This window comes from Phacochoerus africanus, chromosome 7 (genome assembly GCF_016906955.1).
Source record: "Phacochoerus africanus isolate WHEZ1 chromosome 7, ROS_Pafr_v1, whole genome shotgun sequence".
NCBI classification, from domain to species: Eukaryota; Metazoa; Chordata; class Mammalia; order Artiodactyla; family Suidae; genus Phacochoerus; species Phacochoerus africanus.
Window position 1 is genome coordinate 22,121,517 of NC_062550.1, and position 69,051 is coordinate 22,190,567.

General features: G+C 52.5%; 3 protein-coding genes across 5 annotated transcripts; 1 reads left to right on the forward strand and 2 right to left on the reverse strand.

The window, feature by feature from the left end:
• Window positions 1–1,133: 1,133 nt before the first annotated feature.
• PDE1B (phosphodiesterase 1B) lies at window positions 1,134–29,071 on the forward strand. Of its 3 annotated transcripts, XM_047786827.1 has the most exons (16): window positions 1,541–1,741; window positions 1,830–1,952; window positions 18,557–18,670; window positions 20,090–20,272; window positions 20,433–20,499; window positions 20,843–20,959; window positions 23,139–23,279; window positions 23,685–23,785; window positions 23,869–23,994; window positions 24,112–24,213; window positions 25,205–25,325; window positions 25,630–25,711; window positions 26,049–26,157; window positions 26,548–26,678; window positions 27,128–27,247; window positions 27,708–29,071. In XM_047786827.1, the coding sequence occupies exons 2-15, from the start codon at window positions 1,843–1,845 to the stop codon at window positions 27,229–27,231; spliced, it is 1,608 nt and encodes a 535-aa protein (XP_047642783.1). In that variant the 5' UTR covers window positions 1,541–1,741; window positions 1,830–1,842; the 3' UTR covers window positions 27,232–27,247; window positions 27,708–29,071. The 3 variants fall into 3 exon arrangements, 2 of the variants coding, with proteins under 2 accessions (XP_047642783.1, XP_047642784.1); XR_007135830.1 differs by lacking the exon at window positions 26,548–26,678 and having other exon boundaries at window positions 1,134–1,741; XM_047786828.1 differs by lacking the exons at window positions 1,541–1,741; window positions 1,830–1,952 and adding an exon at window positions 13,390–14,296.
• A 941-nt stretch (window positions 29,072–30,012) lies between these two features.
• PPP1R1A (protein phosphatase 1 regulatory inhibitor subunit 1A) lies at window positions 30,013–39,095 on the reverse strand. Its single transcript, XM_047786829.1, has 7 exons — window positions 38,893–39,095; window positions 35,116–35,176; window positions 34,100–34,137; window positions 33,428–33,491; window positions 32,403–32,558; window positions 30,702–30,802; window positions 30,013–30,158 (listed from the first exon to the last, which is right to left on the reverse strand). Exons 1-6 carry the CDS (start codon window positions 38,974–38,976, stop codon window positions 30,732–30,734), a joined length of 474 nt encoding a protein of 157 aa, XP_047642785.1. The 5' UTR covers window positions 38,977–39,095; the 3' UTR covers window positions 30,013–30,158; window positions 30,702–30,731.
• Window positions 39,096–64,158: 25,063 nt separating this feature from the next.
• LOC125131679 (glycosylation-dependent cell adhesion molecule 1-like) lies at window positions 64,159–66,471 on the reverse strand. The gene is given in 4 exon segments (XM_047788448.1): window positions 64,159–64,289; window positions 64,536–64,760; window positions 65,733–65,777; window positions 66,408–66,471. Coding segments are annotated over 4 exon segments (465 nt in total).
• Window positions 66,472–69,051: the final 2,580 nt, after the last annotated feature.

Sequence of the window (69,051 nt, forward strand, 5' to 3'; positions counted from 1 at the left end):
ATTTCCTAACTAGAACTCTTTAGTTCTAATCATATTTTGGAATTCTTTTATAGGTTTCTAGCCCATTCTTTTTCATTTGATAGGGAAAGTGATTGCACTCAAATTTTGAGAACTGGATTGTGCAGGAGTCTGAGTTGGGTCTCAGATGAAGCTCTATCCTGGCTGGGATGGTTCCCCTGGCCAGGAGGGGAAAGGGCTGTGTGTGCTAAAGTTAGATGGACAGAAATGCCAAAGTCCCGATGTTCTTAACTGATTTTTTTCTCCATCTCTTACTACCATCTCCTTCTGCCTCCATACTTCCTGGAAGCCGGGTCTGCTGATGCTTCTCTGTCTTGCCAGATCTGAAGGCCTGTCCTAAACTCATTGCCTAAAAGGCAATCCTTTTATGTCAGGAGTCTTCACTTTTTTCCTCCACTGACTGCGGAGGGGAGTGCTTCCACCTAATATTTAGAATGGAGTACATGCCTTCTTCTGATAGCCCCTCCCTCCAACCTCCAGAGTTCTTGAAATTAAAACTCACATTCAAGGTTCCTGAATTAGTGAATACATCTCCTCTGTTTACATAGAATTTCCTGCAGTGCCAAAGTAGGTGGTCATTAAGGAGGAGAAATTTAAGGAAATCTGAGGTGGGTCCTACCAGAGTCCCAGGTGGGACTCAGTTTGGTGGAAGAGGCTTTGCCCTGTTAAGAGTCTTGAGATCAAATTCTGTATCATTCGTTCCATAGATGTTTTAAGCAGCTAAGCTGTTTTGTGCTGGGCCCTGAGCCATTAGATTTCTTTCACAGAAGGCAGAATGAGGGGAAATAAACTGGAAAGGCCATAGGAGGGGTTGAGATGAGCTAGGAGTGATTTCCTGGCCTTTACAGAGTTAGATATAGTCAAATGAAGACCTGATGCTGTCTGCTCAGGTGGATTCTCTCTGCAAGGCTTGACCCTTAGTAGAAACCCCTACAGCCAGGTGGGTATTTAGAGGTACCAGGGGGAAGGCCACGGGATGGAGACGTGTCAGGAAGAACAAGCTAAGGGAACCGGGGAGAGGAGCGGGATACCACGGCCACTTAGAGCAGGCCCTGGACTTTTCCTTCAAAGGGAAGAGCACACGCGTGAGAGTCTGGTCTGGGGCTAGGTTCCTTCCGGGGATGAGTGGCTTCACTCAGCCCGAGCGCCCAGGACCCCAGGCAGAGCTCTCATCTCCACCCCCATCTCCCCACACACCTGGGATCCACCCGCGGCTAGGCACACGTGGATACGACACGCACATATACAGAACTCAAAACACACCCCCAGGAAACCCACACAACCGCCCACAGCGAAGTCCTGCCGCCCGCCGCCTGAGCCGCACTCTGTAAACACGCACTCGCATCCACCCGCGCGGGGCACGCGCAGCCTCCCGTCCCCGGCGCCTGGGTGCGTGCCTTCGCCCTTGGGCGCTGCTGTGTGCCCCCCGCTTCCAAGCGATCCTTTGAGAGGGGGAGGAGAGGCTGCGAGGAGTGAGAGACGAGCGGCAGGCAGAGGAGAAGGGAGGGGGGGAAGGAGGGGAAGCCGGCCAGGGAGGAGGAGAGAGGCGAGGAGGCGGCTCTGGCAGCGCGAGGCGGCGGCGGCGGCGGCGGCGCGGAGAGCTTGGACCGGGAGCCCAGAGCTCGGCTGGGCAGCGGGAGAGGAGGAGCCACAAGGAACTGCAGCTCAGCCAGCTTGGGCCGAGCCTAGAGACACCGGCCTGGCTGGTCCTCGCCAGCCGCAGGTGGGAAGGGGCTGGGATGGGGGGTGCGGGTCTCCCGGCTAGGGGCTGAGTCTGAGCCTAGGTGCTGTCTCCTCCCTCTGTTTCACAGACAGAGGCTGAGCATGGAGCTGTCCCCCCGCAGCCCTCCCGAGATGTTGGAGTCGGATTGCCCGTCACCCCTGGAGCTGAAGTCAGCCCCCAGCAAGAAGATGTGGATCAAGCTTCGGTCTCTGTGAGTCCCCCCGCAGGGGGTGGGGGGTGGTGGGGGGAAGGGATCTTAGGGAGCCTGGAAAGCGGGGCAGAAGGGTTGTGGTGTAGCTGAAGCCAGGCCGGTGAATTCTCTTGGGCACACATGTTGGCAGGTGCGAGGAAATAAGCTACCCTGACACGCGTGGCCAGGCCACATGTGCAAGGTATGTGCGGAGCAAGCCGGCCGGTTGGAGCGGGTTTAGGAGTTGCAGGGCTAACAGTGTGCCTGCGGACACCCCCCCTCCCCCGGTGACACATGCAGCACAGAGAGGTGGCACAATATTTGCAGTGTGGCAGGGCTGCGGACCAGCAGCATTCAGAAGGTGCCAGGCTGACTCACACGTATCCATGCGCAGGGTTGTGCAGATGTGACACACAGATCACATGTGTGTGCATGAGTGTCCAGGGGTCACAGAGGTCTGTGTAGAGTGGTTGCATACAGATGCAGATCTAGTGCATGGGGATACTTGTGCCAACCTGTGGGTCATATATATGTCGGTTGGGATTGGTGGTTTCTGCCTCCAGCAGCCTACAGGGCATGGGGGTGGGGATCGCCCCATACCTGAGCTGCTCATTTCTCTTGGGGCCTGGAAGCCCACTTTTCCTGTTAATGCTAGGTGACCCAGCTGGGATCTAGAGAAGGGGTGGGCCCCAGACCTGGGATCTGAGGAGGGGGTTGTGGAGCCCCTACCCAGGAGCTGGGGTGGTGGTGAAGAATGATTGACCGACAGGGGCAAGGTAACTGTCAAAGCCTTTTTGTTGCTGAAGGATCCCCAAGCATATTTAGGCATCTTCTCTTATTGTTGCAGGAAGAGGGCATGTGGGGAGGAATAAATGGGAAAGGGAAGGACTCAGGTGTCCCATACTCCAGTTCCAGGGATGGAAAGGAACTTTTCTTCCTGTTCCTCAGAGGAGAGGATTGGGTCAAAGACAAGCCATGCAACATGTTTATCTCCCCATCAGTTCCATCGGGTAATCTCTGCAGTCTGTTGGTTCTTAACCAGAGAGCAAGGGAAGGTGCTCCTCTCCTGCTCTGAACCCCCCCCCCCCCCGCCCCCGTGGCCCTATGAAAGAGGCTGCGGATGTTTGGTGAGAAAATACAGGAAACACAGCATTTACACCCAGTTTCTCCCCAATATCCTCAATAGTGAGCATTGAAGCTTTCCATTTCAGGGTTCTGGCAGAGGGAGAGATGGGGGTAGAATATGGATAGATGCTTATGATTGTGTCGTTTTAAAAATACTGCACCTGTGGCGATGAGACGAGATGACGCCTTTATATTGGGCCACTGGGTCTGATTTACACACTAGCGAGGCTTATGCTTAGAGAGGCTATAGGGAGAACGGAGGCATGGTGGGCAACAAGGCTTGGAATCCAAATGTGCTTCTCCGTCCCCTCCTTTGCTGCCTCTGGCCAATGTAATTTGTGGGCTCCATGAAGCGCAGCCTTGGAATGAGGTTCTGGGATGAAGAAATGGAAAACCTGGATTGATTTTTGTTGGGAGGACCACCCAGGTGATTCTTGATAGAAAACGCTGCTCTGTTAATGGTAACTAAGCTGGGAAGAAGAGTAGGTAAGGATGTGGTTGAAAGGTAAAGCAGAGACCCCAGGGTCTAAAGGGGGAGAATTCAGGCTGTCCCAGGATGCTTCCCCCCCCAGCGCTAGTGGCTCATCGCATTCCTCCCTGGCCTCCATTCCAGATAGCGGGCCTGCAAAAGAACAGGTTCTACCAGGTTCACTTTCTCCCACACTTTTCTAACCAAAAGCCTTACCTGGAAGCAAATTGCTGCTATGTCTTCCTTCAGTGTGAGACGTGCTCAATGGCGAGAGAAGAAGAACCTCAGAAGGAAATCCAGGGAAAGAAGAGAGTAGAGGCAGCTGCTCCTGGAGAGTGTGCTGGCTGAGATGTCCTTACAGGAGATCAGAGTGGACAAGGATCACTAATCTTATTGATGAGATTGTTCTGGCTTTCACTCACTTCAGCAGTCTGTTCCTTAGGAGTGCTAGCTACATGTAATAACTTACCCAGAAAAGTTCCGTCTCCTCAAAGTTAATCACCAGGAACAGGTTCCCAGTCTCATTATTTCAAAGCAGCGGAAGATCTTGATATCAAGGTAGATCCCGAGTTGATGGTTTATTGGATTTGGTCCTGTTTGAATATTGAGGAGGCTTCGTCAATCAGATGAAAGGATTTAGGGCTTTTGCCGAGTAGGAGAGAGAAACAAGTCTGGGGTCGTGTGGTTTCTGAAGAGGTGAGCAAAGGGGGGCATTTCCTCCTTTAAAAGGAAATAGATGCCCTACCCCACTCCCAATAGGCCTGGGTGGGAAGGGACTATTTAGTCTGGGAATAGGGGAGTGGACCTGATTATCTCAGGACTAGATACTGAATAGAAATGAAAACGGATGGAATATATATATATATTTATATACTGATATATAAATATATATATTTATTTATATACTGATATATATATTTATATACCGATTCCCCTTCTCAACATATCCTATCTCCCCCACCCCAACTACCCTTTTAATTTCTAATCTGGGACACCTAGATTCTCTCTAGGGAAGCTGGGCCTGGTGTTTTTTTTTCTCTGGTTGAAAAAGCCCATATTAATATAATTATGCAGGGCAATTTCTTCTTGGGAAGGGCATCAAGCAGTTCTGTCTTCCATATGAGCGCTCTGCCAAAGATAAATTCAGGATCTGGAGCATATTGGCTGGAGAGTCTCTAACTGTGGGATTTCACCTCTACCTCGCAGGAAATTTTCCTAACTAGTTAGAGTCATACACTGAGGCATGAGAGAGGCTGAGACAGACAGTTTGGGGATGGTGGGTTGACCAGGATGAGTTTCAGCATCTCTAACCTTAAGATGAAGGATTGGACTTGCCTCCTCTGAGACCAGAGTGCCTTGAGGAGTATGGGGAGGGCCAGTAGAAGTTGAAAGGGTTTTCTGTGTCTTCTGCGAAACAAGAAAAACTGTGAGCAGAGATTGCTTTACCATTCTTAGCTCATTCTGTCATTCAGCAACTATTAATTGAGTGCCTCCTATGGGTCAGGTGATATGCTGGATGCTAGGGATATAGTGGTGGACAAAATGTACATAGCTCCTGATTCTATGGTTTGTAATTAGGTTCAACTCCATCAAATGGAGTGGAGAGTATGTTAGAACAGGCACTCAGTTCTTCGTTTTGCTACACCCACCCAAGTGGTAAAATTCAATCACTTTGGTTTCTGCCTCATCTTTTCCTTTGAGGGGGTTATACACACAGCAAAAGCACATACATGAATTCTCTCTCTCTCCCCCAGGATAATACAAGTATCACTCTGTTCTTCTCTGCTCCAGTTTCTCCTGAAAGAGGGACAGAACTTCCCTCTTCCTTGGGACAGTACAGACACAATCCCTTTTTCTTCTCCCTTCTCCACATGGTGCTTACTGAGGCTCCTGTGGTCTAGGCCCAATGTCCTAAGCTGTAATTCAAGGTCATTTCAGGGGAGTTGAAGTAAGGACCCCAATGGAGATTATTTTTGCTCATCTTTGTTTCATCAGAATCTAGTGTGGTACCTGGAACATAATAGGTACTCGATAGTTGCTGTTAAATGAAGAAATGAACAAATGAATTAATGAATATATGTGTATATGTCACAGAGCCAGTTCTGTCTCTGATTCTGTGGTGCATGAGTTCCCGTGTGCAGGGGTGGGGGAGAGGGGGGGAATGGGGATGAAAGAAAGGAAGAGGTTGTTGTTGTTATTGTTTTAGAGGATGATATTCAAAAAGTGTGGGGTATGAGGACCTCAGAACGGAGTCTGGAACTGAAGGAGTTACAGAGAGGATACAGAAACAATCTGGACACGCAAACGAGACGTATCAGGATGAAATTGTGAATGCCTGATGTGTACACATATATATTTGGGTACAGGTTGATGTGTGTGACGAGGACAGTTGGTGGAGTCAGACCTCTGTGATAATGCCTTTGTTTTTATGTTTATAAATGGCATGTGCGATGATAAATATGTCAGGATAATAAATATGCACTTAACCTGAATACCCGAAGATGTCCTGTGTATGAGTGAGATGATAGATGTGTGTACATGAGTGTATGTGTAGGTAATGGGGTAATACGTTAGGTGTGATCTGGTGTGTGTATTTGTGACACACTCAGATTTCTTGACATTCCTGGGGAGAGCTAATGCACAGGCGGAAGAAGCCGAGGGACTGGGCTGGGTGCTTCACTGATGTATCCCACCTTTTGGCCTCATTTTGTATGTGCCTCATGGAATGATCTTACCAGTTTTGAAAACCTTTCCCTGCATATGGCTCTGGAGCTGCTGTGAAGATTGCAGGATAAACTGCAAGTAGCTGCCTAGACCTCTGGAGAAAAAGGAGCATCATTTCTCCCAGGCCTTGGCGGGAATGATTTTCAGTGTCTTCCTCCCTGGATCGGCCCTTCCTCCTTTATTTCCAGCCATGGCAAAGGGGATCTCTCCTCCTGGGTTTCTTTTTCCACTCTCCCATCTGATGTCTCGATTTTCCTCTATCAGCTCTGTCCTGAATGAGGCATCTCTCGATGGTGGAGGGTGGAAAATTCCTGCAGGAAGGTGAAGGGGAGGTGCAGAGATAGGGGAAATCAAATTCAAATGAAAGGAAGAACTTCACAAACCTTTGGTTAGAATACCTGGCTGGAGGGAGTCAGGGAGGCTGGGGGTAGTAGCGAAAGAGCATAGGGAATAGTGGGGGGCTTTGAGTTTATGTTCCCACCCTGCCAAATACTAGCTGCATGATCTTGAAGTCACGTTGTCTCTCTGCATCTCAGTTCTTTATTTGGTATCATCCACGCGAAAGTGGTCTTTAAATGGTCAAGATTGGAGTTCTTTCAACATGGGCGAGCTTGCTGTGTGAAGAGGCAGCAGAATGGGAATACACGGGTGACCACTGGCTTGGATGGGGAAAAAATAAAGACTGAGGAGGCAGAAATAGGAATTCTCGTTGTGGCTCAGCAGGCTAAGAACCTGACTGGTATCCATGAAGAGGCTGCAGGTTCGGTCCCTGGCCTCACTCAGTGGGTTAAGGAGGCGGCATTGCCACAAGCAGCTGTGTAGGTTGCAGATGCAGCTTGGATCTGACATTGCTGTGGCTGTGGTGTTGGCCCTCAGCTGCAGCTCTGATTTGACACCTAGCCCAAGGAACTTACATATGCCCTAAAAAAAAAAAAAAAAAAAAAAAAAAAAAAAAAAAAAAGAGGTAGGAATAATTGTGACGTAATAGGTTTGAGTCCTGGTGACTGGGACATGATTTGGATCTTGTTGAGTGGTTGTCTGGAGCGGGTGAGGCGAGTGTCTGAACTTAAAGAATAGAAGGCTGGATGGGGCTGGAGGAGGGCTGTTCCACAAAGGGTGTGGGTCCCTGAGGTCCAAAGAAAAGAGAGAAGCTCCTTGTCATGACTTTTCAAGTGGTTGAACTAGAAGTGGATGAAGCATGTGCAGTTCTAAGATGTGGTGGGTGTAGGGAGCCCAGGAACAATTGTTGGTGAGTCCTGTGAGCCTTGGAGGAATTCCCCACTGGCATTTATCCTGTCTTTGGGCCTGGAGGTGACATGACCAAGGATGACACATCCTATTTTAGAGCATCTCTGAAGTCCCTTAAAACCCAATATCACTCTGCTTGCACAGGAGCCCCAGGAGGCCGATTAAAAAGACAGAGAGGAGATCCCACATTGGAGGTTGCATTTATCACTTTGGCCAGGAGGAGGGTGAAGGGTTGGGGATGATGCTATGGGACTGGAAAGCCAGGTGAGAGACTCAGCAGGAGAGATAATTGGATGCCTCTAGACCCTAGATCTGCTCTACCTGCACCCTGTCCAGGAGCTCCTGAAGTCAGTGAAGTAAGTGCTTGTCTTTTATCTCCTCCCCCTCCCCCTTTTTGTCACTCCCATCAAACTGGGAAGGAGGAGCTGGGAATCCTTATAACAGATCTTTCCTTTTTTTTTTTTTTTTTTTTGTTGGCGCCCACAGCATTCTGAAGTTCCCAGACCAAGGACTGAACCTGTGCCATAGCAGTGATTGTGCCACTGCAGTGATGCCAGATCCTTAACCTACTGTGCCACCAGGGAACTCCTCTTTCCCTCTCTTTTGAATCTTTCAAGGAATCATGGGAGGATTTATTTCCAACTTTGGTGCTCCCCCTGCTTTCCTCTTCTTTGGTTCCTCCTGCATCCTTTCCTCTGCCCCCTCCCTCCTTTGCTCCTGTCCTTCTCTGGTTTCTCTTTCTCTGCTGGGCTCTGCTTGCTCTCCTCCTCTCTCTTCCCTTTCCCTTTGACTTGGCCCCTCACTCTAGCCTTCAGTGTTCCTACTCCTCCCTCACCTTGGCCAGGAGTCAGGAACCCCTGGGGCTTTCCTTGGCCCAGGCATTGTCGCAGGGATGGTTCAGAGCAGGTGCACTGCAGGCACTCTTTGGGGCCAGCTTAGGAGTCCAGCCTCAACTCCGGTATTCCGCAAGGGCCTGTGTTTTGCCTCCTCAGTGACCTCATCCTTCCAGTTCCTCTGGGGAGGAAGCCAAGTAATTGCCTTTGGATCTCAGAGGGGCTGATTTTCACAGGCCCGGAAGTGGAGGAGCTATTTTCCAGCTCTCTTCAGGACAGCAGCAGAGAAAGGGGGACAGAACCAGGGCATCAGGTGGGGTGCAGCAGAGACCAGTGGAAGACTGGAAGTGGTTAGATAATGAGATTCTCTCCTAAGGGAGGACGACTTCATGGTCTGAGAGAGCTGGGGGAGAGAATCCTGGGAATGGTGAGGGGGGCAAGCTGGAACTTGAAGGGGAAGAGGGGCTACTGAGAAGGGCAAAGGAAAAAAGCAAGTTGTGATCCATTCACTGCAGGGAGGTCCCTGGAGCCAGTGCTCTTGCCCCTCTGTCCCCCACGTCCCCAGCCCTGCAGCTGCTCTTCTCCCCCCAGCTCCTGCTGCATCTTCTCCCTGGCTGGGAAGAGAACAGCAGGTTAGGATACGACTTCAGCATCCCAGAGCTGGCAGAAGTCCACTGACGGAGCTGCGATGGGGTTTTGTTGCAGAAGGCGGGCTTGGAGGGGGGGAGGGCATATCCATGGGGAGGCCTGGGTCCAGGCGCTGGGAGGAAAGCTAGAAAGGGGGTGCTCAGGTGGTACTGTTGGATGCAGCCAGGCCCCCAGGTCAGTTGAGTCCGCAGCTGCAAATAATAAGTCAGAATTTGCAAATAATTATGGTGGCTGCAGCGGGATGATTACGCTGCCAGCTGGTGTTGGCACCATTTAGGTTGAGAAGGGAGCTTGGCTTCCAGGGGGCTTAGTGATTGTCTGGCAGGCAGGACCTGGGGGCTAGAGAAGCCTCTTTCTTTCCGATAGCTTGGCTTCCCTGCTCCCCTGTTTATCAGCTTTTGCACATCTAACTTGGCACCATCCCCCTAGTTTTCTCCTCTGTGCCCACCTTGTTTGGAAACTTCTCAGGGCCTGGGATGAGTGAACACACATACACACAGTGTTGCCAAGCTCCCTAAACCCCAACAATCTCCCTATAAGCAGTAGCTTTAGAGATTCCATTCTGAAAGAAATATAATAAATCTCATGGCAGCAGACTCACCCCAAAGACTTTTTGCCTCGCCTGTTCTCTTCTTGTCTTTTTTTTTTTTTTTTTTTTTAAAGGCTGCACTTGCAGCATAGGAAGTTCCTGGGCTACGGGTTGGATCAGAGCTGCAGCTGCAGGCCTACACCACAGTCATAGCAACACTGGATCTGAGCCGTATCTGCAACCTATGCTGCAGCTTGTGGCAACTCCAGTTCTTTAACCCACGGACACTATGTCAGGTTCATAACCTGCTGAGCCATGATGGGAACTCCCCTTTTTATCTTTTTTTGAAATGCCAAGAAAGTCTGCTGCTGTTTTCATTGCAATGAGATGGATTGAAGACAGATGCAGGAGAACTTCTGGAAAGTTCATGGAGGTTAGATGTAACCTTCCCATGATAAAGCCAGCTTACCCTCCTTTAAAGAAAGCATCAGGTTAGGGCTGAGCTGGGTAAAGCAGTGAGCCATTCAGAAAAGATAAACTCCAACCAGGGAATCAAGACCAGGCGCCCTCCTTCCCTAGTGCCTCCAACACAGGCACTGAATCTGGGGACCACAGCATGCTTGTTACGGTGGGAAAACTGATGCCCATGAATAGTTGGTAATGTGGAGGGCAGGGCTGGGACCAGACTCAGGTCCTGCTGATCCACAGTTTAGGGCTGCTCCCATCACACTGGCAGTCGGTCCCCTGTCAAGCTTCCAATTCACATGCCCATCCCAGGCCACCTTCAACATCTGTTAGGTCTCCTGGAAGCAGGGCATCTGCTGGGAACATCTGTTGAGATGTGGTTTGGAGGGCCAGTGGGATGGTCCACGTGGAGGTAGTTAATAAGCAGAATTAAATAGTGCAGGGAGGGAGTTCCCGTTGTGGTGCAGTGGAAACGAATCCAACTAGTATCCAAGGTTTGAACCCTGGCCTCGCTCAGTGGGTTAAGGATCTGGTGTTGCTGTGAGCTGTGGTGTAGGTCACAGACGCAGCTCAGATCCAGCGTTGCTGTGGCTATGGCTATGGTGTAGGCGGGCAGCTGCAGCTCTGTTTTGACCCCTAGCTTGGGAACCTCCATATGCCCCAGGTGTGTCCCCAAAAAACAAAAACAAAAAATAGTGCAGGGAGGGAGAAGAGGTCTGGACAAGTGAGCCAGAGCCTGAGTTCCTTGGGACTGGGGGCCTCCTCTTTGATTAGCCTTCCTGAGCTTCTTGCCCACCCCGCCCATGTTCTCCCTCTTTCAAGGGCTGAAACCTGAGGACGAGGTGACTCACTTGTGTGCTGAGCAGGGAGCTGGGATATTTGGGTTCTTATTAGTCTGGGCTGAGGCTCAAGCTGCTTAGATCACCCCCTTCCTCAGCTGAGCTGAGCTGCTGGGTTGTTGCTAGGAACACCTGTTAGAAATGGCTCTGGTCAGGAGGTGGAGGGGGAGCTGCCTTCACACACACACACACACACACACACACACTCCCTCCTCCTCCTCCTCTTTTTCAGTGTTTCTCAGACCTTTTACAGCACTTTTTACATCTCCCTTCTCTCTCTGCCCCTCTCCATCATCTCCCTCTACTCAACTGTTTCTATCCCCCCCATCCTGCCCTATTCTCCCTTGACGCTCCCTCCATCCAGCTCCTCTGTCCAGTGTCTAGAGATGTCTCACCACCGCTGCCATGTCAACCTGAGGCCTGCCGCCTCCCAGGATGGCACCCCAGCTCTGCCACCAGAGGGGCTATTTTTATCTCTGGAGCCACCCCCGCCACTGTGCCCAGCCAGCTGCCAGAAGCGGGGCTGCTTGTATAGCAATGAGAAGCCAGGGGAGTGAGGGGAGCGGCAGTGCTTGGGGAAGGTGGGAATTTGGTTGGTTCTTGTTTCGCCAGCTGTGTATCCCCAGCTTCTGCTTCCACTGCTTTGATGGTCCCTGTGGAATAAGGAGCTGGGGGGGGGGAGCCCCAGACATCTGGCGTGGTGGTGGTCAGGAGACAGGGCTTTTCCACATCAGGGGCCCTAGGTATGTGGGTGGGCACAGGGACTTGGTTCATGGAGGACTTTTAGTGAACATTTGCTGGACTAAGTAAAAATTACATAGTTTTGCACATATGCATCACTTTATAGTTCCCCAGGTGCTCTCATATGATCTCATTTGATGCTTGTGAGAATTCTGTGAAGTGTATATTTACCTGTTTGGAAGACATGGAAACTGGAGCCCAGAGTGTCATGTCCAAGGTCACACATAGTGATCAAGTCTAGGTAAAATCTCTTGATTTTAATTCATATCCTCTTTCTATTGGATTTAGCCATTTTCCTCAGTTCTTTCAATTTCTGCGATTTTGGAGCCTTTAGATCAATCAGTCAATCCCTTTCCTCACGACTTCCCCCCACCCACATTCACCACTCCCCCTTCTCTGACCAGAGGCAGAGTCTCTTATGGTTTGTTTTTTCCCTATTCCAATTCCTGTTCTTCAGTGCAAATGGGGAAGAGTGGGGATGGACCAAGGAGAGAGGCATTATAGTTGGGCTCCTTTAAAACTACACTTAAGGGCTAAAGGAAAATTCACACTGGGGTCACCACATCTAAGCCTTGCCTCCCACCCAGAGGACAGTCTCCTTAGCTCAGAAAGAAGCAGAGTGTGGCATGTGTGTATATGTGTGGGTGAGTGGAAATGTGTGAAAAAATTTAAAAACTATTTATTTATCTATTTATTGGCTGTGCCTGCAGCATGCAGAAGTTCCCAGGCCAGGGATCCAACCTGTGCCACAGCAACAACCCAAGCCACAGCAAAGACAATGCCAGATACTTAACCCACTTAGCCACCAAGGAACTCCCATATGTGTGAATATTCCCCCCCACCAAGGAAGGAATGATGGTTGATTAATATCCTTTCTAATTAGGAATAGTAACTAATGGACTGGGGTAAACGTGTGTGGGATGCATGCTGGGGTGTATGTAGGTGGGGTGATGTGGCAAGCCATTATTTGTCCAACCAGCTTTGGTTCTACTGGGCAAAAGAGCAGAAGGATGGGCAAGATATCTTTTTTAAAGCTGTTCTAGTCTAAGAAATCTCTACCTTTCAGTCGGTAGGTTGAAGTTAGTGCCTCTTTGGCTTAGTTGGTTGGGCCTGGAGTCAGGTGAGGGAGAGGAGGGGGACTGGTTTGGTGTTTTTTGGTGTTTCAGGCTGGGTGCAGCTGGCTACCACCTGCTCACACTCCCACCCACCTCAACCTCTCCAAGCGAGCAGAGAAGGCCATATTACTTGTCCCACCTCTCCTGGGTGTAGTTATAGGTCTCTGAGTCTGGGTTTAGTCCTTTCTCTCTAAAAACACTTACCACCGCAGCAGACCTGCTTCGTGGCTATCAGGACTTCACTAGAACGCAACTTCGTAGTCATTTAACTTCCATTCCTCTCATTCCCACTTCCACTTGTTTTGGTAATTTCCCAAACTTCATTTGTTTATAATCCCTCAAGGTTATGGCACAGCGACAAGGTGTTTTAATTTCTCCCTGTTTTTGGTGGGTAGGGGTGCGGGGAAATAAGACTTCCCATCATAAAATCCTGGCTCTTGGCCCTTTTCCTTTCCTTTCTCTTTCTCCTGTCGTACTCATCCCCACACTGCCCCCAGCCCCTATATGAGGGAGACTGTAGTCCTAGAGAACTCACTTCACCGGCTGCATCTGGCTTCACCCCCAGCTCTCCTCCTTAGCCCCGCCCAGCCTTTCCACTGACCAATCGCAGCCCCAATGCACTGGTGCTGGTGACGTCATCCCACAGCCAATCAGGAGGCGGGCTGGGGCTGTATGCGCACGTTCACTTACCGCTGCAGCGGCTGGATTCTTCTTAACCTGAGCAAGAGCAAAGCTTGGAGGAGGAAGAAGGGGTCTTGGTCCCTAGACCCTTTCTGGGCTATGCCATCACTTCTCCCTCTGGGCTGGATTGACCTTACTCCAGTTGATTCACAGTTATTTCCCAGGACTCGTTTTACAGATGAGAAAACTGGGGCTGGGAAAGTTAAACTTGCCCAGCCTCTCAGTTTTGATGAGCAAGTCCTCCTGACTTTCAGTCCCTGCTTGAGCGGGTCTCTGGGTAGGGATCCCCGGATCCCTAGCTTCAGCAAGCCCCTCCCCTCCAATTTCTAGTTCTCCTCCTGTCTTGCTTTCATCCTTTTAGGTGGGTTGAAGCTCATTTTGAAGAATGGCCCTGGCAAAAGACCCTGGGAGGGAATTGAATCTGCCTTAGTCCCGTTGGGGGGCTCCTGCTGGGCCCCTTCCTCTCCATTCCAGACTTCCTCTCCGGGACAGATTCAGGATGGTTCCCTGGCCCTGCACCCTTAAGCCTCCTCTAACTCATTCCTTCTCCCCAAAGAGGAGCCCCACCTCCTTAGAGCTAGGGGCTGGCCTGTGCTATTTCTGTCCTTTCTGGGATTCTTCTGAGAACAGATTCTTGTTTTCAGTCTGATTCAGATGTGAAACTTTTCCCGCGGCCTCTCACCCAGTTGTTGTGGGCTGGGTCTCTGCCTCATCACTCCTTCCTCCAGCCAGGCTCTTCCTGTTCCCCTCCCCAAAATTCTCTCTGGTCAGTCACTCAATTTTGCTGAGACCTGGAGAAGGAAGTCAGGGGCCCAAGAGGGAGCCATTCCCCTCAGGGGCCTGGGTGCCCTGGGGACAGCATTTTGATATTCTGAAGTAGGAAACTTTGATTCCCATGGCAAGCCCTGTTCCTGTGCAAAGGAGTCACCTCCAGGGCCCCATCCTCAGGTAGGCCCAGGGATGAGGAAGGGAGAGGGGCGGAGGAGGACAGGCTGCTGTGGGTCTACTAGTTGTAGTTTGGTGGAGGGGAGGGATTAAGACTTGACACTCCCATATTGTGTGTGTGTGTGAGAGAGAGAGAGAGAGAGAGAGAGAGAGAGAGAGAGAGAGAGAGACTTGGCAATGGCAAGTGACTTAGTGTTTCCCCTCCTTCTTGCCTTCCTGGCCCCATCATCCTCAGGATCTCACATTTCTCCAATATCTCCTCACCTGGTCCTGAAAACCCAAAAGGGAAGTAGAATTCTTCTCTCAGCTCCCAGCCCCGTAGCTTGAGGCTGCCCTGTGACGTTTTAGGGAATGTGGATGCTGAAAGTAGCAGCAGGGGGCTTGGAAATCATCAGATCATCTGATGGGGCCTGGGGAAACTGCAGTCTTCTGGGACTTTGGGATTGGTAGCCGGGAGCTGCCTTTTCCAGCTGGCTGCATAGAGACTGGGGCCTCCAGGGGTCAGGATCTGAGGCATTCCTGTGGTGCAGGGACAGAAGGTAAAGGAGGGAGAGGTGTGGTGGTGAACCAGAGTGAGGGGTGGCATGGAAAAACAGTTGGGAAGCTTCCAGTTTTCCTTTGGTCTGAATGAGAACTGGACACGGGTGAGCATCCTGCTCATGCAAGCAGAGGGATGGCAAAATGAGGGCTTTGGGGAAGTCTGGGGTGGGGGGTTCGTAAGTCTGAAGGACATTAGAATCCATGAGGCCCCCCGCCAGGCCAGGAAGCTTTGTGCAGGGGAGTTATGTAACTTCCCGTGGAGGAAGGCCAGTACCTGGATCCTTCCAGCTGCCTGAGTCCAGGTCCCCTCCTTGGACTCCTCATTTGTCAAATTTATTCTTTAATCTTTCTTGCCCTCCTTCCTGCCTCCCTTCTGGTATCTGGAGTGTGTAGGGTTCAGGTTTCAACAGGAGCTCCTGGACAAGATTGGGAGGTGGAGGAGGCGGGAGGCACTTGGAGGGAAGGCCGTGTTGAAAGCCAGTCTGCAACCTCACTCTTCTCCCCAGGCGCTCCATTCAAGTTTCACAAACCCTGGCTCAGAGATCTCAGTTGTGAGCGCTGGGGGATAGCACCCCGCCTGATTGATCTGTCCCCTTTCCCTTTTGTTTAATGAACATTTACTGAGCATGTACCGTGTGCCCCGAGCCCAGCAGCCTTGATAGACGAGTCACTGTCAGTGCCATCAAGATGCCCCCAGCCTCTTGTGGGCTGGCAGACATGGTCACCCCCTGAAGCACAGATGACTGAGACTGAAGGAGCTGTGAGGCAGTGGGGTCCAGCCTCACCCTTGACATTTGGTGCACAGTTAGACCCCAGGAGCGTGAGTTGTAGGCTTGCTGACCTGATTGAGATTGACAAGCTGGTTGATCTTGGACTAGCCATATAACCTCCCCCATAAGATGATTGTGAGGCTCAGGTCAGGTTTGTAATTATAAAGAAGTGATCATGGCCATTATCATCCTCTCATTTCCTGATGGGGCGGGGGTGGGGGTCTTCCTAATTACCAGCCTCCATCCAAACTAGGCTCTCTCTTTTCCACCTGGACTTGGGATGGTGAGGGCAGGTGCTTGCTGGGTTTGAGCTGTGAGCTGGGTAAGGCCTGTGTGTGATGCTGATCAGTTAATTCCCATTCAGGTCATATTTAATAGAGCCTCACTGTATATGCCAGGTCCTTAGCATACATTATTTCCTTTAATCCTCTTATTAACAGCCCTTCGCAGGTGGTTTATTATTATCCAGACTGTCTTATAGATGAAGGAACTGAAGCTTGAAAATAAAGGTTCTCAAACTTCAGCGTGTATGAGAATCATCTCTGATGTTTGTTAAACATGCAGATCCTTGGACCCAAACCTTAATGCTGTCCAGGGAGGCCCAGAATCTAAAATTTTCACAAGTATCCCAGGTGATTCGGATGCCAGCGGTCTACAGGCCACATTTTGACAGGCACGGATTAAGAATTAGTGACTTGCCCAGGGCTCAGAGGAAGTGAGAAGTTTGAATGCAGGACTCTAGCCTCCCAGAGCTGTGCTGGGAGCCTGTTTCTGCATTGGAAATAGGGGTAGCCATGCCTTCCCGCCTCCCTCCCTCTCTCTAGGCCCATTGTGAGGATAAAAGGAGATAATGTAGGAGAAAGCGCTTTTTAAAATGTAGAGCTGGCAGCATTGTTAGAGATTATGCGAATACATGCAAATGAGCACCCGTGGGCTTGGCTGCTCAGTTGGGGAGCCTGTGTTTCCCAAGGTGGCTCAAGAAAGAAGAGGAGTTCCCCCTTGTGGCTCAGCGGGTTAAAAACTCTACTGGTATCCATGAGGTTGTGGGTTCAATCCCTGCTCTCGCTCTGTGGGTTAAGGATCTGGCATTGCCATGGGCTGTGGTGTAGGTTGCAGACGAGGCTTGGATTTGGTGTGGTTGTGGCCAGCAGCTGCAGCGAACTTACATATGCTCAGGTGTGGCTGTAAAAACGGCTGATCCAGGTGGAAGATTTAGGCTAGGATGGGAATCTGGGGGGATATGGAACCAGAGACCTTTTTTCTTTCTTCCCTGGATTGTGTGTCCCCAGATTTGAGGTCTCCTGGCCACAGGGACTGACCGGGAGAGGGAAGCCCCAGCTTGTGCCTTGGCCCCAAAGGTGGAGCCAGACCTCTTTGCTCTGTGAGCTCCAGTTGGCTCTTAGTTGCCCCTTTCCAGCTCATTGGCTGGAAAGCCGTTTTTATGTCGTTCAGCCTCTATTCCTCCTCCCCAGTGATGCCTGAGCTGAGGCTGAGCTGTACTGAGCCCAGGCTCTTTCTTGTTGAACAACCTGCTCTTTCCACCTGGAGTTGGGACAGCAGGAAGGTGGGCAGAGGGATTTGAAGGTAGCCCACTAAGGAGGCTGCAGTGTCACCCTCCAACTTCTTTCCCTGCCCATTTTCCCCTTTCCTTTCTGCCCCACTTGCATTCAGACTTGTCCTTGGCCAGGACTGCTGGTCCCGGAGGTGAGAGTTGACCAGTGATGATTCCTGGGGCTGGCTGGCTATTTTGGGCACCCCTATTCCAAAGCTGCTGAGACCCCAGGTTTCTAGAGTTGCTTCTGTTCGGGAGTGCCATTGTTCTCCCTCCCCCGGCATCCCTGGGAATTGATGCTATTTCAGCCTCTGGTCCCTGACTCATTCTCTTCTCCTCCCTGACTCATAGGGCGACCTTGGGCTTCTGAAGCCCCTCTCAGTGGGGAACTATGCCGGTCACTGGTTCTCCCCACCTTGGTTTTGGATGGGTTTGGGCAGGGCTGGGGGAAGGAGCCGGAGGGGAATGTTCAATCGCTTTCTTTAAAATTACCATGGAAAGTCAGAGAGCTTTGCTTTGTGATTGCCTGGGCTGGACTCAGACAGTCAAAGAACAGACTTTTAAGAAGCCTCCCAGTTAATCACCATCCCCCAGAAAAGTGAGGGGTTGTCCCTTCAGGCAAAGCACTCAGGAAGTGAGACACCTGACCCCACCCTCACTACTGTGGCTCTGGGGGAAGCTGATGCCAGCCAGAAGGAGGAGGTGGGTTCAGTCACCCTTTGCCAGAGGTTTTCTCTGGAACAGCGCTGGGGAGGCAGGGGTTAATCCTGCCTTGTCCTGGTTGATGGATTCTGGAATCATAATCCATTAGCTCTGCCTGGGTGGAGTGAGGCCAGGCGAAAGCATTCAGATTGGTCTTTGTTCCGCGTCTTTGCCATCCCTGCCAGGGACAGTGGAGGTGTGGACCTGTACCCCCTCCCCGCCAAGATCAAGAGACATAATGAAGGAATCCTGGGTGCTCTTTTGATGGCTGTTAATCCCAAAGCCCTCTCTCAGCGGGGAAATAGACGGTTTCAGTCTTATTTAGACTATGAACCAGATCATCCCCCCAAACCTCACCCCAGGGGCTTGTACCTGCCTAATTTCTGCTGGGCCCAGGCAATCTAAACAAGAGTTTTCAGGAAACATTAGTTAAAAGGGGGGGTATTGAGAGGTCAGAGGGGGTCGGGGGCCATGGAGGCAGGAAGAACCCTGGATTTAACTTTGGGGGGTAGATAAACTTAGTACAGGCAGTGGCAAGCGCCTGTGATGAAAAACCTTAGCTGCTGTTAGTCTGTGAGAAAGATGAAGGGTTTGTAGAGTGCTGAGGCTGTTTCTGTAAAATGCATCCCATTAGAGGGTGTCCGGTTTTCATGACAAGGTGGCAGTGCCTAAGCAGGTTATCTGTACCCACCCCTACAGGCTGCGCTACATGGTGAAGCAGTTGGAGAACGGAGAGGTGAACATTGAGGAGCTGAAGAAAAACCTGGAGTACACAGCTTCCCTGCTGGAGGCCGTCTATATCGATGAGACACGGTGCGACTGGAGATACTGGGCCTCTGGGAGAGACCCACACACAGAGGAGAAAGATACCAGACAGACACAGTGATCTCGGGACAGGGAGTCAGACAGAAAGCGGGAGATACACACGAGTGACAGGGCCAGAGCAGGGATGGGAGGGGAGCAGACACGTCTATAGGTAGAAATATCCGCAGAGTTAAGGAGGCAGAGACAAACACCCATGTCAAGAGGAGGAGAAGACTGTTCCAGAGCTGGGCGGGACCTTAAAGCTCATCTGGTCCTCACCTTCTTCCGGTGCAGAGGCCTTCCAGCCCTCTGCTGCCCAGGATAGGAGCCACTGGTCACATGTGGCTCTTGGGGCTTGAAACCATGGCCAGGGTGAATTAAGATGTGGATGTATACAGGTTGGATTCTAAAGACTTAGAGAAAAGAATGTAAAATAGCTCATGAGTGTGTGTGTATATATACTGTCTTTTGTCTTTTTAGGGCCACGCCCACGGCCTATGGAGGTTCCCAGGCTAGGGGTCAAATCAGAGCTACAGCTGCTGGCCTACACCACAGCCACAGCAACTCAGGATCTGAGCCGTGTCTGCGACCTACACGGTTGCTCACGGCAATGCGGGATCCTTGACCCACTGAGCAACGCCAGGGATCGAACCCTTGACCTCATGGTTCCTAGTCAGATCCATTTGCGCTGCGCCACTATGGGAACTCCTGGTTTTTTTTTTGTTTGTTTTAATTTTTTTTTAGGACGGCGCTTATGGCATATGGAAGTTCCCAGGTTACAGGCTGAATCAGAGCTGAGTTGCTGGCCTACACCTCAGCCACAGCAATACCAGATCCAAGCCGTGTCTGCGATCTAAACCACAGCTCATGGCAATGCTGGATCTTTAACCCTCTGAGCAAGGCCAGGGACAGAACTTGCGTCCTCATGGGTACTAGTCAGATTCGTTTCTACTGAGCCCTGGTGGGAGCTCCATCAGTATATTTTATATTGATTCCACATCGAAATGAGAAAAGTTGGGTGTATTAGGTTAAAGAAAATGTATCATTAAAATGAATTTCACCTGTTTCTTTTTACCCTTTGTGGCTGCTAGAAAATTTGGTTCCTTATATGTGGCTTGCATTTTATTTCTGCTGGACAGTGCTGCTGGTCTGTAGCATCCTCGACGGATGCAGTGTCCATCCACTGTCTGCTTGAACACTTTCAGAGTTGGGAGTCTCACTACCTTACATAGTGACCAGTTTCATTATTGGAGACCTCAGATAGAGAAACAGAAGTAAAAAGACTTAGTGAAAGAAAGGAAGGGGAGGGTCAGAGAAGGGAGAGAGCCAGTGTGAGAGTCCGCAAGGGTGGGGTGTGGACGGGCCCAGGGTCTGGGCTGTGGAAGCAGCGGCCGTCTCTCCTCTGTGACTCCCCTTCTGGGGCCTCAGGCAAATCTTGGACACAGAGGACGAGCTACAGGAGCTGCGGTCCGACGCGGTGCCTTCAGAGGTGCGGGACTGGCTGGCCTCCACCTTCACCCAGCAGACCCGGGCCAAAGGCCGCCGAGCGGAGGAGAAGCCCAAGTTCCGGAGCATCGTCCACGCAGTGCAGGCCGGGATCTTCGTGGAACGGTGAGGCCGGCCCTGCACTGCCTCCCTCTGCCTCTAGCGGTGTCCCTCTTTCCCAGCCACCCGGTCTTCCAGGGCCCCACAACACCAGCAGCCCCACCTGATCAGACCCCAGCCTCTGGCCCCACCCCTGGGCTTGTCATTCTTCATTCTCCTCCCGCAGGATGTTCCGGAGAACCTACACCTCGGTGGGCCCCACCTATTCCACTGCCGTCCTCAACTGTCTCAAGGTGACCCTGGGGTTCTGAGGAAGGGGAGAAGGTTGGGGGGTGGAGTAGTCCTTGGGGTGTTCAGACTCTGTTTTTACCTTCCTTTTTAACTGTCATTCCCATGTTCCTCAAAAGAACTTTTGCCACTCAAGAGGCAAGCTCCTGACTTCTTGTCACTCCTGTACTGAGAGATACCTGGAGAGAAAGAGGCCTGGTTCACCACTTCTTTGTTTCCTGGCTTCCCAAGCCTCTGTAATCATTGGGAAGTCCTCCTTGAAGTCTAACTGTAGCCCTTGCTGCTGTTGGGATTCCCCCCCCCCCCTCCACTGGGAGTCTCCCAGCCTAATTCCTTATTTTTCTACAGAATCTGGACCTCTGGTGCTTTAATGTCTTTTCCTTGAACCGGGCAGCTGATGACCACGCCCTGAGGACCATCGTTTTTGAGTTGCTGACTCGGCACAACCTCATCAGCCGCTTTAAGGTTGGGCAGCCTCCTTCCTAGTGGGATTCTCCACTCCCGCCACGCCTGTTCTCAGAGTGGCACCAAGCGGGTCCACAGGCTCCCTCACTGTCAGGGAAGTCTCCCGTGCCCACCCCAGTCTAGCCTTCCCTTCACTTGCTGCAGTCACAGCCGCTGCCTTCATTTCTTGCTTTCTAGGGGAAGATTCTAGCCCTGCAACTGTCCAGCTCAAGATTCTGCCCTCTCCCCCTTGCTCTGTCCCCTGGCTGGCTGCAGGTTCAGCTGTCCGATGCAGCCCTCCTGCCCCTGGAGGCCTAGAGTCCAGATGCTGTCAGCTGGTCCCCTGTGGGACTAGCATCTCTCCGTTTGTGTGTGTGTGGGGGCTCTTCCTCCCCTCTCCCTCCAGCTCTAGTCTCTGTCCAAGGAATTTTATGGAGAGGATCAGCTCTTGGCAAGGCTAGGTAGGGCTGTTGGAGGGGAGGAGGGGGTTGTGGACTCCATTTGCTCTTCAGCTCGGCTGGCCAGGAAGCACAGGGGATTAAAGCTCTCTTCAGATCCTGTGCCAGGAGGGAACAGGGGCTGGAAAAAGTCAATTCCATGTGGAAAAACCACACTTGGAAGTGGAGGGCAAGGGGGGCTGAAGAATTGCAATGGGGTTATTTGGTCACGTCAGGGTGGAGGGAACGTGCGTGTTCTGAAGAGAATGAGAGACTCAGAGGAGTCCAGTTGGAGGCCCCTCCTAGAGGCTCTGGAGAGTCCCCTGGCTCCGTCTGCCTCTGCTTTACTGAAACAGATTATCGAGAGCCTTTCCTTGACCCCTGACTCCTCCTTTTACAACTCCCTAGAGTGTTTCCAGAACTTTCCTGAGATGCTCGGCTAGGATTTTCTTCTGAGGCCTGTTCTTCTGCAGTTTCATTTTCTTCTCTCCAGTCCTGCCCTCTCCAGGACAGACAACAGCAGGCTGCTCTTTTTCCTAAGACTTCCTTCCAGCTCCTCTTTCTCCAAACTGGTTCTTGGACTTACTCCAGACACCAGGTTCTCCTACAGGTGCTTCCTCACCTGGATGGCCTGGTTCTGGGGGACCCCAAGAATGACTGCATCAGGTTGGGTCTGGCCCAGCCCCAGCCTGCTTTGCTCCAAGGCTGTTGGAGAGAGGAGCCTTCTTGCTCCAGTGTCTCTCCCGGGAGACACCTTAGCTGGAGCCGCCCTTCTCAAGCCCCACATTCCCTTCCTGGGCACCCAGCCCCTCCCCTGCTCCCCCCCTTCCGTTCCCTTCCTCAGGGACACCATGGCAACGCAAAAGCAAGGGCAGTTGTCACGGAAACGGTCCTTTAAATTCCCTGAATTTGGGGCACAGCCCTCCAGGGGTGAGGGCAGGGGATGTTGGGGTCCGACTGACTAGTGGCGCCTCTTCTGGGTCTCACCGCTGTGGTTCATCTCTACAGAAGCTTCCCCTGGTCCTGAACCCTGCTCTCCTCCCAGCCCCAGAGATCCAGGGACAGGAGCAAATACCAGCCCTGCCCTCTGGGAGCCTGGAGCCTCTGAAGGAGGCAGATGTAGCCCTGGGGCTTATGCACAGCTTGAGGTGGGATTGAGTAACCCCACAGAGCTCTGGCTCTCAGGGGCTTGTGTGAGTGGGGTGGTTGGAGGGTGGGGGAAGGCTTCTCAGACGAGGGGTGATCCGTCTGGCTAGAGGGGTCTTCCCCCCTGGGCGTCTTATTCTTTCCCCTCCTCTGGGCCCCTCCCCATGGTACTGGCTTAGGGATGGGTGGGGTGGTAGGAAGGAGGGGAGATTTCTTTTCTCTTCTGAGAAATCTCCTGGGAAATCATAGTAATTATAACTACTCTTTAGAGAGCACTTACTAAGTGCCCGTACTTATCACATTAAATTCAAGGTAGGTGGTATTCTCTTCAGTCTGCACTTCATACTTCAAGTAAGTGTCTGAGGCACAGGGAGGCTGGTGACTTGCCCAAGGTCACACAGCCAGCCGGTGGTAGAGCCGGGATGTGGGCCCAGGTTCACTGGAGGGCCAGCCCTCTCCTCAATCCTCTTGCCTTCTAAAGAAAGAGGGCCTCAATCCCTGGCACCTCCACCCCATCACCACCCACAAAAACAGAGGGCCTTGCTGGCCCCTGTCCTCAGCCACCTGCCATTCCCGCGTGTCTTCCACTGATCTCAGTTTCCTCCCTCCTACTGCAGATTCCCACTGTGTTTTTGATGACTTTCCTGGACGCCTTGGAGACAGGCTATGGGAAGTACAAGAACCCTTACCACAACCAGATCCACGCAGCCGATGTTACCCAGACGGTCCACTGCTTCTTGCTCCGCACAGGGATGGTGGTAGGTGCCCAGAGATCACCCTTCTGTGACTCAGGGTCTTAACAGCTGCAGAACTGGCAAGTCTGGATTAGACTCCCGTTTCCCGTTTCCTCTCTTCGGCTCCTCCCCTTTGGCATCCCAGAGTCTTTACAGCGTCAGATTGTACTTACTCTAGAGAATTCCTGAGTGGACCCTGACTTCCTGGGCAACCCTGGGGATGGGAGGCAGTGAGCTATTGCAGGTTGGGATGGAGGAGGGTCTTTGGCCCTTCCAGGAGCTGAGCGGCCTGGCTGCATTAGCCCAAGAGCTGGCCTGGAAGAATGGAAGGGCTGGGCTGAGTGGTCTGGCCTGTGTGTGGAGGTCTTCAGGCAGAGGGTGCCAGGGCTCAGCCCCCTCTCACCCTCTGTCTCTGTCTCTCTCTCCCAGCACTGCCTGTCGGAGATCGAGGTCCTGGCCATCATCTTTGCTGCAGCCATTCATGACTATGAGCACACAGGCACTACCAACAGCTTCCACATCCAGACCAAGTGAGGGGTGGGGACGTGGCAGGGGCAGGGGGGGGCCAAGCGGAGGCACAGAGGGCTGGACACGGTGACCTTGGGCTTTGCAGGTCAGAATGTGCCATCCTGTATAACGATCGCTCAGTGCTGGAGAATCACCACATCAGCTCTGTTTTCCGGATGATGCAGGACGACGAAATGAACATATTCATCAACCTCACCAAGGATGAGTTTGTGTAAGCGGGGAGCTGGGGGTGGGCACCCCTAGAGGCCCCTCCCCTCCCCCTCTGTTCCCACTTCCGGGACCTCCTGCCTGGCAGGGCTGGTCACTCCTTGGCTTCCGTCCCTTTCAGAGAGCTGCGGGCCCTGGTCATCGAGATGGTATTGGCCACAGACATGTCCTGCCATTTCCAGCAAGTGAAGTCCATGAAGACAGCCTTGCAGCAGCTGGAGAGGTGACACCTGGTGGGGTGTGGCCAGGGATAAGCCAGACTGAGGGGTGTGTGAACTGGGGGTGCATCCACATGGGTAATGGGTGTGCCAAGTCTTTGCCCGGCTGTGGGAACGCTCCTGGCCCCAGGCATCTGAGTGCATCTCGTGTATGTGGTGTGTGTGTGCGCGCATGGCTCTGGGTTTGTGTGCAGCCCAGGCAGCCGGTCCGCTGCACAGCACCTGGGCTGGGGGCCTGAGACGGCCGTTCTCAGGACAACTTGAGGACAGGCTGAATCTGGAATGTTGCAAAAATTGTCCAGCCTTCTGGACTCGTTTCCTTACCTGTGAAATGTGAAAACGATGGGCCTCCCCCCAATGACAGCCCGCCGCCGGTGCCTCCTCTAAAGGGCTATCAGGAGAGTTGTGTGAGGTTAAAGAAAGAGCCCAGAACAAATGCTGTAATTACGTCTCTTTTTGCTTAAAAGTGGGTGGGAGGATAGAAAGGTAAGAGAGAACCGACTGTGTTTGTGTGTGTCCTGAAGGTGTGTGTTAATGTGTGGTGTCTGCGTGTGCAGTGTCAGAGCGTGTCATTGTTGGGGAATAATAATAATAATTATTATAATAATCATTATAGATAGCATCTACCGAGCCCTTATTAGGTGCCAGACACTCTTCTAAATACTTGTACATCATTTAACTCGCAGAACAACCCTGTGTGGCAGATTCTGTTTTCATTTCCACTTAGGACTGAGGAAAATGAAATCTGGAAATTTTAAGTAACTTGCTCTGCGTCACACAGCTAGTGTGTGAGAGTTGTGACGGGGATTCGAACCCAGCCCTTTGATCCTAGGAGCCTGGGCTGCTTCCTTTACGTGTGTGTATGTGTGTGTGTCTAGCCTCAGAGGGTGTTTGGAGTTAGAGCTGAGAGAGGGCGTGTGATGGGAAGTTAGGAATGGTCCAGGCTTCCTTTTCCTAAAAGATCAGTCTCCCTTCCCTTGCCACCTGCTCCGACAGGATTGACAAGTCCAAGGCCCTGTCTCTACTGCTCCATGCTGCTGACATCAGCCACCCAACCAAGCAGTGGTCAGTTCACAGCCGCTGGACCAAGGCCCTCATGGAGGAATTCTTCCGCCAGGTATGGGGCATCTTGGGCCGCCTCTCTCGGGGGCCTCCTCTCCCCGTTGTTCTCCAAGTTCCCTCGTCCTACTCCAGCTCTTCATTCAGCTGCCTGCAGCTGCTGACCTGACCCCAGACCTATGGGATAAATGGTCATCTCTGAATAGCTTAACAATAATTGCTGGCAGAGGCGTTCCATTTGCATGTCACCCATTTCCAGGTCAAAGGCACAGAGATCCCCCTTCTTCCCCAACAGCCCCTCCCCACCAGCGGCACCCCGATCTGTAGACTGAGGTGCTTCCCCACCCTTTCTTCTCCCCCAGGGTGACAAGGAGGCAGAGCTGGGCCTGCCCTTTTCTCCGCTCTGTGACCGCACCTCCACTCTCGTGGCACAGTCCCAGATTGGTGAGTGTCCCGCCCTGGAGGGAGGAGAGGATTGGAAGGGGAGACAATGCTGGCTCGGCTGGGGTGGGACAGCTCCAAGTCCCCACCCCTCAAAGCCAGGCTTCCCATTCAGGCCAGCCTGCTGTGCTAGAGCATGGGGTGTCCTGGGCAGAAGGCCAGGGAGTGTGATGGTGGGGAGTTCTCTGGGGTCACAAAGACATCATCCCAAAGGCTGTCCCCACTGGGAACTTGTCAGCCCCAGGTGACCCCAGGCAGCCGGGGGGCACAGCCGTGCCAGCCATAACCTCTGCCCAGCCCCCGGGTCAGACGCCTCCATTGTGTCACCCCTGCGCTGCAGGTTTCATTGACTTCATCGTGGAGCCCACATTCTCTGTGCTGACTGATGTGGCCGAGAAGAGTGTCCAGCCTATGGGGGATGAGGACTCCAAGTCTAAAAATCAGCCCAGGTGAGGGTGGCAGGGTTGGCCAGGGGCTACAGGGAGGAGGTACAGGCATGGCTGGGGTGAAGAAGCTGGTGACTCTAAAACCTCTGCTGTGGGTCACACTCAGGGGCAGAAGGATGGGGGCAGGGGCTGTGGCCCATACCTGTGTCCCTTCCACCATATTTTTGTCTTTGTTGCCTTTCTGCTAATCTGCTTTTGTTTTCCTTCCAGTGGGAGGGAAGGCATGGACAGAGATGGGGACTGGGGGTACCTGGTGGTGGGAAAAGAGGAGAAGGACAATCTCCTTGAGCCCCTCCCACCCCCGTCTTCCATTCCCCCCACTCCGAGGCTGTGAAGATGGTTCTGGAGCGGGTGGGGTTTCACCTCTGCACTGTGGGGGGTCCCTGCTTCTAGCTTCCAGTGGCGCCAGCCTTCTCTGGATGTGGAAGTGGGAGATCCCAACCCTGACGTAGTCAGCTTCCGCTCTACTTGGACCAAATACATTCAGGAGAACAAGCAGAAATGGAAGGAACGGGCAGCAAGTGGTGGGTCCACCGGGAGGATGCGGCCGTGGGGGCAGGGCTGCTGATGGAGCAGTGGCGGGTCCATTTTCCTTAACCCCCTGGAACTACCCTTTGACTCCTTCCCAGAGTTGGGAGGGGAATTGCTCAGGCTGCCGTTAGATCACAGGAACGACTGACTAGCTGACTGGTTTGGACTGTTCTAGAATGGGTTCTGAAAAGACAGCCATATTCCACAACCCAAGGGACCCCATGCACCTGGTGGCCTGGCTGAGACATCACATCCTTAGTGTGGGAGCTGAGGGTTGTGCATTTTCGGGGAGAGGCTTTCCCCAAGTGGGCAGGAGTCGAACATGGCTCAGCTTGAAGGAAGGGGGTTGCCTGAGAAGCCCTTACTTCTCTCCACACATTCCTTGGGCTTGGGGGAAAATACTGCTTGGTCTGGTCCCAGCTGCCTTCATGCCCCTCTGCAGGCATCACCAACCAGATGTCCATTGACGAGCTGTCGCCCTGTGAGGAAGAGGCCCCGGCCTGCCCTGCTGAAGACGAGCACAACCAGAACGGGAATCTGGACTAGCCTGGGGCTGGCCCGGGTGAGCCCGTGCGGTGGACAGGGAGGGGCTTGAGGTTCTGCAGGAAGTGGGGCGAGCTGGGTGTCGACAGGCATCTTTGAAGGGTCCTCTCTGGGGTTCAGTGCATGTGAGGGTCTCCCACTCTCCAGGCAGGAAAATGGAGGAAGTGAACACAGAACTGAGCTGGGGCGCGAGCGGGAAGTGGGGGTCCTCCTGCCCCTTCTGTCCCAGGCCCTGCAGGAAGAGAGGAGGCAGCTGCAACTCCTTGGTGAGGGGTCGGAGAGGAAGCAACCAGGGTGTAAGAATCCGGGAGGGCAGCTGGGCAGTCTTCTGCTCCAGCCCCAGCCACCTCCTTGTAGGGCACTTTTGGGCACAGCTACACGTGGGACTGAATGGGGATCTGGCGGGACAGGAGGAAGGTAAGTCAGGCTGGAGATGAAGGTGAAGGTCAGGGCACTGAGGTTTCTTCCTCTTCCCCCAGGTCCTCCTCGAGTCCAGAGTCTTCGATGTCATCAGCATCATCCATCGGGACTGGCTCCCCCATCTGCTCCAAGGGAGCATGGAGGTCGCGGAACAGACAGCCCACCCAAAGGACAAATGCCAGAGATTGTGGGGTTGGGGGAAGGGCCCCTCCCCACCCGACACCCATTGGGGCGCACTTTAGTCTCCCGGCGGCCAGACTGGGGAACTTCAGGCCCCCAATGGTCACTGTGTCCATCCCCCTGCCTCTGGACTCTCCCCATGGCCAGATGACTGGCTGGAGGGGGGCCTTCCTGGAGGCGTCCCAGGGCCTGGGGGGAGGGGCAGAGATGCCAGCCCCCTGGGCCCTCCCCCATCCCTTTTGCCTCCAAGTTTCTAAGCAATACATTTTGGGGGTTCCTCAGCCCCCCACCCCAGATCTTAGCTGGCAGGTCTGGGTCCCCCTTTTCCTCCCCTGGGAGGGGCTGGAATAGGACAGAAGGCTGGCGGGTTTCAGAGCCCTGTGCACGGGGAGGGGAGGGGGCTCCCTCAGGACATGGTACCTTTCCAGGGCCTGGGGATGGGGGGACATCCTCTTACCCGAGACCTGCACGGCCCCGGCCCCGCCCCCGCAGCCTTCCCTCTCTCCCATTCTGAAATGGTGACTGGGGGAACAGGAGCCATTGGGACCAGGGGCTGAGAGGAGGCCTTTCCTGGGATCCTCAAGGACTCGGGACTGGTCTCGGCCCTGGGGGCTTGTCACTTGCCCTGGCTGAGTCCTGAACCCATTGCCTCCTTCCCGTCCCCTGGGGCTGGGAGGCTCCCATCCGACCAATGTCTGTAAAACGCTTCGAGGTCTCCGCAGCAAAGCACCGTCAGGTTGCTTTCTCTGAGCGCAGGCGGCAGAGATCAGCTGGGCTGGGGGTCACGGGTGTGTGGGGGGGTGAGGTTTAGCCCAGACAGAGGATCCCTCCCCTCCCAGCACCCGCCCACTTCCGGGGCCAAGAGGGCCCTCCTGGAAGGAGTAGGGAGTGGGGGGTGGAAGGCAGATGGGGAGGGGCTCAGGGCTGCTGCTGTCCCGTCTTCTGAAGGGAGCCCAGCCAGGCCCCTGCTCCGTCCTCTCCTCAGGCTCCTCTCACCCCGCTTTGTCCCAGGAAAGGTTCAAGTCCAGGTGACTGCCCTCCTCCTCTCTTGTAAATACCAGCCATGCATTTGTACAGTGGGCCCTGTTTGTGTGAAGTCATATCACGGTCTTTTAGACCTGCCACCGGCCACTTGTCCCTCCTACCCCACCCTGAGTGGGGCAGAGACGCATGTGACTCACCCCTGCCCTTGGTCTCCCAGAACCCTGCTATCGCCAGAGATCAATAAAGAAGGGAGACAGGCCTGCTGTGTGTGCTGTTTGCCGGGTGAAAGTGCACGGGGCATCTTGATGTACACTGTCTCTTCAAGTCCCGTAAAAGCCCAGCCCAGGGCAGTGTCCGCCCTGTCACAGGTGGGCGAGCTGAGGCCCAGAGAGGTGGGCTCTTGCCTGAGGACGCACGGCAGGGATGGCAGAAGGGGACCTTACACTTCTCAAGTTCCCTTTTCTCTCCATTATGCTACTTCTTCAGGAAAGGGGGCGAATCTTGCCTTCCTGCCTCCCCTCTCCCCTCCACTGCCTGGAAAACTCAAAAGCAGAGGGCAGGAGCGGCCTGGATGTGGGGTCTGAGGAAGTTTCTTCACCTCTGCTCAGCCTCTGTCATTTACCCCTCAGTGTCTAGGACAAGGGGGAGAGGTGACCCCTCCAGTTCCCAGCAGGGGCTTCTTTGTGAATAGCCACCGTGTTCTCAATCCAGCTTTGCTAACAGGGGTGTTGGTCTCCTCACAGCTGGAGAAGGGAACCTGTCCTGAAGCTTGGGAACCACTGAGGCTTCCAGGGCAGGCAAGAAGGCATCCATGCAACACAACACCCCTCTTTCCAGTGGGCTGAGGGCAAGGGTGCCGTTCCCAGCTTTGTCCAGCAGACGGCGCCCACAGCACAGTCACGACTGGGCAGGTCTTAGGGCTCCAAGTCTCCTAGCTGCAGGGCAGCCATGCAGGGAGGTGGAATCTTTTCCTCAGTATGAAGAGAACTTTCTTCTTGGTACCATGGTAGTCAGTCCTCCCACCTATCTGACCCTTCAGTGAGTAAGTCTGGGGCCAGGAGAAAACTCCCTTCTCAAGGCTCCCGCCCAGCTCCCCCACTTCCTCCGCTGGGAAGAGGGAGCGGGGCAGAAGGGAAGGGGGCTACAGAGAAGGCACGACAGGAGCGGAGGGAGAAGAGATGCTCCAAGTCGGGAAAGAAGGAAGATGCCAAGGGCTTAACACCAAATTTATCGCTTTTTAAAAACAAGAGATTTTTCCCCAAAAGTGAAGAAATAAGAAACAAATCCAGTGTCCATGCATTCCCAACTGCAGTCTTGATTCCAAGACACCTGCTTCACTCTGAAACCTGTTGTGAAGGAAGTGGGCAGAAAGAGGTGAGAGAGGCCAGAGGTCCTGTTGTCCCCTCCCCGCTGGGCTACACAACCATCCCGTTTGCCAGGCATTGAACTTTTGATGTCTGACACTAATCCCTGCCCACTTGTCCAGCCTACACAGGGGAGGGGGAGACCCTAAAATCAGAGCTTGCCAGGTTATTTCATCAGTGTCTCCACTCCAGGCGGAACCCCTGCTCCCCCAGCCGGGACAGGCAAGGACCTCCCTTTGGGTTCCAAATGCCCTTTATCAGAACATCCACTGTCTACTTCCATCATCCATTCCAGGAGCCAGAAACCCTAGGACAGAGTCTAACCTCCATCCCTCCTGCTGCAGCTTCATCCCACTTCTCTTTGCCCATCAGGGGAGATGCAAATCCTCCGGCCATAGAGAACAGCATTCCATGGACTGAGGCTGGTCCTCTGGTCCCCTTTCCCTTGACTCCAGATCTCAGCCCTTGCCCGCTCAACACAGCCTGCTCTCCCGCAGGTGAAACAGCCCAGCCCTGGGGTCTTACTGAATTGGCTCCCTGGGAATCCCACGGTGGTCACTGGGTGGAGGGTTCCTCTGTGCTCGGTTTCTCACTGCCCCTCTCCTGAGGGATGGATTCTGCAGGCTCTGAGGAGGGACAATGAGTGGCGGGAGGGAGAGGTGGTGTCCATGAGGCCTTGGAGAGAGGGGGGGGGGCTTCTGCTTCCCCATCCTGGACAGGAGCTCAAGACCAAGCTGGGTGCAATGCGGCAAGACCAACAGGGTTGTCTCTGGTCACCATTACTCTCTGGGTTCACTATTTTTTTTTTTTTAATTTTATGGCTGCCCCCTTGGCATATGGAAGTTTCCCGGGCCAGGGATGGAATCTAAGCCACATCTGTAACCTAGACCACAGCTGTGGCAATACCAGATCCTTTAACCCACAGCTCTGCAGTGACCCGAGTGGCTGCTGTTGGATTCTTAACCCACTGCACCACGATGGGAATGCCTGGGTTCGCTATTTTAAAAATCTGCTATCAGAAATTAAAAAAAAAAAAAAAGCCCAGTAAGAAAAGCTTAAAAATTTGGGCACAGGTTCAATGTGTGGCTAACTCTGACCTGAAAAGGGATGAGGCTAGTGGGGCCATTCATTTCACTGCAGAAATATTAATGTGTTTGATTACAGGGGGCTCTGCTGGGGGTATTATATAACATATATATATACATATATATATATATACACATACATATATATGTTATATATATGTTATATATATACATATATATGGTGTCACCTTCATAAAACTGGAAGAATTCTTTTTTTTTTTTGGTCTTTTTGCCATTTCTTGGGCTGCTCCTGCGGCACATGGAGGTTCCCAGGCTAGGGGTTGAATTGGAGCTGTGGCCACTGGGCTACACCAGAGCCACAGCAATGCAGGGATCCGAGCTGCATCTATAACCTACACCACAGCTCACGGCAACGCCAGATCCTTAACCTATTGATCAAGGCCAGGGATCGAACCCACAACCTTATGATTCCTAGTTGGATTCGTTAACCACGAGCCATGATGGGAACTCCAAAACTGGAAAAATTCTGACTTCTGGCCCACATCTGGGATAAGGGCCTGGGGACATGCAGCTTCCATTTTTTTGGGGCTGCATTCGTGGCATATGGAAGTTCCAGGACCAGGGACTGAATCCAAGCTGCATCTACAAACGTATACCACAGCTGCAGCAGCACTGGATCCTTAACCCACTGTGCCGGACTGGAGATCGAACCCACGCTGCCACAGAGACAATGCTGGATCCTTAACTCCTGTGCCACAATGGGAGCTCACAGCTTCCATTTCTTACAAGGTTTGTGTGTGTCAGCTGCTGGACTAAGAACTGGTCTTATTTAATTTTCACAAACCAACTCAATGCCATAGGTACCATCATTTTCAATTCACAGACTGAGGTGAAACTGCTCAAGGCCTCTGGGCTGGCAAACTGGCAGAGCCAGGATTCCGGCCTGGGAGTTTTGCTCCCATCACGGCAGGCTCCCCCACATACAACACGGAGCTCTGAAGTCCAGGTTGGGAGGGGGTGGTGTCGTTCAGTAAGGAAAGGCGAAGAGAGGCAAATACATGCTGTACACGCCCAGAATCCGTACTCTCCAGACGGTTTCTGGCAACTGCTGGGCCCCTCCCCATCAAGGGTAAAGCTGGCCTCCCCCGGGGCTGGTGGGCCCTCCCCAGCCTGAACGTACTGTCTGCTTTCCCAGTGGCTCCCGGCCGTGACTCCGCTCCTGTGGTTGTGATCCCAGGTGGGCAGGACTCCTGGGTCCCTGTGCTCTCGGCGGCTCCTTCGGGCTCCTCTCCCGGCTGCTGTTGCCCCAGGTGATGTTCAACCATCATCTGGAGCTCTGGGGGCACAGAGAAAGGGAGAGCGCATTGCACAGGACTGCCAGCCCCCTCCGTGGGCCCTCAAATTCCACAGCCCCACTCAAGGGCCAGCACACACTGCCCGCGTGGTTTGATGTTCTCGTCCGAGATCCAACCAGGACGGACATTCGCTGGGCAGTAAGGAGGGACTAAAGCTAGATGATACAACGTACTTCCTTTAAAGGTAAGGGAGGGGAAGGGAAGAGCCTTTAGGAACAAAAGATCCTCTTGACCTGCCGGGATACCTGGCCTCCCTTGGGGGCGGGAGAAAACACTCAATTTAGATTCAAGAAATATATATATATATGTATACGTATATTTGGAGTTCCCATCGAGGCTCAGCAGTAATGAACCAGACTAGTATCCGTGAGGATGCAGGTTTGATCCCTGGCCTCGCTCCGTGGGTTAAGGATCCAGCGTTGCTGTGAGCTGTGGTGTAGGTCGCAGACACGGCTCGGATTCCATGTTGCTGTGGCTGTGGCATACGCCGGGAGCCCCAGCTCCGGTCTGACCCCCGGCATGGGAACTTAGTGCTGCTAAGCCATAATAGGAACTCCCAGATTCAAGGACTATTTGAGTACCTCCTCTGTGCTGTGCACTATGCTGGGTGAGTTCACATACTTTATTTAACTGCCAAAGTGAGGCAGCATTCAGGGCCCAGTAGGTTAAGTGGGTTCTCCAAGGCCACCCAGCTAGTCGGTGGCAGAGTCAGGACGTGGCCCCGGTAGGTTCAGCAACAACTCTCCTTTAATAAAGGCAGATGTGATGACTTCCCAAGGATTCCTTCCTAAGGGGTTATCACGCCTATGGCTCAGCATCAGGCACCACAGCGGGGAAGGGTCTTCCGAACCTTTCATTGTGGGTGTGGTCCTCGTCACCTTCTTCCGTTGCCGTGGAGACATGGACAAAGTGGGCTGTGAAGGGCACAGAGCACAGGTGGGCACCTGCCCTTCTCACCGTACCCTTCCCCCACCCTGCCTCACCAGGCTTTTGGACTGGAGACTGGGGGTAAGGTGTGGGCTTCAGAAAGTGGGGAAGAGGGAGTTCCTGTCGTGGCACAGCAGAAACAAATCCACCTAGGAGCCATGAGGTTGAGGGTTCGCTCTCTGGCCTTGCTCAGTGGGTTAAGGATCCGGCGTTGCCCTGAGCTGTGGTGTAGGTTGCAGACGCAGCTTGGATCTGACATTGCTGTGGCTCTGGCATAGGCTGGCAGCAACAGCTCTGATTAGACCCCTAGCCTGGGAAACTCCACATGCTGTGGGTGCAGCCCTCAAAAGACAGAAAAAGAAAGTGCAGGAGGAAAATTCCTGCTTCCCTGATCCCCCTACCAGCAAGAAGGTGAGCAAGTAGACTTGTGGGGGACCTAGGGGAGCATGCATGTACATCCACTCAAGCACATGTTTGGGGGGTGTACAGGGAAGAGGGAGACAAAGGGTCCTACAGATGGGGGGAGGTTGAGGAATAATGCCCTCATGAATCTGGGGGTTCTCTGCCCTGGGCTGAGCAAGGGGAGCCAGCTCACCTTGAGAAGTGGGTTGGGGATCCGGTCTTCATCGACCTCTGAGGGAAAGGAGAAAGTGATAAGGATGGAATAATCCAGGGGGTCCCCGCAGACCGACTTCCCAAGGGGAGGAGCCTCTGCAGTCACCTCCTTCCAGATCTGTCCCTCACATGTGCCCCCAGGAGGCTGGTCCCGATGGCCGTGCCCAGCCTCCTCTTTCCATGTCCCTCCTGTTCTGCTGGCTGGACTGCACTCCTGCTTCTAGTCCTGTCCTCGCCTCTGTGGTCAGCCTGCGTCCCCATCCTTGCCTCAGACCTGGAGGTTCCTGAAGGCAGGGTCTGTGATCTTTTCCTCACACTGAAGTATCCATTCTCCATCTCCTTCCAACCCTCAGCCCAGACCCAGAACTGCCCCATGCCTAGGAGAGCACACCGGACCAAGAAGAGCAAACTATCCCATGCAGGGCCCGGGAGGGGACACTCCTTTTCAGTAATTGGAGGGCAACTGGAGATTCCAGTCTGGCTTATTAGCACAACCAGTTCTCTTGGCACCCCTGACATTCTCTGGGACCTTGTTCTCTCCCTAGACCTTGATGGGGACACGGGTGACCAGAATGCCAGCTGCTCCCTGAGCTGTTTCTAACCTTCCCCTTGTCCTCTGGGGGCCGAGGAGATAGCTGATGGGGGCGGTCCCTCCCCCTCGCAGCTGTCACCGCCTCTGGGGGATGGGGGCAGCAGCCTCTCAGTTGCTGGAGAAACGTGGAAGGCTGTTGCCATAGCAACCAGCACGCGGTTGACCACCCCAACTCCTGGGGGGCTTGGGAACCAGGTGGTCTCGCTCCCCTTCCTCATGCTGCTCTGTCTTTCCCAAGCAAAGGAGCTCCTCCTGCTAGTCCAGCCACGGCTTTCCTGACTCCAGGCTGGAGGGGATCGCTGGCTCCTCAGATCCGCCCTTCTACCTGGCACCCACCTTTTCTCACCGGGACCCAGCTGTCCTCAGCAGCCCCCAATCCCGTCAGCGACCCATCCTGGGGTTACCTGGAGATGACTGGTCACTAGTCAGCACGAGGGTGGCAGGGGTGGGGCGGCGCCTCCGGATCTGGGGGGAGATGTCAAGTACAATGGAGGCGTCAAAGCCAAGGCGCCCAGCAACATAATCCAGGCCACCCGCTGGCACACCTCACAAATGCCACGTTACCCTGAACCCACTGTCCCAGGGTGGACAGTCTTGCGCCCACCCCTCTTCCCTGGGGGCCCAGAAGACCACCCCCACGCGCTGCTTCCCCCAACCCCCTTTCTGTCTCTGCCTCTGCCGGGTCCCGGCCCCAGCCCTCCACCTCAGCAGCTATATCTGCGCCAGTGCATCGATTGCTGGCCTGCTGTCCTTCCGTCCATCCTGGATCAATGCTCAGAAATAATCTGAGAGGGCATGAAGCGTTTCCCCTCAGTCTCCCAGCCCACTCCCCAAACGGACGTGAACCTCTTGTGGGCCAGCGCCTGCGGAGAGCACCCCTCAGTCCCCACCCAGCCTGGGAGGATGGCACGGAGAAGGTGGGTCTGAATGTGCCTTCTCTTGGCCCAAGCTCCTCACTCCCTCATCGCCTCCCTCTCCTTGGACACACCACTTTTCTGATTTGTCAGGAAGAAAAAGGATCCGGAGAAATCCTTGTCACGGTAAATATATTAAGAGGAGGAGCCTGAGGCAGGACCCTCGTCAGGGACTAAAGCTTAGCTGAAAAACCTTATCCCGGGCTCCAGAGTCTCATTCTAAGAAATTAACAGATAAGAGCTGATTGACTGCTGGGCCTCTGAGCCCCCATTTCCCCACCTCTGTTCTGTGGTCATTCTGCCAATAAAGTTGATTGTTGTTGAAGGCAGTCCAAGGACTCTTGGGACACGTAGTTTTTTCCTTCCCTCTGGAGGCTTGGAAGTGAAGGGAACCATGGGGTTGGAGTCCCTGCAGCTCCCTCCAGGGCAGAAGAGGAGAGGGAAGACTAATGGGGCTTGGAAAGAGGCTAAAATTATCCGGGGCTGAGAGGAGTAGACTGAGGACACCGAATGATCAAATTCTATCTCTGTGTGTCCATCATCTAGAATCATTACCATCGGGGGTGGGGGTGGTAAGACCCCTGCCTCTCCCTGTGCCCAGAGGGTAGGTACCAGCCATAGCATGAGGGGCAGGGTCGGTCTGAGAGAGGGACTCCTCGAAGAAACGGCTGCATGGAATGGGGGTAGGCTGGGGTAGGCACTGTTTTCTCAGGAGAATCCAGCAGTATCTGCTTTTGGTGACATTTCAAGGTCCCTGGCGATACCAGTCGTGTGTGTGTGTGTGTGTTTGTGTGTGTGTGCGCGTGCATGTGCATTCATGCGTACACTGCACAGACATTATTTGTGAGTCTGTCTCTGGTTCATCCTGGTGCAAATGTGCTGGGGGCCAGTGGGTGGGCAGGTGTGCTTCATGCATGTGGGGTGAGACCATCCTTCTAGGAGAGGGCTCATCTCTATTTCTTTCTTGCCCTTGGGGGAAGGGAGCTGGAGACAGGGAGTGGGTGGATTGTGGATTAGTAGGAGGTGGGAGCCTGAGAAGGAGATTGCAAGTATGACTGAAAAGGCCTTCGAGAGGGCAGCAGGGTTCTGTGAGCTTAGATGCATCCCTTCTTTAACCAGTTCTTTGCCTGGGACAAGATTTGTAAGCACTGAGAGTCCTTGAGAATTTTCATGTCCTACAGCAGGAGGGAGGAAAGTTAGGTTTCCTGAAGCACCTCCCAGGCACCTGAATGACTAGGAAACAAGTAGGCAGTCTCTTTTCTTTGTCTCGCCCCTATCTCAAATCCTAGCTCTCAAGGACACTTGGTACCTTTGCCTCTGATTTATTTCCAAACCAGTTACGCCAAGGACCTGGTAGTTGTGGGCAATCCTCCATTGCCTGCCACTCTGTGCTCCATAACTCAGAGTTTCCAACCCCTGCCGCCCTCGAATGTTGGGTGCTCCTGCCAAGCCTGGAGCTTTTTGCCTACCCGCTTGGGTAACACAGCAAGAGGGGCTGAGGTTAGACTGCAGGTAGAATTTCAGGCTGAGCAGACCCAGATTTCCGAAGATGAGAGAAGAGCAGGCTAAAGCCCCAGCTCTCTTTTTCTCTCTGGCTCCTTAGCCCTGCCTCATCCTCCTCCCTGCCCCCCCTCCCAGACCCCTCCCTGCACCAGCTGGCCTACCCCTCCTCCTCCCAATCCACACCTACAACTGTCTGCTCTAACACCAAACAGACGCAGGTGTCAGGCAGTGAACTCGGCTGTGCCAGTGGAAGGCAGTTCTGCTGGAACCTCACCCCTCAGCCCTCAGCCCGCTCTCTTGGGCCCTTTACCCTGGGTCTAAGGTTGTCTTAGCCAGGCCCCTCCTTCCAGGCCTAACCACCTTTCCCCTGACCCCAAGTGCTCCCTGCTCCCCTGTGCTCCTGGCGCTCCACCCTCCTCATCCTTAGGAGGCTGGCAGGCTCACCACCCTCTGTCCTACCACCACACCTTGGAGGCCTGGAGACGAGGCTCCCTCCAGGCCAGGGAGAGGGCGGAGACACGAGTCCCTCCCCGCTCCCCACACTTCGGGCAGCTGAAGTTATCCGGAGAGCCTGTGAACCCAGCCTTTCCCCTCCCATCCAGACCTCATTCTCCCAAAGAGCTGGAGCAACAGCAAGAACTCTCTCTCCAGCCCATCCCTCGAGGTCAGAGATTTTTCAGTTGGGGAGGCCCAGCTGGAGCCGGGGCAGCTGGTTGGGGGACAGAGAGCAGTGACCTTGTGGGAAATGGATATTAATGGATAGTCTTTAGGGCTGGGGATGTCTAGGCAAATGGATGGAGAACCCAAAAAAGAGATGGAGCAAAGAGCAAATGGGCAAATATTTGGCAAATGGGCGGGTAGTAACAACCGCGGGTGGTCACTGGCTCCACACACATGCTCACTCTCCCTGAGACACACACTTGCTCACACACACTCATACACTGCCGCCTCTGCCAGGCTGCTCTGAGCTAAAAATAGGCCAGGCCGGGAGGCTGGGCCAGGGCCCTGGACTCCCACCCCTTGAGCCCAGGCCAGCACAGTGCTTCTTCCTTGCCGATACTCACCTAGGACCCCGGCCCCTAGAAAGCGCCCCCGCCTCCAGCTTCCCAGGGCCGTTCTCTCCATGGCCTCCCCGCGCCCCCACTACGATCCAAAGGGCAGGAGTTGGGAAAAAGGGCCCACGTGTTCAGACTTGCAGAGACGCGAGTCAGCCTGCGGACCCGGATCACTCCTCTCCCCAAAGCCCCAGCCCTCCAAGATTTATTTCTGCAGCCCCTCCTTGTCCTCACTCTGGAGTCAGGCAGGGTCACCCCCAGTTAGGAGAGAGCTTGGGGGAGGGGGCTTTTTTATCACCCTCCATTACCTGCCCCTCTCCCTTAACCTCTCAGACACCCGTGGGCGACCCAGCTGAGCTCAGAAACTCTGGCGGGGGTTGACTGGGTGGGGGATGCAAGGCTGGCGAAGGGGGGAGGGGTCGTGTCCTCAAGCAGGCCCCCTCCCCCAGGGGTGGGGAGGCAACGAGCGAGTCTCGCGGGGACCCGCTTCGAGCGCTGGCACTGGTCCTTCTGTCCGTCTCGAAGAAGCACAGACGGGGAGAGGGGGCTCCCACGGTGGGGGAGGGGATAGAAGACCCCCAAACAGCGCGCTGGCCCTCGCAGAGGCGCACCGCTGAGGGAGGACTGAGCGGGGGTCTCGGATCGCAACGTCCAGGGGTCCCTCGTCCTCTGCGGGGCGAGTCCCCTGCCGCCCCGCCCCGCTCCGCACCTGCTCCGCCGCCTCGGGGTCAAGGTGCGGCTCCAGCAGCGGGACGGTGAACTGGATCTTCCGGGGGCTGTGGTCTTGCTCCATGGCTGGGGCGGCGGCCGCTGGGCCGGTGGCGGCGACGGCGGGAGGGCAGGCGGCGGACTCGGGGCTGGGGCGGGCGCGCTCCTTCTCCGCTCCGCTCCGGCCCGGCCCCAGCCCGGCGCGCTGGGCTCCCGGCTCCCGGCACAGCGCTCCCGGCTCCCGGCCCCGGGGACTCTGCGACCGCCGATTGGCTCGGCCCCCGCCCCTCCCGGCCCCCCTCCCCCTCCCCCCGCCCGGAGCCTTAACCCCGTCGTGGCTGCGCCGCCGGCTGCCGGGGGTCACCGCCCCGTGGGCGGGCGAGCGGGGTGTGGCCGGGTCTCCGTCTCGGTGCACACAGCGCGGGCGGTTATCCGGGGGTCCTCAGAGTTCTGGGCGGGGAGTGGAGGTGGGGAGGGACCACGAAGAACTTCTCCAAGCTGGGGCAGAATTGAGGGGCTGGGAAGGTGGAGGGGCGCTGCGAGAGATGAGGCAGCAAACGCGAGAGGAAGATTTTTTATGATCTTAAAGGGGTCGCTTCATAGAAGAAAGAAAGGGGATTTAGGCTTGCAGCCGGAGGGATTAAAGTTAGACCAGGAGAAGGACTTTCCTTTGAGCGGAAAACACTAGAGTGGAGGTGAACACTTGGAGGGGAGGAGGAGTGGGTCTGGGCACAGATCTGGGTACCCTCTGCAGCGGGAGGGGAAACGGAAGACCTCAGAGGGTCTCCAGAGCTTGTCTCTTGAAGTGTTGATGGCCGTGGGTGCAGGGCTGCTGGCCGTGGGTGGAGGGCTCAGGGAGCGGGAGCATCTGGGACACCACGGCAGAAGGAGCAATGGGGGTGGGGAGCCAGTAATGCTTGTGAAATAGGCTTCTCTTTCTGCTTGCTAAATTCTGGGGATGCAAAGCAGGTGAAAGGCCTGCCAGCCGAGAATGCTCCACCGGGCTGGAGGGGGGAACTCCTTTGGTGGGGAGGCTTGTTTACAGGTGGGGTTGGTTTCCAGTTCCATTGCTGGCAGATTAATGAAAAGAATCTGCTGTAACTGAACAGATGACAGTGAGACTATGTGAAGAACTTACTAGTTTGATATAGGGACCAAGATATCACTACTAGAGAGTGGGGGGATAGGATAGTTGCTGAGCTGGTGGGTACTCTGCCAGGGGCAGGGGGCGTCACTGGATAGAGAGAGGAGAGGTGCTGGGCACTGGGGAGGGGCAGGGCTGGATGTGTCTTTGGGGGAGGAGAAGAGCCTGGCTCAGGAAGGGACAAGGAGTTCTGAGAGAGGGGCAGGGCAGAGACCAAGGCCAGAGATCTGTTTCTTTAGCCTTAAACTGGGTAACTGGCAAGTTCCATGCAGATTTGATGCTTGGTCCTCTGGGGATCCCAGGACCATCCTTTCCTCTAAGGGGTCAGCCTAAATCCTCAGTTGCCTCCCCTCCTGGGCAGTCCCTCCCTGGCCTGGATTTTGCATTGCCCCTTTCCCTCTTACCTCCCAAAATAACCTCCCCTGCCCTTCCCCCCTAACCGTATCCCTTTACACACAACAGGCCTGGCTCAGTTTTCTCAGGGCAAGGCTGGGGTTATAGGGACCCAGTGGGCCAGCCAGTCCTCTATCTGCTTGTAACTGGCCCCTATTTTGCTGTCATTTGGACTTCAGGAATATCCCCCTACATTTGTGTGGTCCCCTTGTTCTCTCTTTGATGTAACAGGGCCAGCCTGGAAAACAGCTGCTTGGGATCCCAAGCTCCACCCCCCTCCAATTTCTCCCCCCTCCCCAGTGACAGTAGGGGTGTGTGTGAGAAGGCACTACAGCCAAGAGGATAAGGATGGGGTGGGGGACACAGGGGCTCAGTAGGACCCAGGTGCTCTTTCTGGCTTTCCCTCCACTCCCTCACCTCCTGTCTACACATACACAGAGCAGAGTCCAAGGTGTCCTTTAAGGAGGTGACTTGTCCATCTCCCACCCCATTCCACCAGGACCCAAGAACCTAGAACTTGAAGCCAGGATTCCCCCACCCCCACCCCTGAGCCTCGATTTCCACATCTGTAAAATGGGCAGAATAGTCCCTACAGGACAGAGTTGAGCCTCATAGGAGATAAGGTACCTGACACGAAGACAGCCTTCAACTAGTTGCTAGCTGCTGTTACTATCATCTCGTTATCTTCTGGCAGGACAGCAGAGTTGGGGGAGGCACCTGTCCAGGCTCTCATAAGAAGACCCTCTGCACCCACCCCTGTCACCCAGTTAGCCTAGGCATCTCCTCTTCCCTTCTCTCCCTCACACTTGGGTTTGGTCAGGGAAATTCCACCCCAAGCCTCACACCCATCTTTCAGGTTGCCTTCTCAAGCTCCAGCTTCTCAGACTCTTTGCCCTGAAAGCTTTGGGTCAGGAGAGGGCCTAGGACGCTGAGGCTTTGGAGAGATGGCTGATGGGGGCTGCGTGGGCCAAGGGTCCCAGGAGCAGCCGGTGCTGGGGTGGAGGCAGAGGAGGCGAGCAGGGAGTGGGCGGAGAGGCAGCTCCTGGTTCTGGCTTTGGGAGGAGGCACCGGGTGGGTGGGTGAAGCGTTTATGTGTAGTGGGGAGGGGAGTGTGGCTGGGGTGCCACTTTAGGTACTGGGGTCTCCACATGAGCTGGAAGGGGTCTGTCTGGGAAGGTGTGTGGGTGTCGTTTTGACCTTTTTTATGCCCAGAACTGGATGAGTGACAGTGGGTGTCTGTTATTGTGTGTGGAAGAAACCATGGGTCGCTCACATGCAGGGCCGGGAGTTGCCACACCTGCTCTTGGAGCCTGCCTGCCCCAGCCCTTCCCCGGCTTGCACGTGTCTGTGCAAGGTGTGCTTGGGTGTGTGCAGGCGTTCACGTCCCTGCCGCAGTCCCAGCCCTGCAGGAGAAGCAGCAGCTGTTTCACGTGGTGCCCTTCTGGGTTCATGAAATATTTAAGGTTATAGGGATGTGACTTGGTGATGCAATTACTTAACAGCTCCCACCTGCCCCTACTCTGGGAGCTGGACTCGCTTAATGGGCCGCTCTTTGTGGCTCTCAGCACTTTCTGCTTTTATTTGTCTATCCTCCTCACTCCCCACCCTGCTAACTTCCTGCATTAATTCACAAATCCCCACCCCCAACAAGGAAGGTGGGCAGGAATTAGGATCTTTATTTTACTTTTCAAGGGCAGGGACATGTCGATAGGTGAGACTGGGATGGGCCACCTAGGTTGGGCTTTGGGAGGTCAGAGTTAAATCCTTCCCCCTGCTGCCGAATTTCTGGACCACCTTGGGGCCATCACCCCCCCCCCCCCAACACACACACACACATACTGAGCTCAGTCTCCTCATCTGTGAAATGAGGGGGACCAGGTGACTGCATGGGTTTCTTCCTGTTCTAATATTTGTCATCCGGAGTTAGAGATGCTCCTGTCACATAGGAAGTCTCAGAACCAAGGTTAGAACCCGGGAGGCCTAGACCTCACCTCTATCTTTGCATCTCCCTGCTGGCAAACCCCTGCCTGTTGAATAGATGACACACGCGCTCTCATCACACACTCAGCTCTGAGGACTTTCGGCACCCAAGGGCGCAATGGCCCTATCCAAGTGGGGCCCCTTGGGAAGCCATATCCTTGTACCAATTTGCTGCCGTTTCTCAAACATTTCTGGAAACTCCTCTGGAATCATCTCAGAACTCTTGGCATCAGAACTTGTGAGGCTATCTGTCCCCTGGGGCTCCAAAGCCCACCTAGAAAGCATCTCTCCAAGAGAAGTTTCCAGAGCTTGGGAGCCCCGGCAGCACCGTTGGAGCAGATGTGTGGCCTCTCAGATGTGTGGATGACTTGGAGGGCCCAGCCTCCTCCAACTGCAGGAGTCCTGGTTTGCCTGCGAAAAAGCCTGTGATTATGTTTCTGCCAGGCTTGGGTACACACCCCCTTGCAGGCGGCACTCTCGGGAATGGGGCCAGAGCTGGTGATTCACAAGGAGGGGGTGCTCCTTTCCAAAGTGCTTTGCCTCTTCTTGAACCACAAACTGGTAGAGGTGGAAGAGACTTAAAGATCAGCCAACCCAACCCCCTGGAGCTAGAGAGGGGAAACCGAGGCTGCGAGAGAGGAAGCAGCTCTCCCAAAGGTTCGAACCCATGCCAATGCTTTTCCCAATAAACTTGATTTGGAGGCTATGGCTGGGCAACGGCCGAACTTGAAGCAGGGGCGTGGACCGGAGGACCTCTTGAGATGCATTTCAACACAATGATCATCCCCAAACTAGCAGACCCAATCCCTAGCTAGCCTCTAGCGAGCGCCTTCCACTCCAACTCTCTGACAGGCAAATTTACACCCCAACCAGTTTTCACTGGGTATTCATAAGTGCCCGGCATTGTGCTAAGCGCCGGGGATGCAGTGGAGCACAAAAGAAGGGCAGTCTCTGTCCACTGGCATCTTACAGCCTAGCAGGGCTCCGGGTGGAGCAGGGTAATTAAGTAATTATAAATGATAGATATTGCAAAGTGGAAGTGCAAGAATGCGGTGCATCAAGGAAGAAGGCAGATCTCAGATAACAGAGTCTCCTGGGTTCAAATCCCAGCTCTGCCACCTTGGGCAAGATGCTTAACCTCTCTGAGCCTTGGTTTTTTCTTTTGTCTTTTTTTTTTCTTTTTTTTTTTAACCTGTAAACTACAGGTATTTCTGTTATCCTAGTGAGAGTGGGATGAGGTGCCTGGCACCCATCAAGGCCTTGAGAAGTGAACACGAGTAGGGGGAAGCTCATCTTAGCAAATGCTTTCTCCTTCGACTCTAGAAGAGGAAGAGATGAAGAAATGGGGACTTTGAAGCTTTCAGAATTGGGAGAGGGTTGGAAGAACAGCCCCCTGCCCCTTTGCAGCCAGATTGCTCTCCTTCCACCCTTGTCTGATCTTGGTGGCCAGCTGTGTCCTCATCAGCATGGATGATCACCCTGCCCTGCTAATTAACACCCGCCCTGTTAATGATTAAATCTAATGACTTTGACTTGGGGGTGGGATGGAAAATTCCCCAGTCACAGGATCGGAGGTAGGTTACCAGGAGTAGGAGGGAAGGGCCTCCTGGGCTCAGGGTGCGTGGTAAATGGTAGGTGGCTGGGAAGCAGATGCCTGGGTTTCTCCCCAGGCTGCTCGACAGAGGATGGTGGATGAAGGGGGGTCATTTGAAAGTCACAGCCCATCCCACCATCCCCCATTTCAATCAGGCTTGGCAGAGGGCCCTGGGCCCCAGCCCAAGCCCTGGCATGCCTCTTGCCAGGGGTTGGCCATGGAATGCTGCTACAGCCAGAAGGACAGGGGGAGACGGTGCATTCGTTCCTAGGGCTGTGACAAAGTACCACTACCTGGGTGGCTTAAAACAGTAGGGATTTATTCTCTTAGAGCTCTGGAGGCTAAGAACCGGAAATCAAGGTGTCAGCAAGGCCATGCTCCCTTTGCAGGCTCTAGGGGCGACTCCTTTTGTCTATTTTATGGCCCCACCCAGGCCAAGGTTTGAATCCTCGACCTATGCTGCAGCTGTGGCAACACCAGATCCTTTAACCCACTGCGCAGGGCCAGGGGTTGAACCCACACCTCTGCAGAGATCCAAGCCACTGCAGTCAAGATTCTGAATCCACTGTGGCACAGCGGGAACTCCTCTCTCAACTTTGGATGGCCCTAGGTGCTCCTGAGTTTGTGGCAGCGTAACTGTAGTATCTGTAATCTCTGCCTCTGTCTTCACCTGGCCTGCTTCCTTCTTGTGTGTCTCTGTACCCTCTCTTCTTCTTGCAAAGACATCGGTCATTGGATTTCAGACCCACCCTAAATCCAGGATAATTTCATCTCAATATCCTTAATTAACTGCATCAGCAAAGGCCCTATTTCCAAATAAGGTTGCATCCTGAGGTTCTGGGTGGAAGCAAATTTTTTTGAAAGTGTGTTCAACTCACTACAGAGAGTGAGCGTGTCTGGTCGGGCGGGAAGCTGGTGGGTATCTGGGAGACTGTGCTGGAGCTGGCACTGGAGGCCGAGACTCTGTGTCCGGCCCCCAAGAGGTAGAGGGAGTCCTCAGGATCCATGGGTGGGGTTGGACTGGGTCTCAAAAGGCTACTGGTGGTACAGAGGCAAAGGGATGGATGGGAGTGGGAGTATTCGAGACTGGAGGAAAGAGGGCTGAGGGGACTTTCAAGGGGAAATCCCGAGTCTCTGTAATTTAGTCCCACTGGGGAGAGAGTGTAACCTGCTTTATACTATATACTGTATATTATGCATATAATTGTGCATATTCTATATTGCATATTGCACAATGTATAAGTACACATTATATTTTATACTGTATATATATTATACATCAACCACAACTTGTCACGTAATAAGGGAATAAATTTGCTTTTCGGTTGCTTGATGAATTGGATTTCATGACTCAGTCCTTTCCACTTTATTGGGCCGGTGGGCAAAGCTACTTTACTCTCTTGCTCTTGGGTGAAAACCCAAGAAATCCTCTTCTCTATCCTGCTCATTCTCAGATAAGAGATAGGCTTCATTCAGAAATTAGAATGACCGGGCCAATAGATGAACCCAAATCTGAAATTAACCTGTTTTTCGGGCTTGCTACACTTAGTCTTTGTTTTTTCTTTAATTGAAATATAGTCGATATACAATAACGCATAAGTTTCAGGTGTAGTACAGCATAGCGATTGAGGTTTTTTGTTTTCTGTTTTGCTTTTTTTTTTTTTTTTTTTGGTCTTTTTGCCATTTCTTGGGCCGCTCCCACGGCATATGGAGGTTCCCAGGCTAGGGGTCGAATCGGAGCTGTAGCTACCAGCCTACGCCAGAGCCACAGCAACGCAGGATCCGAACCACGTCTGCAACCCATACCACAGCTCACGGCAACCCCGGATCGTTAACCCACTGAGCAAGGGCAGGGATCCAACCCAAAACTTCATGGTTCCTAGTCGGATTCGTTAACCACTGCGCCAGGACGGAACTCCCTGTGTTTTGCTTTTGTTTTTGCAGATCACGTTCCATTATAGGTTATTACAAGATATTGAGTATAGTTCCCTGTGCTCTACAGTGCATCCTTGTTGCTTATCTTTTTTTTTTTTGTCTTTTTTAGGGCCGCACCCTCAGCATGCGGAGGTTCTCAGGCTAGGGGTCCCATCGGAGCTACAGCTGCCAGCCTACGCCACAGCCACAGCAACGTGGAATCCAAGCCACGTCTTTGACCTACGCCACAGCTCACAGCAATGCCGGATCCTTAACCCACTGAGCAAAGCCAGGGATCAAACCTGCATCCTCATGGATGCTAGTCAGATTCGCTAACCGCTGAGCCATGACGGGAACTCCCTTGTGGCTTATCATGTATCTGTTAGTTCCATGCTTCTCATTTGTCCCTCCTTCCTCCTCCCCTTTGGTAACCATGAGTTTTCTATGTCTATGAGTCTGTTTCTGTTTTGTACATGGATTCATTTGTAGTATAAGATTCCACATACAAGTAATATTGTATAGCATTTGTCTTTCTCTGACTTATGTCACTCAGCATAAGTGAAATAGATAAGGCTACTCTTCTTTATGCAATGTCACTTTTCTTTGGGCTGCTGGGTCTTGCTTCAGTTGAAGCAGGGGACAGGGCGAGTGTCTGGCTTCTCCCTCCTCTGGCTCCCAGCCCTGCCCCTACCCATTCTTGCAAGCAGCTGTTTCAGAGTGAGGTGTGCTGGTGAGGAGGTGGGGGTGCACAGAGAAGATGAGAGGGGAAGGTGAGTTTTTACTCCCTTTTGCACTCAGCCTCCTCCTTTGTCGGCTAGTAGTGTCCTCAGCTGGCAGTGTCCCCGGCCTTCCTCTCCGATGTTCTCAGGTGACCAGTCCTGGCTTTTTAGAGCTTTGCCCCTTCACCTGTGTTTCTGTGTCTCAGGAACTTGAACCTCCTTCCTCAGTTGCTGAGGTCTCTTTGTCCCTTGGGGTCACCCTATCGGACAGCACCCAAGATGGCTGCATGAAGATACACCTGTTTCTCTCCCAGGACCCCCTAGTTGCCTCTTCCTTTACCAGGCAAACAGTGGGAGCCCAGGATATCGCAGAGCACCTGCTTGGCCAGCCTGCCAAGGGCCAGCCTGCCAAGGGCCTGCCAAGATCCTTGGCCCTTGTCTCTCCTTTTAAACGTCTGGGAGACATTCAGGCTCCAGACCTTCTAGGGGGCCACATATTCAGCTCTTGGAGTCACCCATGCCAGTATCCACTGGGTTTGCTGGGAGAGAGGGGACAGGGCTCACAGCACACCTTCCTCCATGCATCTCTTCCTTGCAAAATCCTCCCTTTGTTATGAGGTGCAATGGGTCCGCTGCTTGGGGTACTTAGCCAATGAACACACCAAGTCCTTTCGATCAAAGCAGAAGCATTTATTACTTGGGACAAGTAAGGAGATGGAGAGATAGCTCTCGGAGTTAGTCTCCTTGAAGAGTGAGATCTAGGAAGTTTTCAGCTAAGGGCGTGTGCATATTCATGAGAGGGTGAGTGGATCGGTCAGAGGTGGCATTCCCGTTGTGTTTGTGCAAAAATGGTGATGGTTCCTGCCCTTGGGGATTTTAAAATGAAGAGGAAGTAAAGGTCACTCTAAGGTTGACAAAATCCAGATACCCAGTTGGGTGAAGTCACAAGGGTCAGCAAAGGTCAGCAGCATCATCCTCGAAGCTCCAGTGAATCTGGTGATTGAGTGGTTGAGTGGGTTTGAATCCTGCTGCAGAACAGCTCAAGAATCTGCTTTGGTCTCCACTGAAACAGAACTGGGAGGTTTTTGGTCTGTTTGTTTGTTTTCCTTTTATGACCACCCGGTGGCATATAGAGTTCCCCGGCCAGGGGTCAGACCACAGCCGCAGTTGCAACCTACACCACAGCCATGGCATGGCCAGATACTTGAACCCACTGTGCCAGACGGGGGGTTGGAACCTGCATCCTGGCGCTGCAGAGAGCCACTGATCCAGTTGTGCCACAGCAGGAACTCCAGAACTGGGAGTCTTTATGACTGATTTATAACATTTGCTATGGTTACTTCTTTTGCCTGTTGACAGTTGTTTCCGCATGCTTTGTTCTTTTAAAAGTTATTAATTACCGAGCCTTAGTCCTTCCACGTGAAGACCTAGGAGGACATGGCTCAGCTTTCTCTCAATCATCAATAAAGAGAACACAGAGGAGTTCTGAAGCTTACACCGGTTCTTAACCCAAGCTTGTCTAGCACATGATACAGTTTCTCTTATTGCCGGGCCTCTACCTCTGCAAGATATGACATATTCTGGTTTAGCCGCCCCCTCCCCTTCCTTGTTACTGTCTCGCTAACAGCTTCTCTCCACATAATGATGCCTTTGTGTCTCCTTCATCCGGCCGAGAGTGTCAGAAACTGGTTCTTAAATTTCTTTTGAAAGTCTCCATATGATGATTTGGCCCCTCGCTTTGAAATTTCATCTGTGTATCTTGGTGCCTAGTTGAACATTTAATTTTAATATTCTGTTACAAAAGCATTTGGGACAGTCAAGATTGCGTGGAGAGAGAGGGCCATCGGGTTTTAAATTCACACCCCCATCTTCTTTACATAGGAAGACCCCAAACAAACGGCCCTAAGATGGAATGGCCACCAGAGGGCAGCAGATCCCGCTTCAAGCCCTGTTCCCTTCCTTGGACTCTTGGGAGGTAGAGCGTTTCCCTCCGGTTCCAGAGCCCAGGTGGGCCCAGGGCCTGCGCCACCGTGGAGGGGCTCAGCTCTCAGTTATCTCAACCGGTTCCTCAACTTTGGCCCCACTTTCTGCGGTCTAACCATCATTCTTCCAGCTGAAGGATCAAAGTTGTCAGTCTGCATTGGAAAGTAACCCCCGGTTACCAAACACCTACACTGCAGTGACCCTAGGTATTAAAGCCACAGTCTCTGTCTTAGAGAAGCCTAGTCAGGGCTGCGAGCATATGTGATGAAATGCAAAATATCAACTACTGTTGCAGAGGGAGAACTAAGAGCTTTGTGCCAAACCCATAGAAACAGCAGGCCGATGGTTGCCAGGGGTGGGGGTGGGGCAAATAGATGAAGGGGGTCAAAAGATGTGAACTTCCAGTTAGCAGATAAGTAAGTTTGGGGATGTAACATACAGCGCGGTGACCAGAGTTAACCATATTGTGTCGTGTATTTGCGAGTTGCTCAGAGAGTTGGTCTTAGAAATTCTCATTGCACATTCACACACACACACACACACAGCTGTGACTATGTGAGGTTATGGATGTGCTAACTAAAATTATTGTGATAATCACTTTGCAATATATGCATATATCAAAGCATTATATTGTACACTTTAAATATATACAATGCTATGTGTCACTTATATCTCCATAAAGCTGGAAAAGCCTGAGCTGGAGAAGACTTCATGAAGCGGGGGGTGGGGGTGGGGGGTGGGGGGGGGAATGGGAGTTGATTTTTTTTTTTAAAGGATGAGTAGGACTTCGGGGAAGAAGAGTTGTGAGATAAAGGGGAGGCAGATGGGCAAATCCTGGGGGACAAGGGAGTTGACAGGTGACGAGGGAGGTGGAGGGTAATGGAAATTGGTGGGTTATCAGGGCTGTGTTTAAGGACCCAAGGGAGACTGTGGCCTGGGGCAGGGGGAGGGGGGAACCTTTGGGAAGACTCCATTTTCTGTCTTTTTTGGGGAGGAGGATTTTTTTTTTAATATAATGATTTTTATTTTTTTGCATTATAGCTGGTTTCCAGTGTTCTGTCAATTCAATGAACGTTCTTATATTTATAGTTGTACAACCATCATCACAACCTAATTTTAGAACATGTCTATCCCAAACCCCCATTCCGTTCCTCCCCGCCACAACCCGTTTCCTTTGGTAACCGTAAGTTTTTCAAAGTCTGTAGGAAAAACTCCATTTTCTGCTGTCACAGAAACAGAGGTTGCTGTTCTGCTCTGCTGTCTCCAGGGACAGGGTCTGAGGCTAGATGACCGCGAGGATTTGATTGAACTTGGAGGTCATGGAGAAAAGTGGGGAGAGGGGCTCCTTGAGGGTCCCTTCGAAGAAACACTTGAAGGATTTGGTGCTGTTTGGTGGGCATCGAAAAAGACGCAGCTGGGGTGGGGTGATTTTGAATAACAGGAGAAGTGAGGGCACAGGCTTTAGATGGCGTTAGGTGGGCCTTGGAACAAATCCTGATTCTTCTAAGCGACCCTGGGCTGATTGCTTTAATTCTCAAGCTTATTTTCTTTCCTTCTTCCTCCCTCCCTCCCCTCCCTCCTCCCCCCCGCCCCTCTCTTTCTTTTTTTTTATGGTGCATCTGGGGTCTGTGGAAGTTCCCAGGCTAGGGGTGGAATAAGAGCTGCAGCTCTCCGCCTACACCACAGCCATGGCAGTGCCAGATCTGAGCCACATCTGTGACCTATGCTGCAGCTTGTGGCTATACCAGAGCCTTAATCCACCGAGTGAGGCCACGGATCGAACCCTCATCCTTATGGACACTTTGTCAGGTTCTTAATCCGCTGAGCCACAATGGGAACTCCATCAAGTTTGTTCCCTAATCTGCAAATGGGAATAGTAATTCCCCAATGCTAGGGATGCCGCAAGGATTGAATTGAGATAATATACATAAAATGCTTAGCACAGAGCCTGGTAAGCGTTCATTAAATGGTAGCATTTATTATTAGAATGATAATTGCCTTCAGATGTTTCAAAGGTTGTCGCATGGAAACAACCGGCTTATTTGTGCTGGTTCACCAGACTGAACCAGTGATGCAAGGGTGGGGAGACAGATGTGGGCCGGCAGGGAGGAGGAACCTCTTACAATCAGAGCTGCCCAAGCCTGGAAGAGGCTGCACTGTGTTTAAGGAGATCTCTGTCTTGGAAGTATCCAGAGGCTGTCTGGGGTATATTAGACCTAAAGCTGGACCTTTAAGGACTCTTCCTAACTCAATTCTTGGGGATGCTGGGTTATTCTGAAACTGTACATCAGAGTCTAGGAATGGAAGATTCTGTGATTCCCCCTGGAGGAGAAGGGCCTCTGGGATGGGGAAATAGGGCCGACAGTGGAGAGAACCAGAGTCTGTCCTGGTCCAGGGCCAGATCACTCCAGGCCTTAGCCTCCCTGGCTTCCTGGGTGAAAGGGGCAGGCAGGAGGCTCTGTGGAGGGTGTCCCATCCCTCTTCCTGCCTCCAGGGGATGGAACATCCATATTCTGTGCAGGAAGTCTGGACGTGATGGGAGATACTCATCTTAAATACCCTTCCCTCACCTTCAGTAAAAGAAAGTCCCTGGGAGTTCCCTGGTGGCCTAGCAATTAAGGATTTAGTGTTGTCACTGCTGTGGCTCAGGTATGATCCCTGGGAACGGCTGCATGTGGTGGGTGTGGCAAAAAAAAAAAGTCCCCATTCAGGGACACACACCCCCCCCCCACTGACACCTGTACGTGTGTTGAGAAGTCCTTCCTGAGACTTCAGCTCAGGCTTCCTCAGTGCAGGGCCTGGACCTCTGATGCCATATGTCTCTCCCTGGGAATGTGGTCTCCTCATCTCTGCATTAATCCCGTAGAGGCTTGGAAGGGCGTCCTGGGCCTTTGAGCAGGATCTTTTCTTCCCAACCCCTCCGAGGGAGGGAGACCCTTATCTGCTGCCCCCTCCCTGTGCCCCTTTCCATTAGCGGAGAGGACCTTGCTCCCTTCTTCACTGAGGGTGAGTGTTGGAGAGAAACTTCTAGTCTCCTCCGTCCCTTGCTGGCTCCTTCCTAGGAAAGGGGTCGTTAATTTCACAAATGACTGCATTCATGCATGCATTTAATCCACTCATGAATTTTTTTTTTTTGTCTTTTTGTCTGTTCTAGGGCTGCACCCTCGGCACATGGAGGTTCCCAGGCTAGGGGTCTAATTGGAGCTGGAGCCGCCGACCTACACCACAGCCACAGCAATGCAGGATCTGAGCTGCGTCTGTGACCTACACCACAGCTTATGGCAACGCCGGATCCTTAACCCACTGAGCGGGGCCAGGGATTGAACCCACAACCTTATGGTTCCTCATCGGATTTGTTAACCACTGCGCCACGATGACGGGAACTCCCACTTATGAATTCAGTTCAGCTTCATTCACTGAACTCCAAGGAGTTTACCCAGTTATTACTGTTCAAGGTACTGGAGAGAAACTGGTGAATACTCATGATTGACGAGTGGCCAGGTTTTATTGGAGCTTACATTTTTTGGTGAGGTAGAAAGCATATAAATAAATAAACAAGCCTATAAATAAGATAATTTCAAAGTGTGGTAAATGCTACGCGGGAATAAACAGGGTGAGGTGACAGAAGTAATGGCTGGGAAGGTAGGTAGGGCAGGCACTGGATGGGATGGCTGCGGAAGTTCTCTCTGAGAAGAGATGATTGAGCTGAGACCTGAAGGATGGATGAGCGGGAGTCAGCTGTGAAAAGAACAAGAGGCGCAGGGTCCTGAGCAGAAGGAATAGCCCTGAGGATGAAAGCCCCGACCTGGGAAGGATGCTGTGTGTCCTGGGACCATGAAGGATGCCAGCATGGCCGTGAGGTGTTGAGAGAAGAGGAGCGAGTGATGAGGTTGGGGGGATACAGGTGGGAGCCTGAGGGCCCTGGGAAAGGGCTTGGGGTTTACATGAAGTGTGAACTGGAAAACACCTAGGGCTTTGAAGCAGCAGACTGACTGACATGATCTGATATATCTTAAAAATATACCTTAACAATATCTATTGTCAGGAGTTCCCATTGTGGCTCAGCAGCTCATGAACCTGACTAGTATCCATGAGGATTCGGGTTCGACCCCTGGCCTTGCTCAGTGGGTTAAGGATCTGGCGCTGCTGTGAGCTGTGGTGGAGGTCACAGACACAGCTTGGATCCCACATTGCTGTGCCTGTGGTGTAGGCTGGTGGCTACAGCTCCAATTTGACCCCTAGCCTGGGAACATCCATATGCTGCAGGGTGCAGCCCTAAAAAGCAACAAACAAACAAACAAACAAAACCCCAAATCAAAAAACCCCCACTTATCTAAATGCTGAATGGAGGGTAGATTAGAAGCAGAGAGGTTAGCCAGGAGGCTGTCGAAAGCATCTAAGTGATAAACAGTGGTGGTGGAACTAGGGAGAGGGGAGAGTGAGGAAGTCAAGTTATATTCTGGAGCTAGAGTTCAAGGCCTTATGGTTGTGGGGATTGAGGGAAAGGCAGAAATCAAGACTGACTCTCAGGCTTTTAATTTGAATAATTGATTATATGGAGGTTATATTTAGTGACATATCAAGATAAAACGTACAAGTTTATTAAGATACTAGTTCAGCTGCAGTAATAAGGTCATAATACCACAGCTTTAACTGGAGCTAAACAGGGTAATGAGGCAGCTCCACAATATTCAAGACTCAAGCTCTTTCTAGCTTGTAATTTTTTTTTAATTTAAAATTAGGGTTCTATGATGGTTGCTCCATCTCCCACCTCCTCATCTCATTTCAGTGGGAAGGGAGGGAAGAGAAGGGGAGGACACACTCCTCTTCCGTCAAGGACACCGCCCCATAATTGCCCTTATCATATTTGCCAGCATCCTTGGTCTAGTCACATGGCCACATTTAGCTGCAAAGAAGCCTGGGAAATGTAGTCCTTAGCTACCCGGAAACAATGGCAGTCAGTAGATCAGAGGTCTGGAAAAGGTGAAAGAGTTGTTATAACTGGCCTTCTAGAGTGGAGGAGATGGGAGGCCGGGAGGTGGTAGACAGAGGAGGGGATTCGTGAATTGGAGGTTTAGGAGGTTACTATAGCAAACTGTAGGCTGAGGCACAAAAGTCAAGGGCTGAAAGGCCTGAGTGGATGAGAGGGCATCTGTGTGAGTGACGGACAGGGAGTTCCCGTCGTGGCTCCGTGGTAATGAACTTGACTAGTGTCCTTGAGGATGTGGGTTCAATCCCTGACCTTGGTCAGTGGGTTAAGGATCTGGCATTGCTGTGAGCTGTGGTGTAGATTGCAGATGTGGCTCCGATGAGGTGTTGTTGTGGCTCTGGTGTAGGCCAGCAGCAGCAGCAGCTCCATTTTGATCCCTAGCCTGGAAACTTCCATACGCCTTGAGTGCAGCCCTAAAAAAAAAAAAAAGAATGAAGATGGGGAGTTCCCATTGTGGTAATGAATCTGAATAGCATCCATGGGCATTCAGGTTTTATCACCAGCCTCACTCAGGGGGTTAAGGATCTGGTGTTGTGTGTGTGGCATATAGGTCGAAGTTGTGGCTTGAATCTGACATTGCTGTGGCAGCTGCAGACCCCTTGCTTGGGAACTTCCATATGTTGCTGGCATATTGAAAAAAAAGAGAAGAAAATGGTGGTAAGGGAGAAAGCTAGCGGCTTCCACTTGGGAATCTTGTAGAGGCTGTGGGAGTCTTAGGAAATTTTAAAATGTCATTTAAAATTAGGCAATTAAGAGAACATTCAAAATAAGACATTGGCAATATCAAGGCATTTGCTGATCAGGGATAAGGAATTCTAGAGGGCACAGGAAAAGGGCATGGGAGAGAGAGGCTGGGTGAGAACTAAGTTGGATTGGGGGCAGACAGAGCCAAATGCAGATGGGAGTCTGGATAATAGGGTCCTGGTGATGGGTGGAGGGACAGCAGGGACCCAGTTGCTCACATCGTCTAAGAGCAATAGGGACAGGGTGTAGACCTGAGGACCTGGCTGGATGGTTTGGGGCCTCTGGCTGGCGTAACCGATTTCTATGTTACCAAGAATTAGGGCGTGTGCATAGCAGCCAGTCCCATGGGAGCAGGACTTGTATAGTAACAGGATAAGTGTCCCCGAAGGTGTCCATGTCCTAATCCCCAGAACCTGTGAGTCTGTTAGATCATGTGGCAAAAGGGAAAATAAGGATTCAGATGGAATTAAGCTTGCTTTATTTATTTTATTTATTTATTTTTTGTCTTTTTGCCTTTTCTGGGGTTGCTCCCACGGCATATGGAGGTTCCCAGGCTAGGGGTCAAGTCGGAGCTGTAGCCACCGGCGTATACCAGGGCCACAGCAACGGGGATTGGTGCCACATCTGCGACCTACACCACAGCTCACAGCAACGCTGGATCCTTAACCCACTGAGCAAGGCCAGGGATCGAACCGGAAACCTCATGGTTCCTAGTCGGATTCATTAACCGCTGAGCCATGATGGGAACTCCAAGGTTGCTTTAAAATGGAAAGATTACCCTAGATTACCTGGGTGGGTCCAGTGAGATCACGAGGGTCCTTAAGGGTGGAAGAGGGATGCAGAGAGAGAAACAAATTGATAGTCAAGTCAGAATGTGGCGGGATGTTGCTGGGTTTGACAGTGGGAGAATGGGACCATGAGCCGAGGCATGTAGGTGACCTCGAGACACTGGAAAGGGGCCCCGAATGGATGCTCTCCTTCCCAAAGGAGTATGGCCCTGCTGACACCTTGATTTTAGCCCAGGGACACCCGTCTGGGACCTGTGAACTCCAGAACGACAAGGTAAGAAACCTGTGGTATTTTAAGCCAGTGCATTTGTGGTCATTTGTCATTAGAAACTAATTATAGAACATTAATACCAGAGGGAAGGATTTCCTCTCCGGGGTGACTGCAGGGCGGGATGCTGTGGCAGCTGTGAGCCAGAACATCTCTCGAACCATGGCTGCCTGGGGCGTGGAGGTACCGCACTAAGAGGAAGATTCCTGAATAGCCTTGCCTCCTTCTCCGCAGCCTCTCCTGATTCGAACCCTCCCACTTGGACAGGGCTCCCCTCCCCCACACCCCCTCCCTACCCTCAGCCCTGGGGGCGCCTGCCATTGCCCCCTCTCTAGTCCATGACTCAGGCAGGCAGGAAGAAGAGGAGGTCCCTCTGAGACTCGTGTCTCAATCGGGTTCTCCAGCTCGGCCTGCCAGAGAGATCAGAGTGCTGTGTGTTTTCTGGCGCTGGTCTGGTCATTAATAAAACAGATGCTTGGCTCTCCTTTCTGCTCTCCGCTCTCTGGGCACATTCTCCGTTGGCTGGATTCAGAGGGTGGAGGGGTGATACGATGGTAAAATCAAGGACTGGCCGTGGGGGAGCCAGGTCAGTGGATTTGAACAGGCAAAGGCTCTGAAGCTACCTCTGACCTGCAGCTTGATAGGTGCAGTGGAAGCTGGAAAGAGGTTACCCCAGTTCTGTGTGGGGGTACAGAGCACAAGACTGGTAACTTTTGGCTCCAGATTCTTTGTGTTAACCTTGAGTAAGGGACGCTGAGTTTGCGGTCCCAGATGCTGATTGTCTGCTTTGTTAGACAGAAGCAAGCCTTGAGTGGTTTTACTTAGAGCTGCTCCACAGGCTCTTAGAATTATTCCTCACCACCCAGGCTCAAATTGATTTGGGGTTGTACCTTTATTAAGTAAGCTTTGTGGATTTCCAAAGTTGCATGTTTCAGACGCATGCTGTGGGATTAACCACAGAAGGGTGGTGGACCTCATGCCGATAAAGAGGACCAGGACCTCTTCAATGGAGGAGATGACAGTGTGTGTAAAAGTGGAGAAAAACTCAAGGGGATTATTACAAACCTGAAAGACAAGAGAGAAACGAACAATTCTTGTACCTGGAACATGCTCTCTCTAGAAATCAGACTTATTCAGGAAAGCAAGGAGATACGGGGTCCATGGTGAGCTACAAGTCTGGGTATTGTGATGAGAAAAGTTGGCAAGAAAAGGAAAGAAAAGAAGAAGAAAGTTCTTTTGACCGAGCTTGGGGTGGGATGGGTATCAGTTTTTCTTGGGTTAAAGGTTGAGTTCTTAAAGGCCATGCCTGAGATGTATAAAGAAAAAATGGAAGTATTTCCATACCCAAGTGCTTTTAAGGATGGAACTAGAAAAGAGCAAAATTTTCATTTCTAGCTCAGAGAGGACAAATGGGTAGATTTAACAACTGCGCAAAGCAAAGTGAGGCCGCTAGAGGGCGTATGGGACCCAGGAAACTATTCCAGATAATCCCTTGCTCAGTTTGAGGGAGGAAAGGACCGGTGAACCCCGGGAGTATCTGTATCGTTAGGTAAGTTTCAAAGGGACAGTTATTTGGCGGGCGTGGGGAGGTGGTGTTGGTATCGCCCACACCCTGAGGGGCGAGGTCGAGGAATTTGTGGAGCCAGGGCGCAGCCCCCACGTAGTTACCCAAACACACGCTAAGGGGAATTCATGCAGGCAAGAAAAAGATCTAGTCACATCGGACTTAAAGTGGGACTATCAGGTGCATGCATTAATTAATTAATTCATTAATTTGCTTTTTAGGGCCACATGTGTGGCATATAGAGGTTCCCAGTCTAAGGGTCGAATCAGAGTTACAGCTGCTGGCCTATGCCAAAGCCACAGCAGTGCAGGATCTGAGCCCTGTCTGTGACCTACACCACAGCTCACAGCAGCGCCAGATCCTTAACCCACTGAGCAAAGCCAGGAATCCAACCAGCGTCCTCGTGGATACTAGTCGGTTCATTGTCACTGAGCCACAAGGGGAACTCCTGGGTGCATTGTTTTAAATTTTACATATCACAGGATGACGGACATGTCTTAAAGGCTTCTCTCTGAGAGAAGAGATAGTAGGCATCCCCCCCCCCCCCCCCGCCCCCGCTTCCCGGCGCTGATAAACTGAATGCCCAAATCATCCTCTCCTTGGGAATTTTCTCCCAGTTGAGGTTTAAGTTCTGTGTGTTGGGAAAGAGCTGGCCCTGACCCAGAGCAGCCTGGAGAGGTGAAGTCAGGTCTTCCCTCTTCTCTCGGGTACGCCGGAGAGTCTGCCCTGGCGGTGCCAGCCCTGGCGACTTGACTGGCCGAGCTCAGTGCCCCCATCTGTCAGGAGGAACCTGTCAAGGAGATGCTTGGCCATCACCCCTTGTGTTCCAACTGCATTTGGCCCTGGCCGAGCCAGCCAGCCTCCTGCCATAAGCTGCTCATTGACGATCCCATTCAAGAGGAGCACAGAGGAGGCAGGCTCTTAACAGCTGCAGCCGCAGCTGTACTGCTTGAGAACCCCCACGGAGCACGCACTGTGGGGAGTCTCACAACATCTTTCTCTTGCACCTTGAAGCCTCGTTAAAGATTTCTTTGCCCCCTTGCCCCCCTCAACCCCCCCTCCCCCGCGCCATGAAACCAAACCACGCACTACGTTCTAAGCACATTATTGCCCTGGGGCCTGAGAATATGCTTGGATTTCTAAGTTTTATTGGTGTAGAGCTGGTGCCATAGTATTCTGTGTCCCAGCTACTCTGGCTTTGAGAAGGAAGAATCCTGGAGCTACCTGGGGATGAGTTAAGTCAGCGTGAAGGTGCAGGAGGAACTGCTCACATTTCTTCAGGGGGGAGGGGAGACCAGGATGCAAGATGCAGGCAGCAAGGAGGCAAGGCTACCCCTGCTTCCGGGCCTAACCACCTTTCCCCTGACTCCAAATGCTCCCTGCTCCCCTGTGCTCCTGGCGCTCCACCCTCCTCATCCTTAGGAGGCTGGCAGGCTCACCACCCTCTGTCCTACCACCACACCTTGGAGGCCTGGAGACGAGGCTCCCTCCAGGCCAGGGAGAGGGCGGAGACACGAGTCCCTCCCCGCTCCCCACACTTCGGGCAGCTGAAGTTATCCGGAGAGCCTGTGAACCCAGCCTTTCCCCTCCCATCCAGACCTCATTCTCCCAAAGAGCTGGAGCAACAGCAAGAACTCTCTCTCCAGCCCATCCCTCGAGGTCAGAGATTTTTCAGTTGGGGAGGCCCAGCCAGAGCTGGGGCAGCTGGTTGGGGGACAGAGAGCAGTGACCTTGTGGGAAATGGATATTCTTTAGGGCCGGAATGTCTAGGCAAATACAAAAATCAGATTCCTTTGGAGAGAGCAGAATAAGAAATTGGAAGAATTTTGGGGTTCATTTCCTTGCATTTTAATTTAAAAGAAAGTGTATTTAAATTTTGCTCTTTGTTGCTTTTGAAATTAGGAGGTGGTGTGTGTTAACCTTTAGGGTATTTTGGGGGTTGCTAGTGTTCTATTATTTGATGTAAAATAAACTGCCGTGTAATGGAAAAAATAAAAATCATTAAAAAAAAAACAAAATAAAGTGCCAGGCAGGGCTTTTTTTTTTTTTTTTGGTCTTTTTGCCTTTTCTAGGGCTGCTTCCACTGCATATGGAGGTTCCCAGGCTAGGGGTTGAATAAGAGCTGTAGCCGGCAGACTACACCAGAGCCACAGCAACGCCAGATCCGAGCCACGTCTTCGACCCATACCACAGCTCACAGCAACGCCAGATCCTTAACCCACTGAGCAAGGCCAGGGACCAAACCCGCAACCTCATGGTTCCTAGTTGGATTCGTTAACCACTGCACCACAACGGGAACTCCGGCAGTGCTTATTCTGGCAGATGAGTTGCACTGAGCCGATAGGGGAGGAGAGACAGAGTTTAGGACACAGAACAGCCTTGGGGTTAACTTGTGTCTTGTTTGGATATAATTCAGGGGCCTTGGGAAGCAACAGTAAATAGGCTGGCCCACTGATTCTAGGAGGGCATACAAAGAATAGTGGTGAGAGCTTGTAATTTCATTTTTTTGTTTTTTTTTTTTTTTGCCTTTCCTAGGGCCGCTCCCACGGCATATGGAGGTTCCTAGGCTAGGGGTCGAATCGGAGCCGTAGCCACCGGCCTACACAAGGGCCACAGCAACGCAGGATCCGAGCCACATCTGTGACCTACACCACAGCTCACGGCAACGCCGGATCTCCTACCCACTGAGCGAGGCCAGGGATCGAACCCACAACTTCATGGTTCCTAGTCAGATTCATTAAGCACTGTGCCACGACGTGAACTCCCTGTAATTTCATTTTTATTTATTTTTTTTATGGCTGCGGGGTGAAGCGGCTTGATGTGGGATCTCAGTTCCTTGACTAGGAATTGAACCTGGGCCACAGCCGTGAAAACGCCAAGGCCTAGCCACTAGACCGCCAGGGAATTCCCATGACTTCATTTTCTTCATCCAAAAATTGGAATAACTTTTTTTTTTTGGTCTTTTTTTGCTATTTCTTTGGGCCGCTCCTGTGGCATATGGAGGTTCCCAGGCTAGGGGTCGAATCGGAGCTGTAGCCATTGGCCTACACCAAAGCCACAGCAACGCGGGATCCGAGCTGCGTCTGTAACCTACACCACAGCTCACAGCAATGCCGGATCCTCAACCCACTGAGTGAGGCCAGGGACCGAACCCGCAACCTCATGGTTCCTAGTCAGATTTATTAACCACTGCGCCACGACGGGAACTCCTGGAATAACTTTTTTTTAAAAAAATTTTTTTGCAGGGATTTAATGAATGAATATCTTATAACGCATTTGGAAACCTGATTTTTTAAAAATAAATGATGCCACTTATTATCATTAATCATCTATTATATACAGCAGCGTGTATATGTTATTCCCACCCTCCCAGTTCTTCCCTTGGAAAACTGTTTTCAAATTTCCTGTTTGAAATATGTGTTTCTTTCCTCCTGCCACACAGTGAGAACTATGAAGATCAGGGGACCATAGGATATGGCCCCGTTTGCAGGTCACGAGTGCCAAGTGTCTGCAGAGTGGGGACTGCTCTGATGCATGCTGGTCCCCTCTCTGCCATTCCTCCAGCCATACCTGGGGCTGACTGGACATCCCAGGCCTACTACCTCAAAGAATGGAGAAAAGAGAAGGCCATTGTGTGTTGGGGGGCGTTCCTGCTTAGATGTCCCATCTTTGCAGGAGGAGCAGGTTGGAGGGAATACTTTCCAGGCTACCTTTCCTCCCCTTGCTTAATTCTCTTCAGATGAGAGCGTGACAGGGGCTCCCCACCACCCCCATCTGATCCGTCAATGAATCAGGTGGGGCGAGGTGGGGGAGGGGGAGATTAGAAGGCCCCATTGACCTGGGGTCTCCCTCCAGCTTTAAGAGCAAGCCCTGCATTTGGGGTTTACAGCACATCTGTCCAGCCATTAGGAAGGTGGATACTTTGCTTTGAGCCCTGCTAAGTAACAACCCTCCTCTCATTTTCTGTGTTGGTCTGAACTGGAGGATCACGAAGACGAGTCTGGGGCTTTTAACTTCCAAGACCCTTCACATTCCATAACCTAATCATCTCGGGAAACTTCCACTTCCTTCCCAGACTCCATAATCTCAGGCCCTTCTACCTCCTCTGTCATTTTTGGTCAGGACTTTTGCCTTGTCTCAAGATAAAGCTTGAGAAAGACTCAAAATGGAACTTTCCATCTAGGCAGGGAGATGTTTTTGGTGGAGTTATGTGTCCTTGTACTGGGGAGAGGGTGGGTAAACCAGGGAGAATGGGCCGGTGGCAACTTTCTATACCAGGACAAATCAGAGGAAGGACGTGATTTCTGTCTGTCTCTGGCAATGAACCCACCTCACATTTTCTGAGCCAGCCCTGCTTTGCAGGAGGTCAATCACTCTGTTGATCATCTGAGCCCAGCTTTTTCTTTTCTTTTTTTTTTTTTTTGTCTTTTCCAGGGCTGTACCTAGGGCATAGGGAGGTTCCCAGGCTAGGGGTCAAATTGGAGCTGTAGCCACCAGCCTACGCCAGAGCCACAGCAATGCAGGATCTGAGCCGCGTCTGTGACCTACACCACAGCTCACGGCAACACTGGATCCTTAACCCACTGAGCGAGGCCAGGGATCGAACCTACAACCTCATGGTTCCTAGTCAGATTCGTTAACCACTGCACCACGATGGGAACTCCCCAACTTTTTATTTATTTTCTTGACGGTAGGACAATAGAGATCGGAGACGTCTCCTGAGTTGGAAAAACTTTCCACCTGTGAGCATTTTTTTTTTTTTAAGCTCATGCAGACTACATCACTTCTGACTCTTTGGTCACCAAATGAGTGTGGGTTTTTCCCTACCTAACAATTGTGTGACACCAGCTGGGTGTCCTAAATTTAACCCAGTTCTGACACTAGGTGCCTGGAGATGGCATTGGATCCCACAGATTAAGGGCTCAGACCCCTAAGTCTGTTTCCATTCCACTTCAGATGCTCATTGAAAATCCAGGTTCTCACCTGTGTTTCTGACCAATTGGCTTTAAGTGAGACGTTCCCATGATCCTCTCGTTGGGTTCCATTAATTTGTTAGAGAGCTCTTTTTTTTTTTCTGCCTCTCAGCATATGGAGTTCCTGGGCCAGGAATCAGATCAGTTACAGTTGGGACATAAGCTGCAGCTGCAGCAACACCAGATCCCCAACCCACTGTGCAGGGCCTGGGATCGAACCTGCATCCCAGAGCTTCCAAGACACCGTTGATCCTGTTGTGCCACAGCAGGAACTCTGAGACACTTAACTTATATCTACCAGTTTATTAAAGGATGTGAGATGTGGTAAAGGATACAGATGAGCAGCCGGATGGAGAGATACACAGGATGAGGTCTGGGAGGGTCCTGATGGCAGGAGCTTCTGTCCCCATGGAGCTGGGGTGCATCGCCCTCCTGGGACATGGATGTGTTCCCAACCTGGAAGCTCTCTGAACCCCATGCTACTGGGATTTTAGAAAGGCTTCCTCATGTAGGCATGATCGATTATTAACTCCATTTCCAGGCTCTCTCCCTTTTCTGGAAGTTGGGGGTGGGGCTGAAAATTTCAAGCTTCTAGTCATGGCTTCCCATCCAAGACCCCCCCCCCAAAAAAAAAAGAACAAAAGATGGTCCTGGTGCTTTTATCACTTAGATTTACAAGGGTTTTGAGAGCCCTGTGTCAGAGACCCGGTCAAAGACCAAATATTAGAACAAATGATACTCCTAAGGTTCTTATCACTTAGGGAATGACAGGGGTTTTAGGAGCTCTGTTCTAGGAATGGGAGGTTGAGGGGCAGAGATCAATTTATACATTTTCTTTCCTTCTCTTTTGTCTTTTCTTTTGTTATGGCTGTACCTGTGACATATGGAAGTTCCTGGGCTAGGGGTCTAATCAGAGCTTCAGCTGCAGCCTGCACCACAGCCACAGCAATGCCAGATCCTTAACCCACTGAGGAAGGCCAGAGATTGAACCCGCATTCTCAAAGGGACGGCGCCGGGTCCTTAACCCATGGAGCCACAAGGGGAACTCCCCTATACATTTTCTATTATCTGGCAGCGCCCTTCCTGCCATCCTATCGGCCCTTCAGTGAACAGCCTTCCCTCCATTGGTAAGAAAAAAAGATTTTTTTCCCCAGCCTCTTTTCTCCCATTGAGTCCCATGTGCCTTGACAGTGAAAACTGGCTGGGGTTGGGGGAAGCTGGCTGTATTAGGTAGACAAGTCTGGCACATAGTAAGCACTTGATGGGTCTTTGCTGAGTGGGCAGATGGAGTCACCTACCCTGAGGTGAAGCAGAAGTCCTGACAGATGACAATTTATTAAAGGATACAGATGAGCAGCCAGATGGAGAAATACACAGGGTGAGGTCTGGGAGGGTCCTGATGCCTGGAGTTTCTGTCCCCATGGAGTTGGGGTGCATCACCCTCCCGGGACATGGAACCTGGAAGCTCTCTGAACCCCATGCTACTGGGATTTTAGAAAGGCTTCCTCATGTAGGCATGATCAATTATTAACTCCATTTCCAGGAAGGTGGAGAGAGGACGAGAGGGCACAGGATGGGGCCCTGGGAGCAGAACTTGCACTGTCAGAAAATGTTCCGGGACTGGAAGAGGGAACTTGGAGAACCAGGAGAGGGCAGCATCATGGGAGAACATTCTAGAAGGGGGAATTCCGTCTGCTGCCACAGAGAGAAGTGAAGAGAGGCAGGAGAGTCACAGGTGTGCTGTTGGTGAGCTTTGGGAGAGCGGTGGCTGCAGGCTGGTTGATGGAACCAGGCAGACTGTGGACGGTCCTGTGCCTGGCGGATGAGTCCTGTGCCTGGTGGGTGAGGAACGTGTGGTGGGTGCGGAACGTGTGGTGGGTGCGGAACCTGGCGGGGGGGGGGGGAGGGGGGCGGGCAACGACCGGCGAGGTGGAGGAGGGGCAGCTGGAGGAGGGAGGGCCGAGGTATTTTGGGAGGTGGAGACTTGAGCAGGTTTGTAAGCTGAGGAGGGGGAGGGGTTTACTATCAAAGGGCAACTAAGGAAGAATCCTGGTCGAGTGGGGACCGCGAGCCTTCCTTCCTGGCGCTATAAAGCCAACACAAAGCCAGGCTTGGGACGAAACGCTTTAATAAGGAATGTGAGGGGCTGAGAGATGATGGGGGGGGGGGCAAGCGGGTGCTATGGGCCTGCCTGGGATGTGGGCATCCGCTCCTTAGGGCCTCATGACTTCAGAGGCCTGAGGGAGTAGGCTTTTCAGATAGTTCATGGTTTCTTTCACTGTGTTTTCCAAATTCTTCCCGATTTTATGGCTGAGTTTAGCCAATTTTCCCTCTGAGGTGGTGGCTGGGGAATATTGGAAAAGACAGGGGCAAGGTAGTCCCACCCCACCCCCCCCCCACACACACTCCAGCAAGGACTTTCCACTGTGCTGGCAAAGACAACCAACAGATCCTCTGATTTGCCTTTAATTCCTGTTCCCCCTGCTGCTCCTTTTCTCTTTCTAACCCCAGCTGTTCCCCCTCTGCCCCAACTCTGACTTTTTGTGGCTTCCTGTTTTCCCAGCCTCTTCCCTTCTCTCCTGGCTCCTACCAGCCCTGGGAGTGAATCCTGTGGTCTCCTCTGATTGAAGGGCACTGTTTCTGAAACTCTGCTCCTGGGGTATGGGGTCAGGCAGCTGGAGGTTCTATTTCCGTGGTGTCCTGGCAGATCGGATCACAACATTCTCTTCAGAAACCAGCTCTTCACTGGAGATGGAAGCCTCCTTAGAAAGGTCCTTCTTGGAGACCCGGGGGTTGCTGATGATGAACTGGGCAGCTGGGACCAAGGAGATGGAGGAGGTGAGGGCAGAGAAAGAGCTCAGTAAGGAGCAGCCAGCCAGCACTGTGTCGTATCCCTTACCATGAAGAGGATATCAGGGTTGAGTCAAGGCCCAGGATTGATGTCCCATGCCAGCATCCAAATCCATGAGCACCTGATTTTGGATGCCTTTGAATAGGATTTGCACTTCTAGCAAATTCACTTTCTTAATGAAAAGAGATTAACTCTGCAAACACCTGTCCTGTGGTTTGGTGCATAGGAGGGGGTTCAATAAATATTGGTTCTTTCCTTTCCTTTCTTTTCTTTTCTTCCTTTCTCTCTCTCTCTCTTTCTCTCTCTCTTTCTTTCTCTCTTTCTTTCTTTTTTTCTTTCCTTCCTTCCTTCCTTCCTTCCTTCCTTCCTTCCTTCTTTCTTTGCCATGCCTGAGGCATGCAGGAGTTTCAGGGCCAGGGATTGAACTCCCAGCCACATCAGTGTTGACGCTGGACCTTTAACCCCCTGCGCCACCAGGGAACCCCCAAATATTGGTTCTTTTCCTCTGAATTTTGGGTATTTCTTGAGTCTGCCTTCTCTGGCTTCTGGGGCTGGGCGAAGTTAGCCTGAGATTAAACCATGCTGATGGATAATCCACAATGACGGGTCATCCTTCAATGGTCATGGCTTTAGGGCTGTGGGGGTGGGGAGCCTGGGGCCCAGGAGCATCCTTATCTCAAGGTGAGCTGAAACCTCTCACTTGCTAGGGTTCGGGTGTGAGATGTGGTCCCCACTCCCATCTCCAAGGACTATGCAGCATGAAGTGCTGTTCCAATGGTTTCTGGGCCCTAGAGCTGGACCAATTAGTTTAGTGGGAAGGATTAACCCCCAGAGGGATTGTCTTTGTGCCACTTCCTCTTCAGATGGAGAGGCCATCATTTATGTACTGGACAATCTTTTAGCACTTACTCTAAAGGATGCTAACATGAGACTTACAGGCAGCTGTGGGATGAGCCTCCATGTCGATTTCATCTTCTGGCTCTGAAAAATAAGGGGTTAAAATCTCCAGAGGTCTTAAGACTTAAACATGCAAGATACTCCAGTGCACCCCCTCCTGCCCCAGCATTTTCCATCTCCCTTATCTTGCTCCATGTTTTTCTTAGCATTTCTAACATACTCTCATTTATTGAATATGCCTACTGTTTGTTTCTTCCCCTTAGAATGTGATCTCAACGATGACCGAGGTCTCTGTATTTTGATAGTGTATCTAAAGCACCTAGAGCTAGGTGCCTGGCACAGAGCAGGTGCTCAGTAAATAGGTGCTGAATGCATGTGTGCATATGTCTTGCCTTCACTGTACAGAGGGAGGCAGAGAGGTCCACAGAAGGATAGTGACTCTGCCTGGGGTGTCCAGCAGCCTCTGAGGCTGGAATCAAATCTGAATCTCCATGGATCCATAGTCTGCCCTGATTTGGGTCCAGTTTGGCTCCTCTGGCCCCAGCTGCAGGCTTTCTGGGGTCATGGGCCCTAGATCCTTGCCTCCATCTCCCAACCTTTCCACTCAGCACATGACAAGAATTAAGGAAAGACCTTTGGAGCACTGAGGTCTCTCCAGCTGACAGCTCAGTGACCCTAGGGGACAGAAGGGAGTTTGATGGAAGCCAGACTCACCCTTAAGGATGGCGAGAGATGTGGACACCCAGCTGGCCAGCAGCAGGAGGGCAAAGAGTTTCATGGTGGGGCTGTAGTGGGATCAGTTTTTCCTGGGGGGGGGGGTGGATGCTTGGTGCTGCAGAGGGGGCCGCCTGGCAGGAGCCTTATTTATTCTGGGGTGGGGATGGGCTCTGGGAACCTGGTTCAGGGTTGGACCTGGGAACATTCCAGGTTTCCCTTCCTAAATTCCCTGTTCTGAATACATTTGTTTTTGGGAACTGGAGCTTCTGGAAAACCAGTTAAGAGGAAAGCAGGGTCCCCAGTATTCCCCCAGCCCAGAATGTGCCCAGGGGGGCCAGCCCCAGGCTCCACAGGAACTGCCTGGGTGTAAGCATCCCTTCTTCGTGATCCTTATTCCTGGTAGAATGTTACTTTTATTTGCATGACCATTTAGTTAATATCTATCGCCCCCAGGAGAATGAGACTTCCATAATGCCTGGGATTACCTCTGTTTTGCTCGTCATTGTTTTTCCAGCACTTAGAAAGGAGCTGGCCCACAATGGGGGCCCAGAATATATTAGCAGAGAGAATGAATAAAGAAAGAGCTAAGCTGTCCTCTAGGCTATAGATAAATCTCCACATGTGTTCAGGAAGGAAAAGGCCAGGCTGTTATAGGAATTCCAACTACAGGCCAGGCATTGTCCTGAGGTTGTTCACTTGGGATCTTTTATTTAACTCATGATGCTTGTGAAGTATATGTTATTTATCAAGGAAAAAACATGTTCAGGGAGGTGAGGTGACTTACACAAGGTCACACATCAGGGTGGATCCGAACTTCACACCCTATGTCTTACACGTCCAGGGTCTGGTGGATCTAGAACGGGGCAAGATGGAGCAGCAGACAAAGAGGCATTGGGGACCTGGAGCCTGGGTCCAGGCCCGAGACTGAAGGACTTGACCTCCTGTGCCCTCCTCTGGCTGAAGGATTCGATGATCTCTCTGGAACCTGTTTCTGGATCACTTCCAAGAAGGCGGGGGCTGCTGCCCTGTGATGGAACCTCCTGTCCTCAGCAGGGAGCATGGCTTGCTAGACACATGGGGGTCCCACAGAGAGTAAGGTCCCACCTGCAGACCACAGAGAGCTCTGGACTGTGCCAATCGAGCTGGGGCCTCCTCTGTCTTGGGCAGCAGGGGTCAAGAGCCTGGGGGCTGGCAGTCAACCTCCAATTGCTCAGGTGCTGCTTGCTCCCTAGGCCAGTCTGAGAGGTGGAGGTGGTTTGTCTTGGGCTGCCTCCCACCTGCCCTTCAGCCCCGATTCCCTCCCTGAGCGCCCCCCCCCCCCCCCCCGCCCACTGACCAGCAGCCTCCCCTCTCACATCCCCAGGGCAGGGACAGAAGAGGGCCTTCACAGTGTCCTTGGGGACATGGTTGCAGCCCTGCAGGCTTCTTTCCTAAGACTCCTAATAAGCTGCAAGTTTGGGTCTCCATCCTTTGCAGTCTAGGCTGTTTATCACTGGTTCTCCCTGCCCTTTGGGCCTCCAGGCCGTCTCCGCTAGAGCCATTCTCTGTGCTAATGCTGGAGGACTCCCTCCAAGTCAGGCCACTTCCCAGCTCAAAAGTCTCTAATGACCATCCCTATCAGGAGAATAAAGTCCAAACTCCCTGGCCACGTGTTCAAGAAATACTATAAAACTGGATTGTGATTGCCTTTCTGACTTCATCTTATTCCCTGCTCACTGAGGTGTTATACCTGCTCAAGCAGAACCGGGCTTTCCTCTCGGTCTGCTCGCCAACTTCCTGTATCAGGACCCAGATCAGGTGACACCTCCCCAGGGAGTGCGCCCTACCTTCTCACTGGGACGCCTCCCTTGGTTAATCGCCGCCCCTCTGCTGTCCCCTGATACATTCTTCAGATCTTCATCTTTCTGTGATTCCCTCTCCCTGCTATTTCTGGGGTGCCTGCCATGGTGCAAGTTTTGGAGATACGGTGGGGAGCAAAATTGCCTGGTTCCCACCTCGTGGCCTTCGTTGTCCAGCATTTATTGCACTGTGTAAATTCTCTGTTTGGATCGATTGCTCCTACTGGTCAACTACCATTTTGAGGACCAGAGTGATCCTTTATCTCTGTATCTCAATTTATTTAACACAGATCCTAACACATGCGAAGTGCTCCAGTCTGATAAATTGCATGAGTCAATGTGTCTGTTCAAAGCCGGCCCCTGGGGGATGTGTTTACCCTTTGTGGGCAGGGAGGGACCTCTGAGAGGCCTTCTTCTACAACTGAACAGTGCAACGAGCATGCATGAATGTCTGCTGTATGCCAGGTATGTCATGCCTGAGCATCAGCACTGAGCAAAACAGACTGGATCCCTGCTCTTTCAGGTACAGTTGCCAGATGAAACGCAAGTCGTTCAGTTAAATGTGAATTTCAGAGAAGCAGTGAATATTTTTTATTTTTGTCTTTTTGTCTTTTCTAGGGCCACACCTGCGGCATATGGAGGTTCCCAGAATAGGGGTCGAATTGGAGCTGTAGCCGCTGGCCTATGCCACAGCCACAACAACGCCAGATCCGAGCCGCATCTGTGACCTACACCACAGCTCAGAGCAATGCCGGATCCTTAACCTACTGAGCAAGACAGGGATCGAACTCACAACCTCATGG

Bases quoted from the DNA above. Each gene is read 5' to 3' on its own strand.
- PDE1B (XM_047786827.1), top strand. From the start codon at position 1,843: ATGGAGCTGTCCCCCCGCAGCCCTCCCGAGATGTTGGAGTCGGATTGC. The intron at 18,671-20,089 runs GTGCGACTGGAG...CTGGGGCCTCAG, and splicing joins GTCTATATCGATGAGACACG to GCAAATCTTGGACACAGAGG. The intron at 26,679-27,127 runs GTGGGTCCACCG...GCCCCTCTGCAG, and splicing joins GAAGGAACGGGCAGCAAGTG to GCATCACCAACCAGATGTCC.
- PPP1R1A (XM_047786829.1), bottom strand. From the start codon at position 38,976: ATGGAGCAAGACCACAGCCCCCGGAAGATCCAGTTCACCGTCCCGCTG. The intron at 33,492-34,099 runs GTGAGCTGGCTC...TGCCCTTCACAG, and splicing joins TCCCCAACCCACTTCTCAAG to CCCACTTTGTCCATGTCTCC. The intron at 32,559-33,427 runs GTTCGGAAGACC...CTGTGCCCCCAG, and splicing joins GACCACACCCACAATGAAAG to AGCTCCAGATGATGGTTGAA.